The sequence below is a fragment of the Cervus elaphus genome, chromosome 12 (assembly GCF_910594005.1).
Source record: "Cervus elaphus chromosome 12, mCerEla1.1, whole genome shotgun sequence".
Classification (NCBI taxonomy): Eukaryota; Metazoa; Chordata; class Mammalia; order Artiodactyla; family Cervidae; genus Cervus; species Cervus elaphus.
In genome coordinates, this window is record NC_057826.1 from 20,246,256 (window position 1) to 20,318,344 (window position 72,089).

The following is a 72,089-nucleotide window of genomic DNA, read 5'->3' on the forward strand; positions in this document are numbered from 1 at the left end:
CCCCCCCTCCCCTCACATTAGCCATCTGCTTAGCCAGGTCTAATGGAGGGAAGGAAATAGTTCTACCTGTTCCCCCAAAGACCCAAGACTTGGTAAAAACAACAACCCCAGGATGTCTCTTCCCGACCCACAATATGGTGCTGCTCTTTTCTACTTGCTATGCATTCTCAACATTTATTTTTTTGTTGTTATTGTTGTTCAGGGGCTAAGTCGTATCTGACTCTTTGCGACCCCATGGACTGCAGCACTCCGGGTTTCCCTGTCCTTCACCATCTCCCGGAGGTTATTCAAACTCATGTCCATTGAGTCAGTGATGCCACCCAACCATCTCGTCCTGTCACCCCCTTCACTTGCTTATTTTGGCTATGTGGGGTCTTCATTGAGCTGCCCGGGCTCTGTGCTTGCTGCATGTGGCCTTTCTCTAGTGCGTGGCGTCTACTCTCTAGTTGCAGTGTTCAGGCTTCTAATTGCAGTGGCTTCCCTTGTTGCGAAGCACAGGCTCTAAAACATGTGGGCTCTAGAGCACACAGAATCAGCAGTTGCGGTGCACAGGCTTAGTTGCCCTGAGATCTAGTGGGATCTTAGTTCCCAGACCAAACCCGTGTCCCCTGTATTGCTAGGCAGATTCTTAACCACTGGACTACCTCGGAAGTCCACATTCTCATCATTAGCTAACTTCTTTCTCCATTTGAGTCTGCCCTGGAGTGATCTCAGTTTTCCTTGGGAAAATAGGTTGGGTATGAAAGGAGGGACAAGGAGACAGTGTGACCTGGTAGGGACTGCCCTATAGCTGCCCTGCCAGCCTCTGCAAGGAGACAAAATCCGAGTGGTTTGGCAGAAATGCATGAGCTTTGGAGGTTCAGCTTCATCCTTCTGGGGCCACGTGCCATTAGGTAAGTTACTTAACTTCTCTGAGTCAAGTCCCTTTGGTTACAAATAATTGAAAACCATTCAGTTTATCTTAATCAGAATAGAGCCCTTAGTTGGAAGAGTAAGAGAGAGTCTCAGAAAACCTGGGAACCTGGGAAAAGCCACTGTGGACCATGGTGTGACCTCTTTCTTCCTCCTCTTTCTTCCCCACAGTTGTGCTCTGCCATCTGATTTTCAGCACATCTGATTCTTACTTCTTTCTTGCTTGGACTTCATGGTACCCATGACCACACCTGACGTTCCAGTCCTCCCTTTAGGAAGGACCTTATAGTAATGCCACTATATCCACATCTATATTTCTGGGAAAAAGAAACTGACCCTGCCGCAATGGGGTCAAGTTTCTACCCCGGCCTGGGGAGTGTGTGCAAACTTGGTATCAGCATGTCAGCAAGGACCCACCTCTGTGGGTAGATGGCAGGATCTCAGAGATGAGAAAGAGGTGAGAAATCACTCAGTTGGGTGTTCAGGGCAGTCTCTAAGCTTTGGTTTTCCCATATGAAAATGGGAATGGTATTACCTGCCTTGTGAGGATGAAATGAAATACTGTTTGTAAAGTGCTTATCATCGTGGCTGACATAGTAAAGGCTGCCCTTTGAACAACTGCTCTTGACCAAGTTGAAATTCACTGAACTTGGCAGGAAGATCTCTGAGTTGGATGGGCCTGAGTAGGAAAGGAGGATAGGCTGAAGGACGGAGTATGGGGATATGAGGAATGTGTCTTTATTCACCACGTATTGAGAGAGACAGAGTTGTAAACAGTCAGAGATGGGGATGCTCAAATATTGTTATTTCAAGAGGCCTGACTCCTCATTCCCAGCTGGAAGGCAGGTCAGAGATGCCATGTCATGGGCACCCAAACTACCCTTTGCTTCATTCATCCACAGAAACTTTGGTCAGAGACCTGGGAAAGAACTAGTCTATTCCTGAAGAGCCAGGTTCAATTTTTTTTAATTAATTTATTTTAATTGGAGGCTAATTACTTTACAATACTGTAGTGGTTTTTGCCATACATTGACATGAATCAGCCATGGGTATACATGTGTTCCCCATCCTGAACCCCCCTCCCACTTCCCTCCCCATCCCATCCCCTCAGGGTGCCCTGAGAACCCTGTCTCATGCATCAAACCTGGACTGGTGATCTATTTCACATAAGGTAATATGCATGTTTCAGTGCTATTCTCTCCATTTTTTAAAAGTCACCTCTGGCTATTCAGAGAAGCTGATCATCTAGTTATCAGTCTTCATGTTTGTCCCTCATTAGACACAAGGTTTTCAAGAGCAGAGACCATGCATCTTGCTCACTTCACATCCTTGATGATAAGTATACAATAGTGTGGGTGATCCACTAGCCTTTCGGAAATTAACTGATGTTAACTGAATGCCAACTGTGTGCTAAATACCATTCTGGTTGCTGGAGAAGCAACAGTGAACCCTCATGGTATTTGTATTCTAGTGGGAGAGGAAGACCACAAATAAGATAAATTAACCCTGACGGTGCAGTGGTTGGGACTCCATGCTTTCACTGCAGGGGGCACAAGTTCAGTCTGTGGCGAGGGAACTAAGATCCTGCATGCCATAAGCAAAAAAAAATTTTAATAAAAACTGATCAAAGAAAGATAAGTAAAATATGTAATATGTCACTGGCAGGTGCAAAAGAGAAGAAGTAAAATGGGGGAAGACATGTAGGAAATATCACCTTCTGGGACGAGTGTTAAGATTTTAGAAGCAGATAGTCAGGAAGGGCCTTATTAAGAAGGTGTCTTTTGAGTAAAGACCTTGAAAGAAGTAATAGAGCTAGTCATGTTATTGGAGTGAGGGCAGGGAAGCGGGGTGCAGAGAGAATTCTGGATAGAGGAAGCAGTCCATGCAAAAGCCCTGAGGTGGGAACCAGGGATGAGTCATAGGGAGACCAGTGTCGCTGGAGATGCAGACAGGTGATGAAGTCAGAGGCTATACATCCAGATCCTGTCAGATCCTGTTGTTCATAGTAAGTGGTTCATAGTTCAGCTTTTACTCTGAGTGAGTGGGAAGCCATGGAAGGTTTTGAGCAGAGGAGTTACATGATTGGAATCAAGTTTTAACAGAATCACTTTGGAACACACTGAGGAAGTCAAGCACAGAGGTAATGGATCTAGTTAGTGTTGCTAAGAGGGTAGAGATCATGTCTCAGACCAGAGTGTTACTAGTAGGAGTGGAAAGAGGCAGTCAGATTCTAGATATACTTTGAAAATAGAAATGATGGGATTTGTTCAGCTGAAGTACTACTGTGCTCTGTTAGCAGTGACATAAATTCTAATTCCAAGCCAACTGTAACTTGGTGCATGGTCTTTCCTGCCATTCAATCCTTCCCATGCCTGTCTCCATCAAATGCTCAGGGGTCACCCCATTTCCATGGCGACCTAAGACATAGAGAACTGCTAAGACCTCTAAGGTCACAGCCATGGCTCCTGGGGTTGGGAAGCTCTGAAGCTGAGCCCCCTGACGAGGAGGCTTGAGGGATTTTTATTATAGTGGCAGCTCTCTTTCAACTCAGTGGCCTACAGTGAATCCCCAAAGTCACTTCTTCCCTCTTTTTTTAGGTTTGAGGTACAAATTGAGGGGTTCCAGGATGGAATTCCTACCCTAGGAAACAAGTTGCCAACCTAGAAGTGCATGGAAGGCCCAGGGTCACTAAGAAGTATGGAGCTTGGATTCTGAAAGAAATGAATTTGAGTCCCAGCCCTGTCACCATGAGCCTCCCTCTCTTTATAAAGGGTTCAATTAGATGAGCTCCTTTTAAGCTCTAGAGGCCTGTGAAGTTTATGCAATAAAAGCATTTTCTTATCTGAGATAGTTACTTCTCTGCCTATGGCTTCTTCAGAGTCCTCCTTCTTTTAAGATTTAGCCTCCTACAAATCAGAACTCAGTGAATTACATTTTTCCAAAACGGCCTGATGACAGAGAGGATGCCCTCAAGCTAGATTGCCAGGCTAAGGCTTGGAAAGCTCATTGTCTTGTCAACGGACCTCCCTCGGCATCCTGAGTGGAAGATGCTCATCTTTCAGACAAGAAAGAGTAAGTCAGCAGAAAGGAGGGATGAGAGAAGGTGATGCTTTCAGAGTTTTGATATCTTGTTGCCAGTTGTCTTTATCCTCATGTTTCATATGAGTTGTCTTTCCGAAAGCAAATGAAATTCCTCTGTCAGCTCCAGGGCTACAGCAATGACTGGTTTGCTGGTGACTCTGTATGGAGTTATCGGAGGAGGAGTCACAGACCATAGAGTTGGTTTTTCCCAAATGAGATTAAGTGACTCAACTGGTTAATCAAGGCCTTTTGCTTTGGGGGGCAAAGGCTGTAAGACTAGGCAACAATGACACGGGTGAAATGTAACATGAGAGCAGGAAAGGCTGAGGGAAGACCACCTTTCCATTAGAGCAACTTTAGGGCCTAGGTTTTCCTTTGTCTTTTTTTTTTTAAAGTTATGTACTATCTCATATTTTAATTAATTAATTAGGCTGCGTAGGGTCTTAGTTGTGGTAGGCAAGATCTTTGTTCCGTCATGTGGAATCTTTCATTGAGGGGCATGGACTCTCTAGTTATAGTTTCCGGGCTCAGTAGTTGTAGCACCTGGGGTTAGTTGCTCCAAGGCATGTGGGATCTTATTTCCCTGACCAGGGATCAAACCTACGTCTCCTGCATTGCAAGGCAGATTCTTAACCACTGAATCACCAGGGAAGTCCTTTCCCTTGCCTTAAGTTTTGTGCAGGAGTAGGTGGTGCAGAAGTATTTCTAGCTATTCAACTTTTTTGTTGCCCTTGATCTTTATTATGAACCCTTTCCCCTGACTATTAATTTCTGAAAGGCCAGTGGATCACCCACACTATTATATGCCTATCATCAAGGATGCAAAAGCGAGCAAGACGCGTGGTCTCCTCCCTTGATGACCTTGTGTCTAATGGGGACAGAAACCTGGAGACTGACAACTAGATGATCAGCTTCACTGAATAACCAGAAATGACTTAAAAAATTCAACCTGGCTGTTTATGGAATAAACTAGTTCTTTTCCAGGATGTGCCCAAGCATTCTGTGGATGAGAGTCTTTCTTGGTTTTACTAGTAAGATGTTCTACTGGTTAACATCTCTTATCCCACACTTCACAATATAAAAGCTCAGAATTTTTCTTCTAAATGTCTGTGCCATTCAGCTTGCTCTGTGTTCTTATACATAGGCCCTTATCAGCCAAGTGTCCCTGGCTCTCAACCCAAGAGACAATCCCCATTGTTTCAGCAGGTGAGAAGAAACGGACAGTTTGGATCCTTGTTCCCTGACTCATATATATGATCCCTTTTTATCCCCAGGTGCCCATTCCTCACACTTCTATCTTCCATTCTGCTGCTGCTAAGTCACATCAGTCATGTCCGACTCTGTTTGACCCCATAGATGGCAGCCCACCAGGCTCCTCTGTCCCTGGGATTCTCCAGGCAAGAATACTGGAGTGGGTTGCCATTTCCTTCTCTAATGCATGAAAGTGAAAAGTAAAAGTGAAGTTGCTCAGTTGTGTCCAACTCTTTGTGACCCCATGGACTGTAGCCTACCAGGCTCCTCTGTCCATGGGATTTTCCAGGCAAGAGTACTGGAGTGGGTTGCCATTGCCTTCTCCAATCTTCCATTCTAGTCTGGTCTAATACACTTCCATTCACTGGTGTACCAGCATCAACCAATTGCAGAACCCCCCAGCTGCTTGAAATTTACCCCAAAGCTGCTTCCACTGCTGTCTTCTCGCTTGCTTCTCTCTTAGAAGAGCAGTCACAGGTCCCCGTAACTCAGGCAAGCCAAGGGGTTGGAGAGGGAGGGTCAGAGAAATGAACCACATGCAGAAAATGGGCAGAGCTGCCCAATCATGCCCTGGGTTGAACTGTGGTCCTCCCAGCAAAGATCTAGGTTCTGGTTCTTCACCCTGACAAGACTCCAAAGGTCAGAAGCCAGATTCCAAAGGATTTTACCATGCTTCTAGAAGGAGAAATTATGGAGAGGCCTGAATAACTAAGGGAGCTAGTGAGAGGGAAAAAAGCAGGCAACTCCAACCTGTTCCATTATAACAAATACCTTTGGTTGAAAGGAAGAGATTCCCTCTTGTTTAAGTGGTACCTGATGGAATGGTTATTTTTAGTTTAAAAATACTAAATTAAAGGAAAAATCAACCTACATGGCCAATAGAGAGGGGAAAACAATATGTATGAAGGATATTTTGTCCAACTCTCTTCTCTTAGAGTTGGATAAAGGTTCAGGAAAGGAGGCTAGATTTTTTTCGGAGAGATCCCTCTCTGGTCCCAGTGGACTAAACACACCCTTTTCTTCTTTAGCACTTTGTGAACAAACATTTATTGAGTGACTAGGATATGCAAGCATAGGTCCTCCTGCCTAGAATGCCCTTTCTTCCCCCACTTTCCTCTCCAGCTTGAGCCTAATCAACTGCCATTTATCCTTGAGACCTAAACTCTCCTAAACTTTTCCCTCTTGATTAAGTGGTAAGGCTTAAAATGCAAACTTCCTCAAAAAACTCATACAGGTGGAGACATTGAGAAATATTTTCAGATCTTCCTCTAAAAGCCACCTTTGATGTGGAGAGAGCAGAGAACAAAGGAATACAGAGGCTCTTGAAGTGAGAGGGAGGAGGGGGCTGTAAGACGGTCCTGTGGCGGCCAGCAGAGAGGGTCAGGAAGAAGAGGCTAGGGATCTCAGACATCAATCTGGCCAACTTCTCTAGTGTTGAAGATGCTCAAAGGTTAAGCCAGACTTTTAACCATCATTGTGATTTTGATTTGCATTTTTCTGATGATTAGCGATGCTGAGCGTCTTTTCACATGCATGTTGGCCATCTGTATGTCTTCAGTGAAAAAAAAAATCTATCCAAGTCTTCTGCCCATTGAAAAAATTGTGTTCTTTGTTTTCTTTCTGATATTGAGTTGTATAAGCTACTTATAAATTTTAGATATTACCCCCTTGTCAGTCATACCATTTGCAGCTACTTTCTCCCATTCAGTAGTTTGTCTGTATTTTAACAATATCTCCAGGTGATTCTTGAACACAGAAAAGCTTGAGAAGCACTGCTGTTCACCTATCTAGGTCCCCGACTCTCCATGGGGGATGTGTGAAAACTGCTGGGATTTTTAAACTCTATGCCAGGATACAATGCCATCAGCTGATGCTAAGAACTAGATTACATTCTACATTAAAATTAACTTTATACTTTAGTGGACTCATCTTCGAATAAAGTTCTTGTATAGAGAGATGAGCAGCGAAAGGGAACCACATCACTAATATGCCTTTGCCATATCAAACATTCCTGGCTTTGGCATATAGGCACAGTTTAACATCAGTGATATTTAGTATGAGGTTTTTTTTTTTTTAAAAAAAACACCAGACATAATTCTCCTATCAGTGGATTCACTAGACATTTCTTAAAGCATACCTTCTAATCATAGTCTTATTCAAAACTTTCTTATTGGTACCTGCCAACAGATGCAGGAAACCAATTGAAACAACTTCCAGCAGTCCTAAAGAGAGATTCTGAGGTCTCTGTGCAGTGAATCCCAGAAAGACTGAAGACCAGGCCAGCAATGTTCTTGCTTTCATTGGAGCTCTGTGCCTCAGTCTCTCAACTGCAAAGCGAGCAACCTGATTGACAAAAAGAGTTTTAGTTTCTCTCAGCTCCCTTTCCTCTTCTGTTTTACCGTTCGTTTTTCTGGATCTTAGAACACACTTCAATTAAGACCTTGGTTTCTTTTAAATAGAAGCTGGTGCAAACCTGGGCAGGTCTAACATTAGACCTGGACTAGGAAAAGTAGGGCTTAGTGGCTTAAAGGTAGCTGTGGCTGCAAGTATAAGGAGAATGGAAGAAGTAAAAGAATTCAGCTCTTCTACAAGTTCAGTGATGGCTCTGATGGTACCTAAGAGGCCTAAGTAACCTCATGCATGCTCAAAGGTTTCAGTTGGATCCACTGGGGATGAAATGTCAGTACCTTGCTTATACTAAATTGTGTTTCCCCGACCAGAGATTGAACCTGGGCCATAGCAATGAAACCCAGAATTCTAACCACTGGGCCACTAGGGAACTCCCCTGGCATACCTTTTTAATCTCTTCATTTCCTTATCATAGAAGTTTCCATCAATTATCAGTCTACCATGAACTTGTAACCATGCCTGATGGTCAGACACTCCATCCCCACTGTCTTTATGTCTATCCCTCCATCTTCTCTAGAGCTCTGAAAAAAAGAAAGTTTTCTCACCTTTGACCAATATGCATATTTATTTATTTATGGCTGTGCTGGGTCTTCATTGCTCCGCGGGTTTTTTCCTAGTTGTGGCAAGCAGGAGCTACTCTCTAGTTGTGGTGTGATGGCTTCTCATTGGGGTAGCTGCTCTTGTTGCAGAGCATGAACCCTAGAGTGCGTGGGCTTCAGTAGTTGCAGCACGCAGGCTCAGTAGAGGTGGCGCATGGGCTTAGCTGCCCTGTGGCATGTGGGATCTTCCCAGACCAGGGATCAAACCGGTGTCTCCTGCATTGGCAGACGAATTCTTTACCACTGAGCTACCAAAGAAGTCCCCAATATGTATCCTGATTCATGCAAATAAATGAAACAAATGCATGGACCAGAAAGGATTGATTCTGTTCATGTTAGCTGGCTTTCCTACTACATATTTATAGACTATTAGAACTGTCAGAAACCTTTCAGGGAAGCCCTTTCAATAGGTCAGCAATTCCCAAATATAACTCTATGAACCACTACCAGAATTTTCTTGTTTTTGCTCACTCAGACGTGTCTGACTCTTTGTGACCCCATAGACTGCAGCAAGCCAGGCTCCCCTGTCCTTCACCATCTCCTGGAGTTTGCTCAAACTCATGTCCATTGAGTCAGTGATGCCATCAACCATCTTGTCCTCTGTCATCCAGTTCTCTTGCCAGAATTTCAGCTTCTTAAAAATGCTGTTTCCAGGACCCCACCATCTGTATTTTCTAAATGCTAACTGGGTGATTACAATATCCAGACAGGATTCTGACTTACCTTTATTAACCCATTTGTAAATGAAGATAAAGTCATTTTCTCTGTTTATTTTTACTTTTTTTAAGGCTATTAGAAAATTTAAAATTATGCAGGTGGCCCACATTCTATTTCTTATGGACAATGCTGTTTTAGAATAAAGAGGCTGAGATCAGAGGGAAAAAAAGACTATGGAATATATCAAAGGTCTGCGTGACATGATGCCTCTGGGACTACATTCATGAAACCTAGTGTAGAATTTTCACCTACTGTGGAAATCACAAGTCTTGAAGAGCTTCTGATTGTGTTCAGAGATAACAGGTGTACCTGTCCCTACTCTGCACAGAGGGGGTTTAATCAGATAGAGTCTGCAGAGTTTTCTGTGGCTTCTTGGCCTCTGAGCCTATACGGGCAGTAAAGTAACATTACCTGAACCGAGGCATGAAACCCAGAGAAAAGGTAAGGAAAGACAGCTCATAATGACAGCCCCAAATCTTTTCATATTGTATCCAGGAAAAGGAGTAACAGAGCTTTGCCATTAACCCTGGTCTGAAGTTGACTCCTCTCTCACCACTTCTGCCCCTCCAAGTGGCACTCCCTCGGGAAAATATTCCTTGATCCTCCAGGATTGCTATAAGATGCTTCTTCTCCATGTGCCCTTGGTGTTTCTATAACATTTATTACATCGTTTTGAAGTTGCCTTTTTACTTTTCCTTCTTCCCTATAGACTGTGAGTTTCACAAGTGGAGACAATACTGTGTTATCCACCTATACTAGAGTGATGGCAATGATAAGTACTGAGTGAGGAGATGAATGCATGAGTATTATTTTCCTTCTTTCTTTAGAAGAGAGTAACATCACAGCATTACATTCAAAGAAGAAAGATGCTTTGTAAGTGTATGTTGGTTCAGTGGACAGAATATAAAATTTGTTGTTAGAAAACTGATGTGAGTTCTAGTTCTGGCTTTGTTACTAGCTATGTGACTGTGATGAAGTCACTTATCATCTCTGGACTTGATCCCTCATCTATAAGATGAGAGGTTGAATTATCGAGCTTTAACATTCTTTCCAGCCCCAAGATTCTGTGAGATGTTGAAGACAGGGCAAATCTGGCTTTCAATTGTTGGCTTTTTTCCAGACAAGCAATTCAACAGAACAGCTGAGATTCCCAACCTTTTGCAGGGGCCTCTACCTTCTCCCCCTCCTCTGTGTCTTAGCAAATATTAATAGCCAAGGGCCTCACTGAATGTGGTTTTTAATAGAATCCAATTTCAGTCCATTTAGAGGGAGACTTTTCATGCTGACTTGGTAATTTGAACTCTGTCATGCCTGATGGACTGAATGCATTTTCCCGATCTGTGCTGCCTGCCCTGGGCTGGTGGGGAGAGAAAGTGTAGGCAGTGGGAGTGGGCAGCAGGGGCATCTTAATCTAAGCAGCTGCAGATCAGCTATTTTGGCCTCGCGGCCAGCTTTGTCTTTCCTGTTCTGAGGCATGTGATGTAGATACCAGGGCACTGGAAGGAGAATGGGCAGCGGTTATCCTCCTTCCTGACACTAGCCTTCTCCTTGCAGCCTAGAAGCTGCCAGCCTCTGGGAGAAACTGCAGCAAGAAAACTATGTTGATCTTTGGATGTGACTAGGAAACACTGGATTCTGAAAGCCATCAGAATTACTCCAGCCGATTGCTGTGGAGTCTGATCTGCTTGGAGAAGGTGTGCAATGGAGGATAGGCTTCCTCTGCTCCCCTAACCCCCAAGTAGCTGTTCTATTTGATCAGAGAGTAACCCAGGGGACTGTTGAAAGTCTCCTTTCTTCTAGAGTGCAGTCTGGGAAAATACCCAAGCTTAACATACAGGTATTAGTAGTCACACTGTAAATGAGGAGGACTTCCCTGGTGGCTCAGACGTTGAAGAATCTGCCTACAATGCAGGAGACTTGGGTTTGATCCCTGGGTGGCAAAGACGCCCTGGAGAAGAGTGGCATCCCACTCCAGTATTCCTGCCTGGAGAATTTCATGGACAGAAGAGCCTGGCAGGCTACTGTCTATGGGATTGCAAAGAGTCAGACAGGGCTGGGCATAAAGCTAGGAAGAAAATATAAATGAGGAAGCTGAGGCTGGGGGAGGGGAGGAAATTACTGTTTATATCATGTTTACTCTCTGCCAAGTACTGACCTAGAAGACAGGTATTTCTTAATCCTCCCAACAGCCTTTCAAAGGATATGACACAAAAAAAAACAAACAAAGGATATGACAGTATCCCATGTATAGGTCAGGAAAATGAGGATCAGAAAAGTCAAGCAACAGCCTCAAAGTCACACAGCTAGTAGACACCAAACTGGTACTGAAGCAAAGCTCCATATATCCCTGCCAAAAGACATCCATGCTGAAAGATCACAGGATTTGAAATAGTGGAGCTGGGTGTTCTGATTTTCTGCTGGTCTACTTTGGTCTTGGCTCCTTTACCTGGCTGGTCAGCAGAAACTCTTTAGGATGTTAAAAAAACTTTTGTATCTTGAGCCATCATCTCCATGATTCAATGGATCTAAGGCTGAGACTGAGATGATGTATTTTTAAAAAAGCTGCTTCAAGTGATTCTGATGTTTTGGAACGCATAGCACTGGAACATGTAGTTTCTCTTTTGAACCAAGTCTCTTAAGATTTCTTCAGTTCTCAGAAAGACAGATCCAGTCCAACTCTACACTTACTTCAAGTGATATTTGCCACTGAATCCATCATTCATTCCAAGGTCAATGCCCATTTGTTTACTGAGCATTTACTATGTTCCAGGCATTGTACCAGGCATTCTAGCTGTGAAGATGAATAAACCACAGTACCTGCCTTGAGGAACATCCAGGTAGTGGACCAGAGAAACAGAAATAGGAAGTTCTAATTCCTATTTGTAGAAAATGCTGGGCAGAGGTAGGCTCATGTTGTTTTATGAATGCAGACTAAGCAGTCATGGAAGACTTTCAAGCTGTGAGCCCTGACAAGTCTTATAGGAGGTAATGAGGCAAAGAGTGGGTTGGAGGGGCGAGTCACAGCCAGCCAGGTGGGGGGAAGAGCATGGGAAGACCAAGAGACCCTAGAACACGGGCTCAGAGAATCACAAGAAGCTATGTAGCTATGTAGGAATACAGGGGATCTGGGGAAGAGGACCAGGAGGTGAGTCTGTGTGAGAAATCATTTGAAAGACCGTGTGTTTTATGCTGAGTCTGGCCTTTGTCCTAAAAGTGATGAGGAGTCAATAAAGATTTTTAAGCTGAAGTGACACAATTGGATTGTGTCTTAGAAGGACCATTCTGATAGAAATGAGAGAGTGAGGAGTAGGCAGAATAAGCTGGCAACAGAGGAACAAATTAATTGTAGAATTAAGAATTTATGTATGTCAAAAAGCACCATAAACAAAACTTGAAAGCAAAGCACTTGGAAAGCATATTGGCAATGTTTCTTGCCAAAAACAATAGTCTTAATAAAAGTACATATTGATAATAAAGATAAACATACCAATATCAAGTAAATAGAAAAATCACAAATAAAGAAGTACAAATGGCCAATAAGCACGTGAAGATGCTATTCACTAATAAAGGAGTGTGAATTAATGTAACATTGATACACTATTATTTTCCTATCAAATTGGTAAAGATTTGATAAGTGATAATACCCACTAGCAGTGAGGGTGCAGGGAGCAGTGCACTCTCAAGCCTGCAAAAGAAGAGTGCTTTGGTACAAACTCTCTGAAGGGCAGTTGGTAACATGTATCAAATTTCTTAAAGATAGCCAAATAATTTCCTTCTTGGATTTTACCCTAAGGAAATAGTTCTAGATATGTGCAAAATTTAGCTATGAGAATGTCTGTTGCAACATTATTTACAGTAAAGGTTGGGAACAGATGAAATAATCACTATCACAAGATTGGTTACCAAATGAAGGTCCACTCACCCAATGAGGATGCTGTTGAAAACACTTGGGAGATGCACAAAACATGTTATGTTCATGATATTGTGAATGAAGTACCACAAGGTGCAGAAAGTGTCCAATATGCTAGCAATTGTGACAAAATAGATACAGAACTTTGAAAATGTGTAACTGTCTCTGCAAGGAGATAGAAGTAGTTGAAGAACTAGAGGCTGGCAGACAAGGTGGGAAGATTTACTTCTGATGAGAGAGCTTTTCGTACTTCTTGAACTTTGTACCTGTGTATGTATTACATATTCTTAAAATATAAATACACATTTTGAAAAGTAAGTTATTAAGGAGTATGTACAGTATGATCCAGTTTCTGTTTAAAAAGGATGTGCATGTGTACATTTATACCAAAAAGAAACATTCAAAAGGATAACAATATCTGTCTCCAGTAGTAGATTATGGGGCAGAATTTGTCTTTTTTTCCCCCTAATATTTCTACCATACACTTCTGAGGCTCTCATAATAATTACAACAAAAGTGTAATTTTTTTCTCCCAAGTCTCTATCACCAAAGTCCCAGCAGGAGATGACAAAGCAGGTCAAATCCAGAGTGAGCACTCCAAGTTCAGCTCAGTAGTGACATTTGCAAACAAAACATGTATTAAATGATAGTCCCTGTTTGGGGGCGGGATGAGGAGAAGGAAGCTGAAGGTTTGGTAAGGTGAACAAACCTCATGTTGCTTACCAGCTGTCTGAAGTCTCTGGACAAATGCACAGAAAATTCAGTCCCACTACCTCAAACATGTCCCCAGGCAGCTTCTTCCTTTGGGATCAGTGAACTTGGGTCACAGTGAATGGAGTGCCTAGCATGCGTATCTACATCACTAGACAAGCAGATGGCCTGGTTACTTGCTCTATGAGGTCCCACAAGGTTGTCCTCACCTAGTTCTGGGAAGGACGGCAACAATCTTAACATCACCTGTCCAGTCCTGCCCCAACTCTCGGTGAGGCAAGACCCTCTCTTGCTCCACATTGAGAATAGCTCCTCTGAGTCCTTCCTCACTGCGTGAAGACCAAAGAGAGACCCTGTCAATTTGAACTGGTTCTGCAGGCCACCTCTGACCTCATCTTCATTCTTCAGATCCTAATGAGCAGCCTGCCAACTCACAAACTTTCTGGGATGGAGGCTTGGGAAGGGGAGAGGTTTGCGCGTTTGCCTGTACTGTGTGTACATGGTTTTGAGTTGGGGTCATGTGAAACCATTTTCACATGGAAGAAAGGAAGAGAACAGACAGAAGGATATGGTTGAGGTTGGGGAGAATGTGGCAGCAATAACAGTTTTTTCCCGTTTCCCTTCTCCAGAGGGTGAGCTACAGGCAAGCAGCTGCTAGCCCCTGGATATTTCTAGCACCTTCTTGCAGACCCCATTGGAAGTCTTTGAGGAACTGTGTGAATATAACCTGTGCTGCTGGCTTCTGGACCCTGAGCAGTGATTGGATCCTGCAGTGCTGAAGCCTCTGATTAAATAAATAACCCATGATTAACGTTGTGTTTCCTTTCATTCTCTACCTATAATTGTGACTCTTTCCCAAAGCTGGGGATGCAGTGAGGAATGCTTGGTGGATTGTTGGGATACACACTGGCCCATCAGCAAGTAGAGTGAACAACACACAGAAATAACTGCTAGGTCTCAGTTGCCTTTTCTACCACTAGAGAGTCAAGTGCTAGGGACCATTTTTCAACTAGGGCTAAATAACAAAAGGTGGCCCATGTACCATCATTGGCATCACCAGGGCTTGTCACACACACACTGTCCTGCTAAGATCCCCTGGAGAAGGAAATGACAACTCCCTCCAGTATTCTTGCCTGGGAAATGCCATGGACAGGGGAGCCTGGCAGGCTACAATCCACAGGGTCACAAAAGAATCGAACATGACTTAGTGACTAAACAACAACAACTATCCAATATAATATTGAATTGGTCAAAAATTTCATTCCATAACATCTTATGGAAAATCCCGAATGAAACCTTTGGCCAATCCAGTACTTTTTAGGGCAGCAACTAACTGCAGAGAAGTTAACAGCTGAAACTCTAGAGTCAGACAGACTCAGTTCAAATCCTAGCTATGCCACTTAAGACCATGCAACCTTGGACAAGTTTTCTGTTTCTCAGGTTCCTTATCCATCAAATGGGAATAGCAGGGTAATTACATGAAAGAAATGAGATTATACATGTAAAGATCTGAGGAGAATGCATTTAATAAATGCTCACTATTAACATTATTGCATCTGTATATATTTTAATTTGTACAGTATTGTCTCACTGATCACACAAAAAATACATGAAAGTGCTTTGAAAATCTTAAAGCATCATATAAATTAAAGGTGTCATTGGTAATAATCTCCTATGACTATTTCTCAACTCTTCCATCTCCTTGAAGACCGGGACTACATCCTTCGTCCCAGGGCATATTGCACAATGACAGGCAAACAAGAAGCCCTCAGTAAATGTTTCTTATTTGACTGAAGCTACATGGCATCGCAAAAAGAGCATAAGTATCTGGAGCCTAGGCTGGGATAAAATGAGTTTAAGGCAGGAGAACCAGTCTGCAGTCATCAGTCACTCAGTCAACAAATATTTGTTGAACGCATTCTACGTGCTAGATACTGAGTCCAGATAATTTCATCAAAAAGGGGCTTACAGGTTCCCACCCAGCCAAGTCCCTGGGCAGTCTCCACAATCCCAGCCTACTCTAAAAGCACAAAGGCGCAACCAGCATTGTACATCACTGGACAAGTGGCCCATTGCTCTGGGGGAAGCCCCATCCTGCCTGGCTGTAAGCAACTCTGACTGAGGGTTGGGGGAGGGAGTAAAAGTGAGGCAGTGGGCTGCTTCCAACAGAAGTGACAGGGACTGCTGCCTGTTCATTTATTTTTATTCACACTTAACTTCATCCACAGTTCAGTCTCCCAGTCTACACAATGCTCTGTCCCCTAGACGTCATTTCTCCCTCCCCCCAGTCCTATGTGGTCAGTCCTTGGCCCACTCTACCCTGACTTCTGCAGTCACAGCTGCCTGCTGGGCGGGAGTCTGGGGGAATGGTATGTGTGGTCACCAGCGGGCACTGAGAGTGGGTTTCAATGGCATGTGAATCCTGGCAGAGTCTCAGATCCCCAAGGGGGAGAGGAGAAAGCACAGAACGAGACAACGAGGGAGGGAGGGAGGCAGGGGCTGAGGGTTCTTGGGGGTGGGGAGCGGGCATTGTGTGTGTGTGTGCAGAAATCCAGTGTACAAATTCTCGGACTCTGTGGGCTTAGCCGATGCTTCTGGTGTCTGTCTGGCTCCTGGATTCATCACAGTTGCTGTGAGATGCTCCAGTCTGTGAAGAAGCTGTGGAGGGGTCCAGCCCATGGGCTCCATGCCTGACGCCTCGGGGAGGGTCCACCTGCCGGCTCTGCCTCTTGTCAGGAGCGCTGGCCCAAGTCGAAGCTGTAATGGCACTCCCAACCTGTGACAGTCCTCTCCGGCTGTTCCCGCCAAAGCCGGGTCTCTTTCAGCAGCTGCCCCTCCTGAAAGGAGGCTGTCTTCCACTGTCGGGGCAGCCCACCAGATTCCAAACCCGCAGGTCTCCTTCCATGCACAAAGAGAGTAGATAAGGAGATGAGGGGTAATAGGAGGAGGAAGTGAGGAGAAAGGAACAGAACCCAGGGAGGGTCTCTCCACCACGCGGTGCTTGGATGTCCCGGGCCAGGCGCGGCTCTAGAAAGGTGTTCTGGTTACATGGCTTCCTTCTCTCTCTGGGAGCATCTGCTGAGCTTCATCTCCGTCAGCTGGATATATCGAATCACATTGGTGTCTGTGAGGAGAGAAATACACCTTAGGGAGCAGCTGGTGAAGGGACTGGTGGGTCTACAGGGGATCAGACCAAAGCTGCATCTGCAGATCACGGACAGGCCAGGCTCTCTCAGCCAAGGTCCAGGGTGACCGAGAAGGCACCCGGAGTGCAGTTCCTCTCCTTCTCTGCCTCCATGGGGACAGGTCCCCGTGCCCCAGAGGACAGATGGGAAGGAGAGGACAGGAGCGAGAATTTCTTCCCTTATTTCTGTGCAGCAGCAATCCCAGTGGTCCTCAGTCAGCTCAGTGAGTTGAGACTTTTAGTTCAGAGTTAGCTACTGTTTAACCTCAGGCAACCTACCAGTTTCTTTGCGTCTCCTGTCTTGTCTTGCAAGAAACAACCTCCATTTTTGAGTGTCTACTTTGGGTCATGTTTTTAACTTTCATTGTCTCAATGAGCCCTCATTAGAATCCTGTAAGGTATGTCTCATCATCCTGACTGTGATGAAAATTAAAACCGAAGAGATCAAGTCAGATGCCCAAGGAGATAACACATAGTCACTGCACCTGACTCCAAAGGCTGCCTCTCCCAGGGACTGTAAAACCTTCCTCATAAAACTGCTGAGAGGATCAAAATAGATGTCTAAAAGCACTCAATCGAAATGATCAGTAAATATTGACTGATTGTAATTTTTTTTTAATTGGAGAGTTTAAAAGGACTTGTGCTTCATTGTCCAATTTTGCTCTTCTAGGCAACTACCTGACCACAAATAGAAGAATTTCCAATTCCAATCCTTAAGTTAGTGAGTGGGAAAGGACACACCAGAATATAAGAGTTTCAGGGCTGCCTGAGATGTCTACTTCCAGGAGTAGAAAGGAATGCTGTCTAATATTCCAAAATGCCAGGCAGGGCATTCAGAACAGTATTGACATATAGCAGGTACTCAAGAAAATTCTGTTGAACGAGTCTCATTCTTGGTCCTCAAGTTGCTTATAGTGTAGTGGGAGGAACACAAATTATATACAGAAAACAAATCAACAACGTATAAAGATATTAGTGTTCTTAAAAAAAAAGAAAAAAGTATATTGGGTATTTGTAAATTCATTCTAGCAAGATTCCTTGGAAGGAGAATTGCATTTTTAAAAAATCAGCCATATGAACAACCATGGCAACAGCAAGTCAAAGTCAAGGTTTAAAACACGCCTCCTCAGAGAGGGTGTTCCTGACCACCCGGTCTGCAATAGCACCCACTTTAGTCTTTATCCTTTGACTCTGCTTTATTTTCTTTATAGCACTCACTACGATTAAACATTACATTACCAATCTGTCTGTTTACTGTCCGTCTTCTTCCATTATAACACAGACTCCTTGAAGGCATCTCTTTGAGCATCATTCCCTGCTATTTGCCCAGCACTTGGAAGAGTTCTTGGCCCTGCTTCAGTATATATCTGTGGCATGAATGAATGGTGGGGCTGGTGGCCATGACTAAAGTGAATGGTACAGATAATGCATACTCTGTTATCTGGGATCTGCCTGGAGGAGCATTCTTCCTGGAAGAATGTTGGGCTTACCCTCCAAATTATCCATTTGTATTCTGTCTCATCAACCAGAATGTGAACTCCTCACGTATAGGGACTGCATCTTCTTATCAACATCCCTGGCAGCCAGCACAAATCTTGGCACATAGTAAGAATGCAATATGGATTCAATGAATAAGTAAAGAGGGCTGGATTCTGGGCTGGAAAAATGAAGAAATCCATATCCTATCTAAACAGAAGAGGTGCCCAAACTCCCTGGAACTCAGATCTCAAAGGCACAGACTCTATGTGCTCTGCTTCTTCCAAGACCTAGCACTCACCTGGCCCCTCACTTGCCATTTCTACCCCTGCCTGGCCCTGCCAGCCAGAAAAAGCTGACCTTCGAGGTGAGATGGTCTGGGAGCTGCCCCTGGGGGGGTTGTAGGTGAAAACAGCAATTGCCGCCTTACCTGTTGGCTGTCGGGTTCTTGCCTCTTTCAGGTAGTAGAGTGCTTTGTCGTAGTCTCCAAGGTGGTAGAAGGCCACACCGGACCGGTAAAGGGCCTTGAAATTCTCCCCTTCTTTCTTCAGGACTTTGAGGCAGTACTCCTTGACTCGCTCATAGTTCACCAGCTCAGCCTGGAGCAGGCAGGCTGCAGAGGAAGGGAGCAAAAAGGGAAGTGCCATCAACACAACAGCGGCAGCCTCTGAATGTCTCTCTTTGGTTCTTCCTCTCGGACCAGTAAAGGTATATATACTACAGGTGCCCGGGCTTTACAGTGGGCTCTATGCCATGGAATTTGTCATCAAATGATCCTGGGTTCTAGGATGTAGTTTCACCATCAACAAGCGGTGTATCCTTCAATGAGCAAGTTACCTGGCCTTATATTATGGGTTGAGTTGTGCTCCCCGCTGAGGCTGGCCAGTGCCTACGTGGGGCCCCTTCCGTCATCTCTGAGTAAACCGTCTCCCCTGGAAGCTTTCTCTCACCAGCCATCAGTCACAGGGCCAGGGTCAGGGTGAGGAAGCCTGCACCTGGAGACTGAGCGCCTCCTTATATATTGTGCCCCGGGTGCGGGGGTGCTCATTTGCCTCACCCTAATCCCAGCCCTTCTGAGCTTCCTTGGCCTCCATTCTACCACTCAAGCATTTAGCAAGCATTGACAGAAGACAAAAAGATGTGTTATACATACTGCAGGAATGTTTCAAAAGGGTGGTGTGGGGAGTAGGGCACCTTCTTCAAAGCAAATAAAAGCAGAGACTTGGGAGGTCAAACTGCTGCTTCCTGCCAAGACCTGACTGGTGGGATGGGGGAGGCTGCCGATGCCCTGGTCCTTTGCACTAAGGTTTCTCCCACAGTGGAAGAACCATCCTCTGGATAGAAGCAAGTCACAGATTTTGATCTTTAGGGGGTCTAACTAGAGCTGTTTTGATTCCCTAAATAACTTCCCAGGGATCTGAACTGCTGATTAAGAGGCCAGATCTTTCGTCAAGCAGTTTGGACCAAAAAAAACCCCCAAAAAACCCCAAACGAGAAACATCCTCCTTTGCAGACTGAGTGGAAGGTGTGAGAACCAGGAAATGGAAGGGAAGCAATCCAGATCTGGAAGCTGCCCCACCAGGTCCCACCAGCCACAAGGCAGAAAGTCAGACTTGTTGACGGAAGCAGCAGGCTGCTCATCCCGTGGGCGTGGGTGGGTCCATCGTGCCAAGCTGATGCCACCGGCACACTCCCCTCTCCTCCCTCAGCCGTGGAGTCAAGGCCTCTCTGCCCCCCCTGCCCTGCCCCCATGCTGCTGGAGTCTGTCTTGGCGCTCACACAGCTCTGCGGATGGAGTTCTGTCAAAAGCCTTGAACCTCACTGGCTGCTTGCTCCCTGCGTGGGACTTGGCTCCAAGCGCTGCCCCCAGGGCTACAGGGGTGCCTATCCGAAACGTCTCTGTGTCCCAACTTATGTCCTCTGTTCTCTGCTGAGAGTCTTCTTCCTGTCCAACCCTCCATTCTCAAACAGACACTTCTGTCTGCTGACCCGAGCAGTCAAGGCAGAGGACCTTTGTTTCTTTCAAAAACAGGTTTTGAATGTCTAAAGCTGGGGGGGGAAGCAAAAAGGCCTGAAAACGGGAAGTCCTTCCCCTCCCCCACCTTGAGCAAAAGAATGATAGCAATCAATTTCCAGGTCTCATTCGGTGAAAATGTCTGGAATTCCCCTGCTGATCGGGTGTGGGCTGTGAGACCTGGCTGTGGACCAGGGTCCAGGCCGTGTGGGAGGTGGGGCCAGGCAGGTTACAGCGGGCGGAGGCCCTACCAGCACTAGAGGCAGAGCCCAGGAAGACGGAGGAATCTGGGGTGAGCTCTAATTCAAACGGGCTGCTTTTCCAAACGCCTGGATGGAGATGGGGAATCCAGGTAAGAAAGGGTGGCAGGCCAGAGCTCTTAAGAAGACCGAGGGTGGAGGAGGTAAGACAGTCTGGACTGTACTCAGCCCTTCCTACAGGTAATTTTTAGGCACCCCTCTTGTTTGGGTGGGGAGTTATCTGGGGTGCATATAACAAGCCCATGGGGTAAGTAAGATGAGATGTTGGTAGGCACATCTTAGAGTTGAAGAAGTTAAGAAAGACAGGTTGACTAGCAGTCTCTTGAAGTCCCATCCACATTCCTCTGCCCACTACCCAGGGCCTAGGGGCTACAGGAGACCCTCAGAATAGGTCTAAGGGTCTACTGTCCCACTGCTTTTACTTCCTCTCAATTATTAATCCCTTACCCTATGTCAGAAGTGGTACTCATCTTTTCATCTTCACATCAACTCTAGGAGACAGGTTCTATGTTATGCTTCTTTTACTGATGATGAAATCCAGTTCCAGAGAAATTAAGTAACCTGCTGGAGGTGGCAGAATTGTGATATCCTCCCACTTTCACCTGGCTCCCAAGACCATGCTCTTGTCTCAGGTATCTGTGGGTCTGCGTGCGAAGCCCTTAGAAACCACATCACTTGGTAAAAGACAGGGCACCTGTGTAAACTGGCCTCCTCTGTGTCCTAGGGTCAACAAAACAAAAAATGATGCCTAACTTCACAGAGAACTGTATAGGGCGCTGGGATGAGGTGATGAACCTAACACTCCACTCCATCCTTGAGCTGATACACTGCAGTGGAAAGCAGATGGTACATTATCTCAAATACTCCCATGTGCCAAGGGCTATGAAAGAGAAGTGATGAGTAGGAGCCTACTGAGGGGGGAGGGGCCCTAAACCAATATCAAGTGTCATGGAAGGGCTTCTTGGAAGAAGTGGTGTTTAAGCTGGGTTCCAAAGGTTGAGTGTTTCTCAACTTCAGCACTATCAATATTTTATTTTTTGTTAGTGGGGTGGGGGTGGGGAAATGTCCTGTGCATTGCTGGATGTTTAGCTACATCCTTGTGTTCCACCAACTAGATGCCAGTTGAAACAAGCAAAAAAATAAATATCTCCAGATATCACCAAATGTCCCCTGGGAGGGGCAGGACCACCCTTGTGTGAGAACCACTGATCTAGGTGGAAAGAAGAAGCTTTCTATAGGGAACAGAGCTTCCCTGGTTACTCAGATGGCAAAGAATCTGCCTGTAATACAGGAGACCCAGGTTTGGTTCCTGGGTTGGGAAGATCCCCTGGAGAAGGGAATGGCAACCCACTCCAGCATTACTGCCTGGAAAATTTCATGGATTTTTCATGGAAAAATTCCATATAGCCTGGCAAGCTACAGTCCATGGGTTTGCAAAGAGTTGGACACTACTGAGCGATTAACACACACATATGGAAGAGAGAGACAAAGAGAGGGGAAAGTAAAGGAAAGATAGGAAGGGAAGCAGGGAGAGAGGGAGGGAGGGAGGCAGGAAGAAAGAAAGACTGATTACACCTATTTGAGGAGCTTTGAGAAGCCATGCCCAGCTGGAGCAGAAAGACTGAAGGGAAGGGTAAAAGGGAATAAAGCTAGAAAAGCAAGATGATACCAGGACACATGGAACCTTCTGGTTCATGTTGAGGATCTGGGACTTTATTCTTAAGGCAAGAGTGTATTTGAATGATGAAATGATGGTGACTAGGTTGACCCAAATGGAGGCAGAAAGGCAGGAGAAAAGGATTAATGTAAGTGGCATCCAGGAGTTAGAAATGACTAGCATTAGGAACACCCTGAAATATATTTCCTCTGCTGTTACACTCATGTGCTTAGAGCCCTTTATCCCAGGAGATTTTAGACTGCCATTTTGGATTCACTGATGATCCATGAAAAGTTTTCTTCCACATTGTAGCAACTTGATCTCTGTTTGAATTAAGGTTTAAGATAACAAGTCTCTGTGCTCCACTATACAGCAGGGATCAATATGCTAAAGAGTGCTGGGCTGAGAATCATAAGAGTTGGATTCTAGAGTCACTTTTACCACTAGCCAACATTACGCAGATCACTTTCCCTTTCTGGGCCTCAGTTTCCTACCTGTAAAACAAAGACTCCACTTCATTGAGTAATCTCTGCCATGCATTTCCATCTAACAGCTTATGAATATAAACACTCGCCACCTAACAGAAGGATGAAATTGTCTCATTGGTTCCTCTTCCAAAGGAATTCTGTTCTGTTACTTTGGGTAGGCATATTCTGTTGGCAATGACCATCAGAACTGGTGGGAAGTGAAAGAAAGGGCTTGTCTAACACAATTCCGCCACTTCCCTGTGGAGGTTTGTTTGGGCACAGAGATTGGATGATGTTCGGATGTGGTCTTCCCAAGCCAAAATTCTGAATTTTTTTCCTGCAGGATTTTTCCCTGCAGGGAGTGAGTGCTGCCCCTGCTGGCCAGTCTCTGCAGAGGAGAGGGTGGACCTGGGAAGGCAGGTCTCAGGCTGGATGGAAAGGGGGCTTGTCCTTGCCTGTGGCCTCGGTGTATATTTGGATCTGAAGATGCAGTTATTAGGCGGGTAGGGAGGCAGGTGGAGATGGGCCTGGGCTCCCAGACCACCTTATCTATTGATAGAAGCCCTTTTGAAAGAAGTATTTTGAACTTTCTGGTTTGGGGTCTTCTGACAAGTTTGAATAAATGCAGCATCCTGGAATTAGCCAAGCAGGGGAGAATTAAGACAAGCTTCCCTTCATACTTGGAAAGGAGTGCCTTCCCTGAGCCTAAGCTGGTGCCAGCAGAGGTGGCTGGTGCAACTTACAAGAGAGAGGTAAAACTGGAGGACAAGAACTGGGGCTGTGAATCCTGTTACGCCCCCCATGTGGAGATGCCTCTTCCACTGCCAACCTTGGGGAGTTAGGGTATGGTTTTATGGAAAGAGCTTGGCAGGCTTTCTTAGCTCCATAGAGGAATCTGCAGTAGGAGCATGTTAGAGAATCAGGAACTTGAAGAACCCTTTTGTACAAGCGCTCACACACTCAGACAGAGGAAATCATAAGTTAGATGTTGCCCAAGGTAACCACACCAAGACCTCTGGCTAAAACATGTCAGGCTCTCTTGGCTCCGACACTTGTTTTGCTTCTGTTTTTCCTGGTGCATGCAGGGCATGGTGACAGCCTGGGCAAGATGCCACTTGTTGGCATGACATGAAGGGAAACTAGATGGGAGGCGGAAGACCAAGTTCATGGAGCCATTGGTTTTCTTCTGACAGTTGATTCACTGCTGTTTGCCCTTACCTGCTGGACAAGAGGGGAGCATGGGCTGGATGGGAGGAAAGAAAAGACCTACCAAGGTCCGGGAGTGAGGAGGAGGAGCCCACTCCCCAAGGCTGCTTTGCCATTAGGAGTTGAATTGTGTCCTCCCTACAAGGTATGTTGGGAGTCCTAATCCTCAACACCCCAGAATGTGATCCCACATGGAGAGAGGGTCTTTACAGAAGTGCTCAGTCACTTCAGTCATGTCCGACTCTTTGCAACCCCATGGAATGCAGTCCACCAGGCTCCTCTGTCCTTGGGATTCTCCAGGCAAGCACACTGGAGTGGGTTGCCATTTCCTTTGGCAACCTTCTTACAGAGATAGTCAAGTCAAAATGAGGTCAGCGGGATGGACCCTAATTCAATATGATTTATAAAAAGGAGAAATCTGGACACAGAGACAGACCCACACAGGAGAGATGATGTGAAGAGATATGGGGAGAAAATGGTCACCTACCAGCCAAGGAATGCTGGAGGCCACCAGAACCTGAAAGAGAGGCCTCGAACAGATTCTCCCTCGCAGCTCTTGGAAGGAACCAACCCTACCAACACCTTAGTCTTGGACAACTAGCCTCCGGAACCGTGAGACAACACATCTCTGTTATTTTAAGCCACACAGTTTGTGGCCTTTTACGATGGCGGCCTTAGGAGACTAATACACCTTGCTGGTCTCTTCTTTTGGAAGGGGGCCTGAAAAGTGGCTATTACATTCCTCAGGGAAATTTTCCCAAACCAAACGATCTGACCTATTTTCAAATTGATTTCAAGGGGCGTTGGCATAGCAGTCAAGTGGAAAGAGCTTGGATCTGGGGAGAGGTGACACTCAGGACATTTCACAGCTGGTCTAGGTCACGACCACTCTGAACAGGCTCAGGGGACTGTGCCAGTCCTGGCTGCAGATTAGGGTGGCATCTGGAGACAGAGTTCCAGGCTGGAGTCCAAGCTCCAACACGGGCTAGCCCAGGCCCTTGGGCAGGTTACTTCATCTCCCTCGGCCTCCTTCTCATGCGTTAAATGCAGATAATAATACCTATTTTGCAGGAACTCCTGTGATGATAAAATGAGGTAATTAATGTATGTTATATGCCTCACACAGCGCCGGGCACAAAAACCGATTGTCATAAACGTTCGTTCTTTAGGAAATCACTGGTCAAATGTGGTTTCCCCAGCAACATGTATGTTAATCAGAGAAAATTTCCATTCCAAATCCTGCACAGAGAGTGCAGGAAACTACAGCTTAATTTAAAGCAGATTTTCAAGAATAGGTCAGACACATTTTGGAAAGTAATTTAGAGGGTCTTCCTTAGCATCTTGATTCCTTTTTCAAAAAGAAATTGAGGTGAAGCTGACAAAATATTTTGTTGGTTTCGGGTGTATAACCTGGTGATTTGATACTTATATACACTGCAAAGTGACAGAGGGTCTTTCTATGGCATAGCAATGGAAATTTAGTGTGTGCAGTGAAATGATGGATATTTTTACTTATTAGACTTCATACCCAGGACTGCTACAACCCACCCAACTTCACCTTTCCATAAAAGTGCTGATTTTCCTCTCAGTGTACATGAATACTTGAACTCAAGAGTTCTGGAAACAACGCTCTTCCCTTGATTCTTTTTTTCCTTTTTGGACATTTATGTTGCCTCTACATTTTAGATACTGAAGTAGCTTTATGACAAATATACTCATGGAGGTTTTGTTTATGGTAAATATAACCTATAATCCCAGGGTTATAATTACTAGGTCAGGGTGTGTGACTGTGTGGCCTTTGCCACGTAACACACAGATCTTTCCCCTCGACAGTGGCTGTTGAGTTAAAGCTTTGGGCCCTCCCAAACGCCTAGGAATCTTCATTTCAGAAATCATCTGTTTGGCTTGCTTTTAAGTCACTGGATTGTGAGGAGGGCAAAGAAGACAGCTGGGAGGAGATGGGCCATCTCCAGTTTGCACAAAGAGATGTCTACTTTCTAAGGGGTACAAAGAATTTAAGAGCAGACCTGAGTTACTAGGGTGGAATCCTGTAATGCACATTTTTTTTTTCTTTTTTTTATGCTGACTACTCCTGGCCAGTTGTGTGGCCTTAGAAAGTGACTGGCCCTCTCTGAGACTCAGTTTCCTTGTCTCTGAAATAAAGATGGTGACTCTGTCAACCTCACCGGTCTGTTCTGAGGATGAAGTGAGAAAGTGCACCACACAGCTGGGTGCAATGTTGTGCGTGCTCAGTCGTGTCCGACTCTTTGCAACCCTGTGGACTGCGGCCCGCCAGGCTCCGCTGTCCATGAGATTTTCTAGGCAAAAATACCTGAGCGGGTTGCCATTTCCTACTCCAGGGGATCTTCCCGACCCAGGGGCCGAAGCCCTCCCCTCCTGCGTCTCCTGCACTGCAGGCGGATTCTTTACCCACTGAGCCATGAAGGAAGCCTGGGCACAGGGCCAGACCCATGGCACATGCTCGTGGACATGAGCTGATTCAAAGATCAGCCAAAAATGCTCCACCCACAAACCTGTGCAGCAAAGGCAGAGCCCAACCCCGATTTCTCATTTTTTGTTTCCTGGTCTCGGATGTATATAAAGTCACACTTGACTCAAACATTTCCCATATCTAAGTTTGATGCTTAGTTTTACTTACCGGTTTCCTTTTTGAAAGTGTGTTTGGGGGGGAGGTGGGTGGGTATACGCAGAAAGCATAATAAAAGCAGCTTTGTAGCCAGAAAAGGAGGCTTAGCGAAAGAATGGGAAAGGGTTCTGGGACTATTTTCTTTTCACTTATAGATTAGATAGCCTCTGAATCCACAGTTGGTTGTACGCCCCCACCTCCACCCATCTACCCCCTTAAACTGCAGACAGGAATCCTGCCTCCTGCTTGCTCTCAGCCCTTCTCTCATCACAAGGGGATGATTGGAAACCACCATCTGTATTTCACTGATAGCTTTACGGATGGCGTAGCAGACAGACCCAAAGATGCTGGGCTCCTCTGGAGTCCTGACAATTCGGGAAAGCTAGGAGCTCTGAAAGCCAGATGTGGCAGAAAAATGAACAGGTCTGGTTCCTGACTCTATAGAGCATGAGACGGCCTTTGAGGGAGGAGGGAAATATTTTTAGTAGAGAAGTGGCTGGCCAATTTCAGTGCCTCTGAGTTAGCTGATTCAAGACAATGTCCCCAGCACTGGCACTCACCTGGTGTCCTTGGGTTAAAAGAGCTCGCCTCTCAGAGACTCGGTTTTGAATTGGGTAAAAATAAAGATCCCACCTTTTAATGTGGGAGACCTAGTTTCGATCCCTGGGTTGGGAAGATCCCCTGGAGGAGGGCATGGCAACCCACTCCAGTATTCTTGCCTGGAGAATCCCCACGGGCAGAGGAGCCTGGTGGGCTACAGTCCATAGGGTCACAAAGAGTTGAACTGAAGTGACTGAGCATGCAAGCATATAGGCACACACACACACACACACACACACACACACACACACACACACACACACACACACACACACACACACACACACACACACACACACACACACACACACACACACACACTACCTTGAAGGCTTTTGTGCAGGATGAGAAAAGTCAGGGCTTCTCAAGTGCCAGACCCTGACACACACACACACACACACACACACACACACTACCTTGAAGGCTTTTGTGCAGGATGAGAAAAGTCAGGGCTTCTCAAGTGCCAGACCCTGACATCTGATGAGTGTTTCTCATTAAATCATCCATGCTAACTAATCATCATTAGTTAACATGGCGATTCTCAGGCCCCATGTCCAGCAATGTAGCTTCTAAAGGTCTAGGGAAGAACCCTGTAATCCAGTTTTTTGCTTTGTTTTTTTTTTTTTTTTTTGCCACGTTGCACTGATGTGCATCTTAGTTCCCCATGGAGGGATTGAACCTGTGCCCCCTGTATTGAAAGTGCAGCATCTCAACCACTGGACCACCAGGGAAGTCCTTGTAATCCACACGTTTAATAAGTCCCCAGTGGGCTCCTGCAGGTGGGCCACCTCACCTGAGCTAGTGCTTTACATTCTAGCATTTTCAATGTACGTTTCCTAAGGAACATCCACCGTTAAACCATGAAAGTCCAGAAGAGCTACTGGGAACCCCAGGATTACCCCAAGGGCAAACAGGTCCCAGAAGACCTTCAGTTCAGTTCAGTGCACACATAAGCAAACAATTGTTCTTAGTCAACATGTGACATTTAGGGGTTACTTTCTTCTTGGTGATTACAGACTTCTGACTGGTGAACAGAAGCCCAGGTCAAGGAAATGAAGAAACAGGGAGAAGGCTGACATGCTTCATGATGAGCTCGGGAGAATCCAGCCCTGCACCAGGAGGTGGTACTCATCTATCCTCCTAGAAAGGGTAATAAGAGTAAGAGCAGGTAACCTTGATCAAGCATGAATGGGCCAGGCAGTATTCTGAGCATTAACTCGTTTAATCTTGACATACCCTGTGAGGTAGGTTCTAGTATTTTGTCCATTTTCCAAATGGGGAAACCAAGGCCCAAGGACATTCAGTCACTTGCCAAAGGTCACAAAGCTAAACAAGTGTCAGGGCTGGGATTGATTCTAAGCCATCCGTCACCTGAGACTGTGCTCTTAAGCATTACCCACAGTGCTCTCCTAGAATGTTCAACTGCCTATAAGGAATTTTAATTCAGTTTCTTCATTAGGCAGCTTTGAGGCTTGAGTTCTGCTTCTTGTCAGGTGTAACTGTGGAACCCTGATGGAGACTGTGTTCATTTTATTATGTATCTCATTTGGAAGCTTCCTATGTAACTCTCCAGGACCCTCTCGTCCTCTTGTTTCTCTGCATTCAAAGACAAAAACAAACAAACAAAACCAAGTGTGGAGTTTCCACCAAGGCTTCTCTCTTTTATGTCCTAAAACCACCTGCATCTCCAATTCCATTGAGAGTCGACTGTGATACTAATAGGGTCGATGTGACACTTCTCTGGTTTCTTCCTGAAACAACATCTATCTTAGCTGCCGCTGGCAAGACTAACCCCAATGATCCTATTTTTTAATTCAAATTTTTACTGAGATAGTTTTAGATCCACACACAGTTTGTAAGAAATAATACAGAGATCCCTTGTACCGCTTACCCAGTTTCCCCAATGACAATATCTTAATAAAACCACAGTATAATATATTGACTATCATGTTGACACTGATACAATCCACAGATCTTATTTAGATATTCCAACCTTGTTGTTTCTCAGTCACTAAGTCAGGTCTGACTCTTTGCAACCCCATGGACTGTAGCATACCAGGCTCCTCTGTCCACTATCTCCTGGAATTTACTCCAACTCATGTCCATTGATTCAGTGATGCTATCTAACCATCTCATCCTCTGTCCCCCCCCTTCTCCTTTTGCCATCATGCTTTCCTAGCCATCAGGGTATTCTCCAATAAGTCAGCTCTTTGCATCAGGTGGCCAAAGTCCTTCAGCTTCAGCTTCAGCAACAGTTCTTCCAATGAATATGCAGGGTTGATTTCCTTTAGGGCTGACTGGCACTCACTATTGTGTGTATATGTTAGTTCTATACCATTTATCACAAACATAGTTTCCTCTGTCTATCCCCAAAAGTTGTTACAGAACAGTTTCATCAAGCATCCCTCCTGTATGCCCACCTCCTTTTTCACCCCTGACAAGCAGTAATCTGTTCTCTGTTTCTAAATTTTGTCATTTCAAGGTATTATATAAACGGAATCATATAGTATGAAGTTGTTGGAAATTAGCTTTTATTCACTCAGCATAACCCCCCTTGAGATGCATCCAAGCTGTTACAAACATTGATAGTTCACTCCTTTTCATTGCTGAGTAGTATTCACTGGTATGAGTGTACCAGACTTTGTTTTTTTTTTTTTTTTTGGTGCCAATTTTAAATACAGTTTTATTTAAGACATTGCATTTTTCCACTTACAATACAGTGCTTGTAAAGTGCAATGTTTTTCCATGTGCACACAAGACTTTGTAAACTATTAATTTGTTGAAGGACAGCTGGGTCATTTCCAGTATTGGGTTATTATGAGTGATGCTGCTACGAAGAGTCATGGACAGCACTAAGTCTCTTACCATTTAGTATGATGTTAACTTTAGTTTCTTAGGTAGATGCTTTTTATCAAGATCAGGTAATTTCCCTCTTTTCAAACTTGCTAAGAAAGAACTATTTTTCTAAAACCTGTAAATTATAAATTACAGTCACCCCTGCCTAAGGGTAACAATTTCACAGAACATGTGTGTGTCTGCTTAGTCGCTCAGTCATGTCCGACTCTTTGCGACCCCATGGACTGTAGCCTACCAGGCTCCTCTGTCCATGAGGATTCTCCAGGCAAGAACACTGGAGTGGGTTGCCATGCCCTCCTCCAGGGGATCTTGCCAACCCAGGGACTGAACCCAGGTCTCCCGCATTGCAGGAGGATTCTTGACCGTCTGAGCCACCTGGGAGGCCCATGAATACTGGAGTGGGTAGCCTATCCCTTCTCCAGGGGATTTTCCTGGCCCAGGGATTGAAATGGGGTCTCCTGCATTGCAGGTGGATTCTTTACCAACTGATCTACCAGGGAAGCCCAAAAGTGCAAGTCGACAGAACATGTAGGGAGGTCTTTTTCTAATGAAGCCAGATCTACAGGTATGATCATCAAGTGGACCCTTTCATTTTCCAAAGAATGAAATCATTTTTCACAGCCAGAGACTCAGCTCATGCCCATCACTGTAGCTATTTTGACACCCTTCTTCTTTGCCTTCCAGACAAGCATGTGTGGGGCATCTTTAAAACCCCACACAGAAAAACTATATCATACTGGTTTACATACATTGTATTCTCAGTAAGTAGCAATACCAAACATTTGTATAGTGTTTCACGACTCATTTGGCCTTGACAGTGACTCTGGGAAAACAGGTCTTATGAGTCTTCCATCTAAGAGCTGAGGCTGCAAGAAGCAAGTGATTTACTAGGGCCATTTGATTTTTAGAAAAAGAGCCAGGATTGTCTAAGCCCAAGTCCACATTGGCTCTGGTGGGTAAAGAGACCTAGACCCACAGATCCCCAAAGGTCTTTTCCAAGTCTAAGGCACTGAGAACCTATGACAATGGGAAGCTGGCTGACTCAGGGGGCCAGTACCCTTCAAGTGGCCGTATCTTCATTCACACCATAATTGCCCTCCCTGGCACCTAGGTAGAGTTCCCCCACTACTGCTGATGCTGCTCTCACGACCACGAGTCATTTGGCTTTATCTCATGGGATAAATCTCCTAGGATTCCATTCATATTAATTTCTGACCTTGTATTTTTCCAGTTCTAGCACATGCTTGCCCTGGATTCAAATAAACAATGCCAAGTAAGTGTTTCTTTCATTTTGTTTTAGCAACATTATTTTTGGAGGTCTCTTCTTTTCACCATTCCCAAGTTGCCCTTTCCCCCTGCCCTTTGTATTCTTCAGATGGATACCCCCAGTGTTCAAGGGCTGCTGCACGCCTCTCATGATCACTGTACAATCCTAGGTACAGACTCTTCATAAACTTATTTGATGAGAACTCATTCACCACAGGCTGTGCCAGGGCTTCATAAAGAAATGGAGATATTCAAAAGATATTGGTATCTTCAGGAAGTTTATATTCTTATTCACCCTTGTTGACCAGTACCTGGCTTACAAAGTGGCAAGCAGAAGAGCCACTCTAAAATCTTATAAGCTAAAGGCTATGTTGACAGTCTTGTGTTGACAGTCCATTAAGGTCCCCAAACTCTTTGGCAGCAGGGACCAGATTCACGGAAGACAATTTTTCCTTGGACTTCGCTGGGTGGGGGTTGGGGGTGGGGGAGTGGTTTCGGGATGTTTCAAACGCATTACATTTATTGTGCACTTTATTTCTATTATGATTACATCAGCTTCACCTCAGGTCATCAGGCATTTAGAGGAGGTTGGGAAACCCTGTGATGGATATTGGAATCTGCTCAAGAGTTGTCATGTCAAAGTCTGAGGTCAGGTCAGCCTTCTGTTGCCTGTCACGTGCTCCTGTTCATGAAGGAAGAAGTAGACTTGGGTGCTACGGCACCTTACTTACGAGTTATCCTATTCCCAGCCCCCACCTCTTACATGACTTCATTGTGGTATATACACAGAGAGGAGTGAGCAGGAGGAAGAAGGTAGGACAGGATTGTTGTTTGTCTTCATTCACACCCTGTCTTGGGTTAGAAGTGGACTCTGAAAGAACCAGTTGGGCCATTTGGAATGTGATGATGGGTATATACCCAGATATATTCAGAAGAAACCCACTGCCTCAGGTTATCTTTATCTTGTCAGCTCTGGCCAAGTACCCATGTCATGTCCATCAGCAGGAATTCTGAATCAGGATGGGGGAAAAGAATCTCAGAAGCCAAAATGCCATCCTGTACTCGTTCTAGACTTTAAAAAACACCTCTCCTCTTCTGATCATCTCTCCCGCCATTCTTCCATGACACCAGGTATGTTTGGGGATGTTAGTTAACAGGCACACATGTAGCAGAAAGAACACTTCTGTGGCTTCGCTGTGGCAGCACTGTGCATGTTAGTGAAGTGTTGGAAATAACTTATAGATCCACCCGTAGGAGACTGGTTAAATAAATAACGGGGGCGTTGGTATAAGAACATGACATGGACATTAAAATCATGCTGTAGAAAAACAGATAATGACATTGAAAAATGTTTTTAGTGGAAAACATTGGTGGAAAAACTTGTTAACATTTGTGCAACCCAAACATTGCACAACCAAGTACAACCCAAATCTTGTGGGAAAAAATAAATAAATAAATGTGTGCGTGTGTGTATCAGGGGGAAGAATTTGTACTAACAGGCATCAGAGTTCCTCTTAGGGGAGAAATGATCTTTTTTTAGAATACCCTCATCAACTGTGATTTTATTTTTTTTAAGAAATCACTTCTGCCCATTATGTCCTCAAAGAGAGCAGGGGGAGACCCTGGGAGGAGAGGTGCAGTGAAGGCTGCTGAAGGGTTTCCTGAGCAGAAAGCACTGCCTGTTCGAGAAGTGCCCATCTGGAGAGATCCAGGATCATAAGAGGACCCAAGGCATCATGGCAGAGGAGTGCCTGTAAGCTGGGATTAAAGGGAGGCTCCAAGAAACAGGGCCTCCCAGGTGGCACTAGTGGTAAAGAACCCACCTGCAGTGCAGGAGACTTAAGAGACGTGGGTTTGAGCCCTGGGTCAGGAAGGTCCCCTGGAGGAGGGCATGGCAACCTACTTCAGTATTCTTGCCTGGAGAATCCCATGGACAGAGGAGCCTGGTGGGTACAGTCCATGGGGTTGCAAAGAGTCAGACGTGGCTGAAGTGACTTAGCACGCATGCCAAGAAACACGCCTGCAAGGGCTTTTATTCCCAGGACCCCTGATCAAGCCCAGGGGCTTTCCTCCTCTGACAGAGGAAGGCAGCTCAGTAAGCTGGCTCCAACTCAGGGCACCAGAGAACAGGCAGAGCGGGCACAGGCTGCTGGCTTAGCACCCTCTCCCTCTCCCAGGGGCCTCAACTTCCTCCACAGCCTCCTCTCCCCGGCCCATCAGTCCCGCTTTCTTGCTTGCGAAGCTCCCCAGGGAACCCAGCAGATCACAGCACGAATCTTCTCTTCTCTGAACTGGTCTGACTTGTGAGAGAGTCCGAAGTTCTTTCCCTGCTAGTTCAGTTCAAAGAACGGGTCAGGGAATCCTGGGGCGGAGGATGGACAGGGCGGAGAACAGACATCGTCTATCTGAAGCTTATTTGCCCACACAATCTCAGGCCAGAGACACGTCTGCCTAGAACCCAGCAGTCTGTAAATGTTACAAGTCAATGGCTTGACTTAAACCCTGAGAAAATGGAAGCAGGCACAAACCTTAGGGGCCCCATGGCCCTTGGGCCTGCAGGAGATCAGCTGCCTTTCAGAGGAAGCCTGGTGGATTATCGTTCACCCAGCCTCGCGGGCCCAGATAGGAAACACCCACACCAAAGCCTGCCGGTTCACATCTTACTCACCTCCTCAGCCCTGCAGACACTTAAGAGCTGAAACTTGCCCTGACCCCTCTTTTGCTCACTTGCTTCCCATATTCCCCCAGTCTCCTTTGCTGAGTCCTTTGTCCTCCCCTCTTGCACACTTTCCTGCCATAGTACTTACTGGAGTAGGAGTTAGATTTACACATGAAAGTGAAAGTGAAGTCACTCAGTCGAGTCAGACTCTTTGTGACCCTATAGACTGTAGCCTACCAGGCTCCTCCCTCCATGGGATTTTCCAGGCAAGAATACTGGAGTGAGTTGCCATTTCCTTCTTCAGGAGATCTTCCTGACCCAGGCATTGAACCCAGGTTTCCCGCATTGTTGGCGGACGCTTTACCTCCTGAGCCACCAGAGAAACTAGATTTACACATAGCCACCATCTATTAAGCATCAATTACGTGCCAGGCACTGTAGTGGACATGCATGCATGTATCCTTTAATTTCAATCATCACAGTCCGATCTGGTGCATATTATTGCTCGCATGCTATAATGGAAACAGAAGCTTGTCAAGATGGGGACTGTACCAAGGTTAATGGAGGAGTAGATGGGAAGTTAGGGGTCAAAGCCAGACCCTCTTTTGCTAAGTAAAGTTCCTCTCCATTAGGCCTCCTTGCTCTTAGGTTTTCTGGGGTCTAAGTCTGCTGCCTGCCTGTTCCTCTGTGCTCCTTTCTTCCTCTCTCCCCCCCCTCCCCCATTTTCACTGGCACACACAGGGACACAGCCTTTCTCTCCCTCGAGGTGTCAGAGACACAAGTTCCGATGACCAAGTGGCATCTGCAACCTGAGGTTCAGGTCCATTTGAGAAAGGAGCTAAGTTCTGACTCCGCACAAGCAATATGCCCAGAAGCACATCCTGGTCCAGATGTGCTCAGGACCTGGCCGAGACTCCTCAGAGCTCTCCAGTCTTAAGCCAAGGGTAGCAACTCTCTCAGAAGCTACAGCTTAGCTAGCAACTGTTCCCTGAAATGCTTGGCCCTGCCACTGCCAGCTCATTTCTTAAAAGCCTTTTACCTGCTCCATCAGAACTTCCAGGTCTAATGTAGCTAGTTTTGCCAGATTTCATAGGGTGAATGATGGCCTGCTAAGAATCAAAGTCTGAATTTTTGAATAGTCTGAGAGGATCTAGCAGCAATAGGTAATATCTGATGCCATCACTTTAGATTCCAGGGCCCAGGTAATTAATATTTTACAGAGGCTTCAAACCCCACTCTGGTTTCTCTCGGAGACCCTCTGTCTGATTCTATCACTCTGCGAGACTGTGGGTTCCTTTATTTTGGTTTACCTTCACATGTGCAAGGCTACCTTGGAAATCTTGGTTGAGATCTTTCATGCCTATTTGTCAGCACGTATCAGTAAACTAGAACAAAAGACAGCTTGTTTCCTGTTTCCTTTCTAAATCTGCTTGCTTCCAGAAGAGAGAGAGGCTAGAAGGGGGTGGGGTGGGGGGTACTAGACAGTTTTCAAAATCCTAGACGGCTCAACATTTCTGAAAGGGGACTTGGAGGGCATCTGACCCAACACCCTGCTGTTTACATATGAGGAAACTGAGGCTTGGAGTGATGTGACCTTTCCCAAGTTACAGTGCAAGTGAGCAGCAGAGTCTAAATGAGAACCCTGCTCCCACAACCCCGTGCCATGTTTTGAGGAGAACACGGTGGATTTGAGATTTGGGCTATGAACAGCCATGGCAAGCATCCAATAAGGATCTGATGAGTGAGTGAGCTTCCTTCCGGGTGCTGTGTCTGAGCTACTGACGGGGCAGGATTTCCTAGACTCAGGGGCTGAAAAGAATCTTGGTCATAGACCACCCATACGGTCCCTTCCTCCACACCAGAGGTACATCATGAATGCTCAGGACCAGTCTGTATCACAAGCTCTGACTCAACTTTCTTCCCTTTCTCACCAGCAGATTCACACCATCACTCATGCGTTACTGAGTGCAGAAGGGCATCCATCCCCCTGCTGTGAGGGTACCATGCTGCCAGGACCTAGCCCTGTGTGTGCTCTGGGGTGGTGGGCACTGCAGAAAGGATAAGTCATAAGATGGGATAATAAGAGAAAGTTTGGGGCTTGGGATAATTTTGCTTGACATCTTATGTGTCACATTCTGACATGATTAGACAAGACTGGTAATATCCAGAACAGCATTAAAAATCGTGTGTATAAGGTGGGCTTTTTTTAGGGGGAAAATAAAAGAAGCAAAACTATGCATAATCTTTCCACACAGATAATCCCGTCATCGTTTTTCGTTAAAAATAAATATAATAATGCATATACTTAGAAAAGTCATACACTATAGAAAGATTTAGAAGAAAAAGTTAAAAAAGGAACACAGAGGAACCTTAAATGCATATGACTAAGTGAAAGAAATTAGACTGAAAAGGCTACACACTGTATGATTCCAACTATAGGACATTCTGGAAAAAGCAAACGATGGAGACAGTAAAAAGGTCAGTGGATGCCAGGAGTTGGGGTGGTTAAGAGATGAAGAGGAAGCACACAGAGGATGTTAAGGGCAGGGAAGGCACTCTGTATGGTACCACAGTGACAGGGACATGTCATCATACATTTGTCTAAATCCACAGAATGTACAACAGGAGAGAGAACCTCGAAGAAAACCATGGACTTTTGGTGATCGTGCTGGGTCAACACAGATTCTGTAACAAACGTACCACTCCAGGGCAGGCTAGGCATGTATGGGAGCAGGCAGTATATGAGAAATCTCTGCTCCTTACCTTCAGTTTTGCTATAAATCTTTAGGGTTAGTCGCTCAGTCAGGTCCAACTCTTTGCGACCCCATGGGCTCCTCTGTCCATGGGATTCTCCAGGCAAAAATACTGGAGTGGGTTGCCATTCCCTTCTCCAGGTCTATAAACCTTTAATTGCTCTAAAAACAATGAAATCATAATCATCAAAAAGAAAAGTAAAAATGTCCAGTTCTGTATTCAAATGAACAGCTTCACTTGCATAATTTCAGATAATCTTCTTGAAAGCAAATACTGTACTAGCGTATATGCTGATGCTAATTTATACTTTTTAAACACTGATCTGCATTCTGCCTTTTTTAAAAAAAGATTTTTATTTATTATTTATTTTTGGCTGAGCTCAGTCTTCGTTGCTCCATGCAGGCTTTCGCTAGTTGTGGTGAGCGGGGGCTACTCTCTGATTGCACCGCGGTGGCTTCTCTGGTGACAGAGCACAGGCTCTAGGCGTGGAGGCTTCAATAGTTGCAGCAGGTGGGCTCACTAGTTCTGCGTATGGGCTCAGTAGTTGCAGCTTGTGGGCTCTAGAGCACTGGCTCCGTAGTTGTGGTCCATGGGCTTAGTTGCTCCGTGGGATGTGGAATCATCTCGGGCCATCTCGACCCGTGTCCCTTGCATTGGATATGGATTCTTAACCACTAGACCACCAGGGAAACCCCTGCCTTTTCACATAATGATAGATTTTGGAGACTGGTTCCTATCCATCCACACAGAACTCTCCCATTCTCGGTAATGGCCACCCAGTTCAGAAAGAATGGAGAATTATTCTTGTCAGAGCTGGAAAGGACCTCCAAGATTCTGGACTCCAACCCTCGGACGTCAGAAAACTTGAGGCAAGATCCTTTGATTCCAGGCAGCTGACCAGTAAGAGACAGAACTTGCTGTCCGTATCACTCCATCAAGTCACACTTCTGCTGTGTTCTCGATGGGGATGTCTGAAGACAAGGGGGGGAACTTGGCCTGCAAAGAACGGCGGTCACATTCTTCTCATCAGAAACACTTTTGTTTTATTAGCAAGTGCTTTTCTTTTTGTGGTTGACCTGCATTCGGGGAATCGTTTGAGTGTGTGTGTGTTTGAAACAAAATGGGATAGATACTGAATGTAGAAACCATGCATCAAGAGAGTTTTCCTATTATCTACTAGGGATACTATTCAAGGATCCCTTTTAAAATTGTAAGAATTAGTGGGAATTTCCTTCACTGGGCAGTTCCCACTTCTTATTTCTTTCTATTTTATTTCTATATATTATTTACTTGGCTGCACCAGGTCTTCACTGTGGCCTGTGGGATCCGGTTCCCTGACCAGGGATCAAACCTGGGTCCCCTGGCATTGGGAACATAGAGTCTTAGACACTGGGCCACCATGGTATTGCCCTCACTTCTTTTTTTAAAAAATAATTTTATTTATTTTTGACTGTATGGGGTCTTCATTCCTGCATGGCTTTTCTCTAGTTGCAGAGAGCAGGGGATACTCTCCATTTGTGGTGCACAGGTTTCTCACTGTGGTGGAGGCCTCTCTTGGTGCAGAGCATGGGTTCTAGGGCACTTGAGCTTCAGTAGTTGTGGCACATGGGCTCATTAATTGCAGCTCCCAGGCTCTCGAACACAGGCTCAAGAGTTGTGGTGCATGGGCCCAGTTACTCCGTGGTGCGTGGGATCATCCCAGACCAGGGATCGAACCCGTGTCTCCCGTATTAGCAGGCGGACTCTCCACCACTGAGCCACCAGGGAAGCCCCCCAGTTCTTTTTCCTATTCTTTTGTCTTTCTTCTAAACACCCCCATTCACTTCAAAGGATAACTTATACTTCAATACTTTATAGTTTATAAAGTACATTCATACATTATCTTCTTGCTTCTCACCCTTACCCTGTGAGTTAAGCTGGCATGATTATACCCATTTAGCAAGTGAGGAAACTCAAGACTAGAGGTCTTGTGACCAGATTAAGTTCACGTACGTAGTGAATGTGCCACCAGCTGTCACATGAGTCTCCTTCAGTTCCCGCCCCACTAGACACAGGGCCAACTGGATTGCTTACTGCTGGGTTTGGGGGAGGGGTTGTTTTTGTTTCCTGGGACAGGAGGTTTTGGTTCCCAAAGTTAGAACTTATCAGTCAGTCACAAAAACACAAACTTAAAAATAAATACTACTTTAGAGGATGTTAGGAGAGCAAATGTTGCATGCCACACAGAATAATATTGTGTCCAATCTCATTTAGCACTTAAACCAGAACATATTTTTAAATGATGCGATCATTACTCTCATGACATTAAAACTAACCAGGTCTGCAGTAATGCATTTGGACAAGTCCAGATGTTCCTCTTCTAGTGGGTCACAAAACTGATCACTGAAGAAGTAATGGCTGAAATTAATTCCTACTCTTAACAGATCCACTTGAATTTCTCAAGACCTCTTAACTAGAATTTACACACTCTGGAGAGAGGGGCATAACAGGGTTCATTAGAAATTGTGACTCATCAAATTCTCATTCCTCTCTGTCCACATAAATTCAAGTCTCCTTCCTAGTGACACAAAACCTGGTACAGAGTATATATAGGACACTTTCCCCTTAACCACCCAGGATGGTCATGAAATGGGAATCTTAAACATACAAGGCACATCACGGTAATAAAAAAAAAAAGTAGTGACTTTTTTTCCATTAAAATAAAAAAAGGAATAGCTTAACAGAAGACAAGACTGGAGGATGGGCAAGCGAGTTGCCCTAAAAATGTCAAGGCTTTTCCTTGGTACACTGATGAGATGTATTCTGTGTTGCTTCAAAAGGTATATAGAATACGAATGGATTGATAGAAATTTCAAGGAGGCAAATTTTTGTACCTAAGAAAGAAACTTCTAAAGATGGAGGCTGTGGGGTGAGTGTTTAGAATTATAGGCTTTCAAATTAGAGACCTGGCAGATGAGAAATTCCAGTTTGCCATATACTACTATGTGACCATGGGCAAGGGACTTAACTGTTCTAAGCTTGGATTTTCTGTCTCAGAGTTAGATAGGCATATACGTAAGTTCATGAAAGGCAGTGACCTTGTCTGTGTACCCAGCTCTCAACCCCAGTGTCTAGCGCCTATTAGTTGCTCAATTAATATTAATGAAATGTTTGAATTTCTTGGATCCTTAATATGAGACAAATGCTAGGATAAGCATTTTCATTCCTTTCAAATACATTCATGGAAAATCTACTGGATGCCAGAAACTGGGCCCATCACGGTAGTCTTTACTGCCGTTGTTGTGACCGTTATCATCATTGTAGCTGTTGTTTTGTGGTGGTGGTTGCTAAATAAGTCACTTTAGGTAGTGGTAAGTATCCCTATTTTTGGAAGTGTCTAAGCTCATGTTGATGACAAGGTGGTGATGTTGACAAGGAAATTCACACACCACTGTAAGGGTCATATCCAAATCCAAAATCATAATTCTGATTTTACATAACTCTCAAGCTAGCTAGTTAGCACTTCCTTAGCACTTTCATTTTTTACACACAGACACACGGTGAAAGGGAAACCTTTGCTCCACAGTCTTCCTCTGTGTAATGTTGTCTGTAATTTGAGTGCTGTTTTAAACTCCTTTTGGCTGAACAAGAATAGAAGGTCCACTTGGATACATTTCAACCCAGGACTCTTCAGGTTCAAGTCAACTCTCCTTGGCACCACACATCACATTCTGCTTCCTTTTTTTTCTTTAATTGAAGTATAGTTGATTTACAAATGTGTTAGTTTCAGGTGTATGACAAAGTGATTCAGATATATATATATTATAATTTTTCAGTATAGTTTATTATAAAATTTGGGAACTGTTGGTTTTGAGTCCTATCAGACATGGTATCATTTCATTGCTGATATGAAAATGTGTATGTATGCATAAAAGGAAGGTAATGAGTTTTACCCTGCTAATAATAATTTCAAGGCCATATGAAATCCATGAGGAAGACCATATGTGCCTGCTAAGTGGCATCAGTCATGTCCTACTCTTTGCGACCGTATGGACTGTAGTCTGCCAGAGCTCCTCTGTCCATGGGATTCTCCAGGCAAGAAAACTGGAGTGAGTTGCCATGCCCTCCTCCAGGGGATCCTCCTGACACAGGGGTCAAACCAGGTCTCTTTCGTCTCCTGCACTGGCAGGCATATTTTTTGCCACTAGCACCACATGGGAAGCCCATAAACTCTTTTAATCTTATGTAGTATTATCTTTGGCCTTTTTTTTTTTTTAAGTACCTTCCCCGCTAACACACACATCTCATACAGCATGGCTCGCAGAATCTCTTTCCCAGCCCGGGATGGAACGTTGGTCCCTGGCAGTGAAAGCACCACATACTAACCACTGGACAACCAGCAAATTCCCTTATCTTTGGCTTTTTTAATGTCTGGTACATTGTCCATGCTAGAGCTGTGGCTGCTGCTATGTGATTGGGAATGGACCACAGTATTGTCTTAGTGACAATCTGGTCCCAGCAGGGACATCTGATTTTCCAAAGCCAAATATCTGGAAATTAGGAAATTGCTGGTTGGTTGGTTGAAACACTGGGTTTTCATCCTAGTTGTATGAAGGAGGCACAACCTGGTGATGAAAGAAAACAGCTGGCAGGAGAGAATGTTCCATCTCACAGGTCACTCCCAACCTGTGAAGCTCTGGGGACAGTTTCTGGTTGCTCCACATCTTGGCCTTCCTGTCCACCCTGCAGTGAGTCCCCATGCCTTGGATGGGGCACTCCCTTGCATTTTGGCTGTACGGACTCTTATTTCAAGATGTCCTAGACAGTTGCTGGCTACGAGCCATCCAACTCATTACTTTTGTAGGTAAACTAAGGAACTTCAGAATCCACTTTAGAAATCAGCCTGAAGTCTACATTTGGCATATTCTTTTCTTGAAAGCATTCTACAAGTTTAAATTCTCATATTCTTTCTTGGAAGATGAACTTTGAAGCCATGTTTACAGGCTTAAGATTTATTGGTCAAGGGGCTGCCTGAGGACCAGCCTTGGGTCAACAATGGCTTGGTGGGTCAAGCTCTCCCATCCATATGGCAAGATCTTGGTTGAGCATCTTACCATGAAACCCCTCTCCTTCTTTCCCCTTCCTTTGCCAGTTCTTATCCCAACAACTCATCTTCTGGTTACCAGGTTAACTGCTTGTCTCTAGCTCTTGACCTCTTCTTTTAACAACTGAGTTCTTGCATTCGTAATTTATCCATCTTCATGCTCAGTCCTTTGGTTCCCACACCGATTTCTGTCAGGTACCTTTTGTCTTAGAATCTGCCTCAGAGTCTGTATCTAATTTTGTCCACCTTAGATGCATGCACTCAATCATCTACTGGTGTCCCATTGTGGGGTGGCTTCAAGGGTACAGTCACATAGGACCCATGTTCAGAAGGTCCTTGTATTTGATTTAATGCTCTGCTGTTGACTTCTTGAAATTCTTATTTTATCTTTGAAACTATGTCTTGGAAGCCTTCCCTGGTGGCTCAGAGAGTAAAGTGTCTGCCTGCAATGCCAGAGACCTGGGTTCGATCCCTGGGGGTCGGGAAGATCCCCGGAGAAGGAAATAGCAATCCACTCCGGTACTCTTGCCTGGAAAATCCCAGGGACGGAGAAGCCTGGTGGGCTACAGTCCATGGGGTCACAAAGAGTCGGACACAACTGAGCAACTTCACTTTCTTTCTTTTGTAAGTGAAGCCCCATGGGATAACGGAGCATGAACGTGATCAGAAGAGAGGCACACACACTCTTTGAAGCCCCACGTAGTACCCAGCATTCACAATGCCCCATAAGCATACAGCGGTTCCACAATGAAGGGGAGTTCAACAAGCATAAGGTAAGGGTGCTTGGTCTATAACTAAGTAAGCATATACACTGACAGCCCAAAGAGGCCAGGCTTTCCATTCAACCCAGAAATTGCTTCAAATGCAGAAAGGAAGCAACAGTGCTCTAAGAAACACAAATAACCTAAAACCCCAGCTTATCCTTTCTTGCTTAAGTTACTTCCCTGTGCTAGCCAACCACTTAGGCTGAAAATGATGACAGAGAAGGAAAGATTTGGGTGGGAGTAAGGAATAGCTCCCTTTCCTTTCCTTACTCATCAGAAAGGCAAGATTGGTAAAGAGTGCACACAAAAAAGTATGCATATAAAAAGTGAAATAAAAGCAGTTGAGTTCATTTTGTCAGCATTTCCACAGTTCCAGTAGGAATAAACTACATATGCATGTACAAACTGCAAAACGTGAATTGTGGAACTTACGTGATTTCACATACCAGTTAAGTGCTCTTGTATTTCCACTTAAAACTGGCACTGCACACTATAAAGATGAATGGTAAATTCATGCCAATCCTTTAAATCTATAACTTTCTCATAATGACATTAAATAGCAGATAAAAACACCATGTTGAGAGAGACCATGAAAGAAAGGGGAAAAGCTTTATCTTTTAAGACCTTTAAGGACAATTTTCTCCTGCTTTTTTGAAGAAGGAGCCCCACATTTTCATTTTCCATTGGGCCCCACAAATTATGTAGCTGGCTCCAGTTCTATGGCTTGAAGATGAAAAAGTACTGATAAAACTGACTGACTCTCATCCAGGCCTTTTTCAGGTGTGACTTATTTAGGCCGTGTCATTCCCCTGTCCTGGGACTTTTAATTCAATAGAAATTACCTGCCCCTTCGGTAAAACAAATACTTGCCCCCCAAAACATAGCTCTAAATAGATAGGAAGATGGACATAAAATGATGTGGAAGGAACTTATACAAAGTCACAGGGTGTGCCAGGAATAGGGGCCTAAGCTGACTCTCATCTAGCCTTCAGATTCAATGCCATGGCCTGTCAGCACTCATCTCCACTGTGGGCATCTGAGTCTTGAACATCATTTGAAAATACCCACAAAGTCATGCATTACAACCTTTTGATCACATCCCAGCTGGGGCCCTCACAATCCCACAGGAACAGATGTAAAGCAAAAGGCTCTGTCTTTCAAGAGGTTTTGCACAGAACATTCCAAGGCCTCAGGGGAGTCCTGTGTCTTGTTCGAGGTCAATGGGAGTCCATCAGTTGGCCAGTATATGCCTCTTTTGTAGCCTTGGTAAGAATTACATGTCTACACCTCCCCTGGCAGGTCAGAATATCTTTTCTAATCATTGTATCAAAATCATTAGAAATTCTGAAGTAAGAAGATGCTGCCCATCATTTCCCTTGAATTTCTTAGAGAATAAGACACGCACAATCAAATCGAGAAGCCTTCCACCATTGGCCAGTTCCCTACTAATCAGAAGGAAACTCTAAGCCAAAACAGACCACAACCACAAGCACCTTGAAAATTGCCTGCATACCCTTCAAATGGTCACCTCAAGTCATCCAAATGGATTTTTAGGCAAATATCTCCTAGCAGATTCTAACTGCCCACTTGCTGTTCTCTTGGGGCCTTCAATGCAGAGTGCAAGGACCCCCTGAACCTAGATTTCCTCCAGAAGCCTCACAACAGTTTTTGTTTGGTGCTGAAATGCCCTTAGCAACATGGCCTAATCCTCCAGGTATTTCTGAGCTAGTCCATGTTGCTTCTAAACCCCAAAGCTCTTCCTCTATGCACAGCTGTGTAGAAGGACAGATCCTTGAGAGGACCAACATCTTCAGACTGTTCCTACCTGGAGCCCACTGGGTTGCTCAGCCAGCACTGCAGCCCGGATGGAAGGGCCAGTTGCCTTTTTGCCAGAACAAACTTGCAGTTGCTATCTCTTCCCTTCAATCAGGCACAGGGGGAAAGATTATCTTACAGGCCACACTGCATTGCTCTGGTCCTAACAACAATAATAGGGACCATACTTCTTCCTCTTTCCATCCAATGATCATTGTAAACACGTATTTAAAAATTTTAGGTTGCCCTTGAAAATAATCTTCACAAAGAGATTTTAGTGAAATGTAAAAAATGCTCTGATACAATGGCGACTGGGCATAAAAACAGGATGCAGGAGGTCCTTCACTTTGTAAACAGTTTACATTTAAGTAAAGAAAAAGATACAGGAAGGAAATATATCACAATGGATTTCTTTAGGTTGCTGTGACCATAGGTAATTTTGCATTTTCTAAAAGAAAATACAGTTGATAGGCATGCATTACTTTTGCAATCCATAAATTATGAATATTAATAAGTGGCGAGCACTGGAACAAGCAGCAGAGGGGGAAATCTGCCCTTGCTACTTTCCATTCTCTCACCACTAAAGTTTTCCAGAGTGTGTGTGGGGGGGTGGGCGTGGAGGTGGAGGAACTGTTCAGATCTTAGCCCCGCCCACTGGGCCGGCCTGACCAAAGGAAGACACAGCTTTAGTTTCACCATGGAAATATAACCCCTTCTGGGGAGACGGTAGGCTGTGCTAGCCATAGGCTGGCAGCCAAAAGCATGGGGTGAGGGGCAACCCTAGAATGCCCATGGAAAATACTAAATAGAAGACTCTACTGCCACTCTGAAATCACTGCATTAGTGATTTCTCCACCCATGGCCACTCTGCCCTTTACATTCATCAGGCAGTAGTGAATATGCCAGAGACTTGCGGGAAAGGAAGGGAATCACTACGTGCCTTGTGATTGACTGAAATACATCTATGCCATATTACTACTACTTTACCTGCTGCACTTACCAGTAGGACTGCTATCACAGCACCATCCCCACCGTTGCTACTACAACTATTATTATTAATCCTTCATGTTTGTAAACTACTTAACAAATTTCAAAGTGCCTGGCTCTGCCTGATTAAAGATGACACTGGATATGGCCTTATGGAAGCAGAGGTAGGCTGGCACTAGAGGCATTCAAGGGAACAGAGCTGACTGGCACTCCGAAATAGAGCACAATTATCCACATATATTTTTCATCCCTCAACTGTCTGGGCTCCAGACAAATCCACCATCCCCAGCCACACCCATTCTCCTCACCTAACTCTGCTCCAACTGTCCAGAGCTAAAGAGTTTGGGCAACTTCAAGGGTTAGGGACCAGGAGTGATGGCCTTTAATTTGATCAGAGGAGGTGGATCATTCCCAAATCCCACCAGATGGGGTGGGAGAAGACCAAAGAGTGCTTTTCGAATATAAGGCCTCTGGCAACCTCTTCCACCTTCTCTTAGGAAGGCCCTGGAATGACCCAGACTCCTCCGTTTTTAGAGACTTTAAAATTTCCGGTGCCGAAGTTAATTTTTAAAAATGCCGGACTTTGACCTTAATCTCCAAAGTGTACTCGGGAATTTCTTTTCCCAATAAAAGGACTCCCTTTTCCTCAAAGCCTAGCAGTCAGCTGGTGTGAGAATCAGTGCTACACGGAGTGGGAGGCGGGGGGCGAGAATGTAGCACAGCTCAAGCCCAACCTTGAACTAGTTTCCCTTTGAGATTGCTCTCTTCACCTGGCAACCAAGGCCCCAGCAGAGCTCGGAGAGAAGAAAGTGCATTTTGGAATCCATTTTGCTTGAGATGCTGAAAGCATCGTAGCAAACTGCCCTTTGCCACTGGGGCCAAAGGGACTCGGGCAAGGACTTGACTCAGAGATGCGGTCAGCTGGGGGGAAGCTGAGGGCCAGCTCTGGTGCCAACGATCCCCGGGGCCAGCAGCCACTGGGCATGCGGTGGGTGCGGGTGGCCCACCCCGGGTGCTGCTTCCCGCATTTGGACCCGGGTCCACTGGTGAGCAGTGGCAGCAGCACTCGCCGCCAGGCCGGCTGGGTCCCCCATCTGTCTGTCCAGCTATTTATAGGCGAGATTTACGAGGATGCGGGGGAGGAATGCGGGATGACCACGAGTTTCAGAAGGTTTAATCCTAAAAGTCACACTTTTCCCAAAGCGCCCCCCCTCCCGGGTTCTCCTTCCCGGAGCGGCACGGTCCCCGCGAGGGAGTGCGGGGCGCGGCGCGGTGACCGGAGGACCGGGGCCGGAGCATAGGAACCAGCTCCGGGCTGGAGACGGGGAGGGCAGAGGAAGGAGGGGCCGGGAGCGCGGCGCGGCGCGGTGCAGCTCACCTGCCAGGCTGTTGTAGCAGTCGATCTCGATGGCTTCCACCGTCTTGCTCTGCTCCTCCGAGAGGCGGCAGGGGTTGGGGGCCCCGGCCGGGGAGGCCCCGCGCGAGTCCCGTTCCCGTTCCCCGGCGGCCGGCAGCAGCCCCTTCAGCTCCAGCAACGCCCGGTGGTATTTGCCGATGGCTTCGCGGAATTTCTTATCCTTGTAGCACTGCGCCCCTTGGCTCTTGAACTCGTGCGCGCGCCGGATGAACTCGGCGGGCTCGGCCGCCGCCCCAGCCTGGCCCCGCGCCGGGGTCCCTCCGCCGCCGCCGCCGCCGCCCGGGACGCACAGCGGCGGCTGGGGCCGCTGCGCCTCGCCGGCCGCGGGCGGACTCGGGTTCCCCTTGGCTCCGGCCGCCGAGCCCTTCCTCTCCATTCGGCCGCCGCCCGGCGCCGCCGCGCCCTCCCGGGTTTAAACGCGGCGGGCGCCGGCCCCGCGCCTGGAGAGCTCGGCCGCGGCCGTGACACCCCGCGGCGGTCTGTCGTCCCGCACTCCCATTCTTCTCGCCAGCTGCGGGAGGCTGCGCTCTCCTCCTCCTCCTCCTCGGATTGCCTTCCCCTCCTTCCCTCCGCCCTCCCTCCCCCACTCCCGCGCCGCCCGCCCTCCGCCTCGCCCTCCTCCCCTCCCGCAACCTGCGGGCGGCGGCGACCTGGCCCCGGCGCGCTCCGGGGCTAGCGGGGCCGGGGGCCGGGGGCCCGAGGGGCTTGGCGGGGATTGTCGCTGACCCGGAAGAAGCTTGGCTCGCCTGAAGGAGGGGAGGATTAGTGACAAAGACGAGCCCTTTTTTTCCCATTCAATCCAGCCCTCGGAGGCGCGCCTAGTCTGAAAGAGACGCATGGGGGAGGGGGTGTGTGTGTGTCTGTGTGTGTGTGTGTAGGGATGTATTGTGAGTGTATGTGTGTGTGTAGGGATGTATTTGTGAGTGAATGTGTGTGTGTGTGTAGGGATGTATTGTGAGTGAGTGAGTGTGTGTAGGGATGTATTGTGAGTGAATGTGAGTGTGTGTGTAGGGATGTATTGTGAGTGAATATGTGTGTGTGTGTAGGGATGTATTGTGAGTGAATGTGAGTGTGTGTGTAGGGATGTATTGTGAGTGAATGTGAGTGTGTGTGTAGGGATGTATTGTGAGTGATATGTGTGTGTGTAGGGATGTATTGTGAGTGAATGTGAGTGTGTGTGTAGGGATGTATTGTGAGTGAATATGTGTGTGTGTGTAGGGATGTATTGTGAGTGAATGTGAGTGTGTGTGTAGGGATGTATTGTGAGTGATATGTGTGTGTGTAGGGATGTATTGTGAGTGAATGTGAGTGTGTGTGTAGGGATGTATTGTGAGTGAATATGTGTGTGTGTGTAGGGATGTGTTGTGAGTGAATGTGAGTGTGTGTGTAGGGATGTATTGTGAGTGATATGTGTGTGTGTAGGGATGTATTGTGAGTGAATGTGAGTGTGTGTGTAGGGATGTATTGTGAGTGAATGTGAGTGTGTGTGTAGGGATGTATTGTGAGTGAATATGTGTGTGTGTGTAGGGATGTATTGTGAGTGAATGTGAGTGTGTGTGTAGGGATGTATTGTGAGTGAATATGTGTGTGTGTGTAGGGATGTATTGTGAGTGAATGTGAGTGTGTGTGTAGGGATGTATTGTGAGTGAATGTGAGTGTGTGTGTAGGGATGTATTGTGAGTGATATGTGTGTGTGTAGGGATGTATTGTGAGTGAATGTGAGTGTGTGTGTAGGGATGTATTGTGAGTGAATATGTGTGTGTGTGTAGGGATGTATTGTGAGTGAATGTGAGTGTGTGTGTAGGGATGTATTGTGAGTGATATGTGTGTGTGTAGGGATGTATTGTGAGTGAATGTGAGTGTGTGTGTAGGGATGTATTGTGAGTGAATATGTGTGTGTGTGTAGGGATGTGTTGTGAGTGAATGTGAGTGTGTGTGTAGGGATGTATTGTGAGTGATATGTGTGTGTGTAGGGATGTATTGTGAGTGAATGTGAGTGTGTGTGTAGGGATGTATTGTGAGTGAATGTGAGTGTGTGTGTAGGGATGTATTGTGAGTGAATGTGAGTGTGTGTGTAGGGATGTATTGTGAGTGATATGTGTGTGTGTAGGGATGTATTGTGAGTGAATGTGAGTGTGTGTGTAGGGATGTATTGTGAGTGATATGTGTGTGTGTGTAGGGATGTATTGTGAGTGAATGTGAGTGTGTGTGTAGGGATGTATTGTGAGTGAATATGTGTGTGTGTAGGGATGTATTGTGAGTGAATGTGAGTGTGTGTGTAGGGATGTATTGTGAGTGAATATGTGTGTGTGTGTAGGGATGTATTGTGAGTGAATGTGAGTGTGTGTGTAGGGATGTATTGTGAGTGAATATGTGTGTGTGTAGGGATGTATTGTGAGTGAATATGTGTGTGTGTAGGGATGTATTGTGAGTGAATGTGAGTGTGTGTGTAGGGATGTATTGTGAGTGAATATGTGTGTGTGTGTAGGGATGTATTGTGAGTGAATGTGAGTGTGTGTGTAGGGATGTATTGTGAGTGTGTGTGGGGGGGATGTATTGTGAGTGTGTGTGCATGTGTAGAGATGTATTGTGAGTGTGTGTGTAGGGATGTACTGTGAGTGTGTGGGGGGTATATTGTGAGTGTGTGTGTGTAGGGATGTATTGTGAGTGTGTGTGTGTGTGTGTGTGTGTGTGTGTGTAGGGATGTATTGTCAGTGTGTGTGTGTGTAGGGATGTATTGTGAGTGTGTGTGTGTGTGTGTGTGTGTGTGTGTGTGTAGGGATGTATTGTCAGTGTGTGTGTGTGTAGGGATGTATTGTGAGTGTGTGTGTGTGTGTGTAGGGATTTATTGTCAGTGTGTGTGTGTGTTTGTAGGGATGGGGGACCCCAGGCTGTGAAGCACATGCAGACCCACCCTCAATAGATTTCTTAAAAACTAAAAGGACAGGTGCGGCGGGAAGCAAGGGACATAGGCACAAGCTGCAGCTCCTGTTTCTTTGCAGTAAGAACCAGGAGCTGTGTTAATATTTTTGCGTTAATAATTTTAAGGTGGCAAGGCCTCTTTTTGTGTGGGTACAGGTTGTCACTGAGACATGCCCCTGTATGTGGCCACCCAGGTGCCCAGAGCACAGTGGGCACTTCACCCTGTCGGGCGTTGTGTATTCTGAGAGCCGTGGTGTGCTGACGCCTGGGTGTGCAGGCAGTTGTGCAGAATGAATCACAGACATCAGAGATGGAAAACACCTGTTACTGTTGGTCATCAAGGCTGGGCATGTGTCCTAGTTTCCATTTACAGAACAGTTCTGCCCTGTCTCAGAAGGTTCCATCCCTTACTTCATTCATTCTTTCAGACTGCCCTGGCTGTCTGCTGGGGATTTGCTGAGGTCAAGGGGCAAAGATAATCCAGGAAGGGACTGTCCTGCTCTCTCACTAACTCCCAGTCTACTGGAGGACATAAACCACCCACCCGTATACTCACTCTGTCAGGTAGAAATTGGTAAATGTCGCCAGAAGGAAAAGAAAATCCTGTGGAGCCCCAAGGAAGGGAAACTGTGCAGGAAACGTTTGAGGCCTTGAAGAAGGTGGCTAAGATCTGATCCTGAGGAAATACAAGAAAATGACATCTCAACCAGAGTGAGGAAACAGCAGAGGTCCTGATGTTCGGAATCTTAGGGATGTTTACGGCATTAGTGATTTGAGTTTCATGGTCTAAACAGAAGTAACTGAAAATGATTGGGTTAGATTATGGAAGCATTTGAAAGGGTTGCATCTGATTTTGTAAACAGAGGAGAAGGGTGGCCTGTTTTTTTAGTGCTCCTGCCCCCTTTATGACGCTGAGAAAAAGATGTTTGTATTTTACATCATTGGTTTTGAAGCGCGGTTTCCAGACCTGCAGCATCAGTGTCACCTGGAAAATAGAGATGCTGTTTCTAGGGTCCCACTCCAGACCTACTAAAATCAGAAACTCTAGGCATGGGGATCCGGCAACCTGTATTTTGACCCCGCACTCCCACCTTGATTCAGATGCACAGTCAAGTTTGAAGACTCCGGCTCCAAAACCTGACTACTCAAAGTGGAGGCCTTGGGCCAGTAGCATCCGCATCACTTTGGAGCCTGTTAGAGATGAAGAATCTGCAAAATCCCAGATCTGCTGACCCAGATCTATTCTCAAGATCACCAGGTGATTCATATGCTTGTGAAGAGTGTGAAAAGCCCTGCTCTGGAGGATTTGCAAAGTACAGAAACGTACAAAGAACCACCCCCCCCCCTCCCCGCGCACACTCTATACTGTCACCAGGTATATTCTTTGTTAATATTTCGATATAATTCCTCTCTGTTTTTTTCTAAGCATCTATATTTGTACAAAGTACTCTTTTAATAAACATGAGTGGTATGAGTTGATATATACAGTTTCCTGCTCTTTTTACTTTATATTATATGTAATTAAATAGCTTCTTAAAGTCTTGTTTTTAATGGTTTCATAATATTCCTTTTGTCTTTGTAGCAAAGTGTATTTAATCATTTTTCTGTGGTCAGATAGATTGATTCCAAGTGTTTGCTATTATAAAGAACACTGAGATAATAAAAATAATGGATACCACTTATAACAATCCAGTGGAATAGGTGTTGTTATTATCCCCATTTTAGACACCAGGTCACAGAGACTTGCCCAAGATCACACTGCTGATAAATAGAACTGGGGGACTTCCCTGGTGGTCCGGTGGCTAAGACTCCTCGCTTCCAAAGTGAGAGGCTGGGGTTGGGTCCCTGGTCAGGGAACTAGATGCCCAATGCTGCAACTAAGACCCAGCACAAATAAATAAATAAAAAGTTTAAAAAAGGAAGTTGAGCTGGCGTTTAATCCAAGCAATCTGGCTTTAGTATCTATGCTCTTAACTAACTCTATTCATACTTAGCTTTTGTCCTAATTTGTATTTCTTCACAAGAAATTATGTTAATATCTAAAAATGTCTTGAAACATACTTCGAATTTGCTTTTTAGAAAGATTGTAGTACTTGACCTCTCACCAGCAACATGCTAGTTTCCCAACGTCCTTGCCAACATGAAGGATTACACTTTAAAAAATATTTCCTAATTTGATACATAAGAGCTGTGTATTGAATGAACTGGGTTATCACTAATTTCAAGGGTGAACATTTATCACATGTTAGTTGCCATTTATATAGTACTGAGGGCTTTTATCTGGACACAGCCTTAATGTACTAAATTATACCTTATATATTACAGCACCTTACTTTTCTAAGTGCTTGAACATCTTTAATCTTATCTAATCCTCCTCACAGCCCCAGAGAAGGAAAATGATTCTCTATTCACATACTGAGCTTGTAGTAGTTTCTGATCAGTGAAAGATCATACTAGTTTAGTGGTTAAGATTTGGACTTAGACAGGTATAGGTTGGAATTCTATCTTTGCTGCTTCCTGGGCAAGTTATTCAACTTCTAAAAACTTCAAATATCCTTATTCATTAAATAGGGATTCTGTTTACTTCATAGGATTGTGGTGAAGTACATTGTAAGTACTCAACAGATTATAACTTTAGTTATGACTCATTAAATTCCATCATGATTAGATTCCATAATAAATGTTATGGCAGACTCAGTCCATATTTGCTGACCCCTGGCCCTTTTTACTTTACAGTATTGTGTCAGGTAGAGCAAAGAGAAGAAATTGGGAGTTGTGTACTCTGAGTTGTTGTTTTTTTTAATTTTTTAAAATTGAAAAAGTGAAAGTGTTAGTCACTCAGTCATGTCCAACTCTTTGCAACCCCATGGACTGTAGCCCACCAGGCTCCTCTGTCCATGGGATTCTCCAGGCAAGAATACTGGAGGGGGTTGCTATTCTGTTTTCCAGATCTTCCCAACCTAAGGATTGAACCTGGGTCTCCTGCATCGCAGGCATATTCTTTACTACCAGGGAAGCCCCTTTTAAATTGAAGTACAGTTGATTTACAATGTTATGCCAATCTCTACTGTATAGCAGAGTGACTATACACATATATGCACACATACACATACACATATATGGTATTCTTTCCCATGATGGTTTATCACAGGATATTGAATAAGTTCCATGTGCTATATACATTTTAAACTTCCTACTTAGGTAGGAAGAGCTACTGAAGGCAAATATTAGATGGAGATCCAGGCCTGGGGTTTGGTTACTGTCAGCAATAAGGTGTGAATTTGATCATGATAGTCACAATATTTAAATGTGAGAAGTATGTGCCCAATTGTTGTCTGTTTTTACTGTGTCCTGGCTTAATGGTCCAACATCTCATTCTTCAGTGTTAGGTTTGAGACAGAGCTGCAAGAGACATGTAATACACATGGTAACTATTCTGTGTAGGAAACAGCTCAACATAAGAGCTTCAGACTAGATTGGATGAAGGAGAGCATGAGTGAGGAAGGGAGGGAATATTATGGGCGGGGGGATGGAGTGAGAGGAAACTTACTATGCCCATCTGTCCCACTCTGCAGAGCTGTGTGTGTTTGTCTAGAACTGTTTTGTTTGCTTGTATTTAGTATGCTTCTGTCTCTGTCTAAACTACTCCCTGATAAGTGTGTGGTGGTTTCTCAGAAATGGCCTCCTCCCTTCAATGGAATTAAATAGGTGCCAGAGAGAATTTCTCAAACACTCTTTTCGTTAACTATTGACTATACACAGAGCACTGTCTTAGGAAGTGAGTGAAGATCCAAATGATAGACAATTTGGGCATGGATTTAGGATTCACAAACTCAGTGCTTCTCAAACTTTAACATGCGTGTGACTCCACAGGAGATCTTTTTAAAAAGCATTTCCCTGATTCTGCTGTTTAGGGTGGGACCCAAAAGTGTATTTCTAACAAACCACCTGGGGAAGATGATACTGCTGGTCTGTGGCCCACATTTTGAGGAGCAAGTATTTAAAAGAAAGGACGTTCCATCTCTCCCCTTCTCTCCTGGCCTTTGCTTTCTCCCAGAGAAGACATATTCACTATTTTGGGCAGATTCCAGAAAATTAATTAGTCCACACGTCACAAGGGCAGGATTCTGAACCTCCATGCAGTTTTCTCTTCTATTTCATGCACTGGGAATGGGTAAGCTGAGTCAGAGCCTCCTCTTGGGGGTCAGGCCATCTTGTTTTCTCTTCCTCTGATGCATAGCCAAGCATACTTTTTATTGCTTCCATTTCTGGCCCAGTATGGCAGGGCAAGCGAGTTCCAGAAAAGCATCTACTTCTGCTTTATTAGCTATGCCAAAGCCTTTGACTGTGTGGATCACAACAAACTGTGGAAAATTCTTCAAGAGATGGGAATACCAGACCACTTGATCTGCCTCCTGAGAAATCTGTATACAGGTCAAGAAGCAACAGTTAGAACTGGACATGGAACAACAGACTGGTTCCGAATCTGGAAAGGAGTATGTCAAGGCTGTATATTGTCACCCTGCTTATTTGACTTATATGCAGAGTACATTATGAGAAATGCTAGGCTGCATGAAGCACAAGATGGAATCAAGTTTGCCGGGAGAAATATCAATAACCTCAGATATACAGATGACACCACTCTTATGGCAGAAAGTGAAGAACTAAAGAGCCTCTTGATGAAAGTGAAAGAGGAGAATGAAAAAGTTGGCTTAAAGCTCAACATCCAGAAAACTAAGATCATGGCATCCAGTCCCATCACTTCGTGGCAAATAGATGGGGAAACAGTGGAAAGAGTGGCTGCCTTTATTTTTCTGGGCTCCAAAATCACTGCAGATGGTGATTGCAGCCATGAAGTTAAAAGATGCTTACTCCTTGGAAGAAAAGCTATGACCAAACTAGACAGCATATTAAAAAGCAGAGGCATTACCTTGCTGACAAAGGTCTGTCTAGTCAAAGCTTTGGTTTTTCCAATAGTCATGTATGGATGTGAGAGTTGGACTATAAAGAAAGCTGAGCGCTGAAGAATTGATGCTTTTATTTATTTATTTTTCTTTTCTTTTTTTTTCCATTTATTTCCATTAGTTGGAGGCTAATTACTTTACAGTATTGTAGTGGGTTTTGTCATACATTGACATGAATCAGCCATGGAGTTACATGTATTCCCCATCCCGATCCCCCCTCCCACCTCCCTCTCCACTGGATTCCTCTGGGTCTTCCCAGTGCACCAGGCCTGAGCACTTGTGATGCTTTTAAACTGTGGTCTTGGAGAAGACTCTTGAGAGTCCCTTGGACTGCAAGGAGATCCAACCAGTCCATCCTACAGGAAATAAGTCCTGAATACTCATTGGAGGGACTGATGCTGAAGCTGAAACTCCAGTACTTTGGCCACCTGATGCAAAGAACTGACTCATTGAAAAAGATCCTGATGCTGGGAAAGATTGAAGGTGGGAGGAGAAGGGGATGACAGAGGATGAGATGGTTGGATGGCATCACCGATATGAGTTTTAGTAAACTCCTTGAGTTGGTGATGGACAGGAAGGCCTGATGTGCTGCAGTCCGTGGAGTCACAAAGAGTCAGACACTGAGCAACTAAACTGAACTGATGGCAGGACAGAGAGTGAAAAGATTTGGGTATGTGATGGAGAGGGCAAGGCTCATCTGACCTTTACTGTTGGCTTTTACTTTGCTCTAATCTTGTTTTTGCAAGAGAACTCTGCACTAAGAAACTGAGCACCTATTCAGGTGAAAATAATATTTTGACTGCTCATCTGTAGGTGGTCCTTGAGTATATTGCTTGCTCATGGATTTCACAGGGGAGAATGAAGACTGAGCCACAGTGTGTTTCTGCTACACAGATGGCTTCATTGGTCCTTTGGCCCAAGGTCATCAAGACCTCTCCCTTCATTCCTAACAGGCCAGCACTGGACATAGGACAGTGAGTCCTATGGGTGATCTTATCACTAATGTAATAGCTCATTACTACTGAGACACATTGCGAGATTTCTTAGCGATGTTGATGGATTATTTTGATGGGAAGAATTTGGTGTGATCCACAGCAGAAGGCACAGTGCTCCTGCTGACTTTATGGGCCGCAGGCTCTGTATCTGCCCTTGGTCCTGACCTTGCTTCCATTTCTTTGCGTCTCTGCCTTTCTCACTGCCTCCTGGTCCTGAAGCTTCCCTTTCTTTCCCAGCCCTCTCTGGGGCTCTCTTACCTCCTAAACAGATGGCATCTGCTGCTTTTTTCCCTCCCTTCAGCTCAGTTTCTTAAGCATCTGTGAAAGACATATATTTGAATCTTCTTTATACTAATCTAAGCTGTTCACGGTTTGGTCCCATGCCAACAAAACCAACGCTATTTTGGGGGATGTTTTTCTAATTGCATTCAACTTCACAATTTACCTGAGAAAATGACAACATTTTCATTACCAGCTTTTAATCCATATTCAACCTTCAAAAATCCCTCTATGGGAAAGTGGGGGATTTTTAACTATTTCATGCCCAGATGTAGTATTAACCATATGAGGCTAATGTGAGCTTCATATTTTCTTTTTTTTTTTAATTTATTTTTTATTTTTTTAATTTTTTTAAAAAATTAGTTGGAGGCTAATTACTTCACAACATTTCAGTGGGTTTTGTCATACATTGATATGAATCAGCCATAGATTTACACGTATTCCCTATCCCGATCCCCCCTCCCTGAGCTTCATATTTTCATCCCCCACTGCCACCCCAACAAGAAATTCCTCTATCACAGTCTAGTTCAGTCTGGTCTTATTTAGAAAAACAAACCCTCTCTGCCTATCCTTACCCTTTCCTACTACTCAATCCACTCTGCACTGGTCAATCTTCCCATCTCCACTATCAATTGTGGCCCTCCACAGGGGCTATGATACCAGTTATTTGGATCTGTCAGCATGTCTTCCTTAGGGGATTCTTCCTTCCCCTATTCCATGGGGTCCTGCTAGAGCTGTCAATCATGATGTCTGTGATATTATGATGTATAATGAGAAATATACAGTTGATCTTTATCTCTGTTTCTGACACAGAGTTCCTAAGACCCTTGAAATTTCCTGAATGAAGAGAGCAATGAAGGTGTCTTTTTTATGTTAATGAGATGACTTTTTGGAACTCACTTAAGCACAGAAGAATTGATGCTCTTGAACTGTGGTGTTGGAGAGGACTCTTGAGAGTTCCTTGAATGAATATTCAGGACTGATTTCCTTTGAATATTCAGGACTGATTTCCTTTAGGATTGACTGGTTTGATCTCCTTGCAGTCCAAGGGACTCTCAAGCCCAACTCTCACATCCATACATGACTACTGGAAAAACCATAGCTTTGACTAGATGGACCTTTGTCAGCAAGGTAATGTCTCTACTCTTTAATATGCTGTCCAGGTTGGTCATAGCTTTTCTTCCAAGGAGCAAGCATCTTTTAATTTCATGGCTGCAGTCACCATCTGCAATGATTTTGGAGCCCAAGAAAATAAAGTCTGTCACTGTATCCATTGTTTCCTCATCTATTTGCCATGAAGTGATGGGACCGGATGCCATGATCTTCATTTTTTGAATGTTGAGTTTTAAGCCAGCTTTTTCACTCCCCTCTTTCACTTTCATCAAGAGGCTCTTTAGTTTCTTTTCACTTTCTGCCATAAGGATGATGTCATCTGCATATCTAAGGTTATTGATATTTCTCCCGGCAATTGCCTCCTGAGAAATCTGTATGCAGGTCAAGAAGCAACAGTTAGAACTGCACATGGAGCAACAGACTGGTTCCAAATGGGCAAAGAAGTACATCAAGGCTGTAAATTGTCACCTTGCTTATTTAACTTATATGTAGAGCACATCATGCAAAATGCCAGGCTAGATGAAGCATAAACTAGAATCAAGATTGCCAGGAGAAATATCAACCATGTGATTAGGGGGTTGGAATTTTCAGTCCTCAGATCTCCAACCTCTGGGGAAAGGGAGAGGAGCTGGAGCTGGAGTCCAATCACTGATGTTAATCATTTAGTCCATCATTTCTGGGTAATGAGGCCTCCATAAAAAAACAGGGTTCAGGGTTCAGAGAGCTTCTGGGTTGCTGAACATATAGAGATTTGGGGAGAATAGGATGCCTGAAGAGAGCATGGAAGCTCCATGCTCCTTCCCACACATCTTGCCGTATGCATCTCTACCATTTGGCTGTTCTGAGTTGTGTCCTTTCATAATAAAACAGTAATCTAAAGAGTAAGTGGATTTTCTGAGTTCTGTGAACCTCTCTGGCAAATTAATCAAACGGGAGGGAGAGGTGAGGAGGGGGATCACAGTAACCTTTGATTTATAGCCAGTTAGTCAGAAGCACAGGTAACAACCTGGAATTGTGAGTGGCATCTTAAATGGGGTGGTGGGGGTGGGGGGAGGTGGTGTGTGTGTGGCAGTCTTGTAGAACCTGTAGAATCCGATGCTATCTCTGGGTAGACAGTGTCAGAATGGAGCTGGTGTCTCAAGAATTGCTTGTTGGTGTAGGGGGACCTCCCCTTCCCTCATACTGGAACTGGGTGCTCAGTACACCAAAAAGAGTGTCTGAGCCTCCATCCTCTCCAGCTAGTGCCTATTCCTCTCTTGGCCAGTCGTATTATTCCATCTCTCTACCCCATAGTGATTGGTTAGGGAGGAGCACGTGACCCAAGCAGAGAATTAGATTTTCCCTGAGAGTTATACAGACATTGGGAGACAGTGGCTCTTTAAGTTGGGAGGATTTGAGGTGGGGGCAATTGACAGCTGTCTTTCTTACCATCTAAGGAAATTCTGTCTGAAAACTGAATTGGAACAGAAGCAAAAAGGTTTTAAGGGAGAGACAAAGCTCTAGTGTTAGCCATGAAGTTCTTAGATCTAGCAGTTATTCTTTTCTTTTTTTTCATTTAAGAAATTTTTACTGGAGTATAGTTACTTTACAATGTTGCTTAGTTTCTTGCTGTACACAAAGTGAATCAGTCATACATATACATATATCCACTTGTTTTTAGATTTCTTTCCCATTTATATCACCACAGAGCATTGAGGAGAGTTCCTTGTGCTATAGATCCAGCAGTTTTTAATGCCCAGATACTTCCCTGGACTTCCTAGTGTGTGAATCAGTAAAAATTCCCTTTCACACTTAATCTTGAGTTGTCATTTACAATTGAAAAACTATGGACTTATGTGTTCCTTCTAAGGTATTTACCTTTTTTACCTACCAATTACTGCCACCCTAGTTTGGCTGCTGTTACTTGTGGCTGGTAACCATTGACATGTTCCCTTGCCTAGAAAAGCATTTTTATACTCCTCAAAACTCCCTAGAAAACATTTTTATACTTTCCTAAAGTAGTTTGCTTTATTCTTGTTCATTTATTCTTTTTTTTCTTTTACAAAGGTTTATTTTTTCAAAAACTTTTTATTTATTTATTGATTTTGACTGCAACGTGTAGCAGGCAGGCTTTTTGCAGGATCTGAATTCCCCAACCAGGGACCAGGAGCATGGAGTCTTAACCCCTGGACCACCAGAGAAACCCCTTATTCATTTATTCTTATCTTTGTATTATGAAAAAAAATTAAATATACATAGAAGAAAGAACACTGTAACAAGTCTTCAAGAAACCACTGCCTCACCAACATAAACAGTTAACAGGAACACATAATTGTTGGCCTACGTTCAGTTTTCTCTACTGCCATTCCTTCATATCTTTATACCTTTGGAATTCCAGTTCCCTGTATGGCTCATCTTTCTATATTTCTCAGGACTTGCTCTTTGAACATTGGGTCTTTCAGCCAGTGTCACTCAGGTTTCCTTCAAGACTTAGGACAAGTGTCTCTTCTTCTATGAAGCCTTACTGACCTCCACGTATACATTTGGTGTTCCTCTGCTGGGTTCTGAGAGCTTCTTTTTCATGCTTTTATATTACATAACGTTTATTCATTCAACATTAGTTCACCAAACATCCATTGAAAATTTTTGCCATTTCAGGCATCGGAGATGTATCAGGGAACAAGACAGGCAAAAATTTTCACCTTCATGGGATGGGAGAAAACTGACAAGAAATATCATAGATAGATAAATATATAAGATGTTAGAATGTGATATGTGCAATAAAAAAGGAGTTTAAAGGGTGATTGGTGAGTGTCTTCAAGTTTTGAATAAGGAAAATCAGATAGGCCATACATTACGTAGCATAATGGTTCTCTACTTGCTTTTTTGTCACCTAGGCTAGAGCTGCTCAAAAGTAGGGATAGTGTCTTTATTTTTGTATTCCCAGCACCTAGTATTGTTGTTGTCATTCAGTAACTCAGTGATGTCTGACTCTTTGTGACCCCATGGACTGCAGCACACCAGGCTTCCCTGTTCTTCACTATCTCCCAGAATTTGCTCAAACTCATGTCCATTCAGTCAATGATACCATCCAACCATCTTATCCTCAGTCACCCTCTTCTCCTCTTGCCCTTAATCTTTCCCAGCATCGGGATCTTTTCCAATGAGTTGGTTCTTCACATCAGGTGGCTAAAGTATTGTAGCTTCAGTTTCAGCATCAGTCCTTCCAGTGAATATTCAGGGTTGATTTCCTTTAGGATTGACTGGTTTGATCTCCTTGTTGTGTACCTACTAGGCATTTTGTAATGGTTGTGTGAAAATGGAATAAACAGAAGAATATGAGATACCAACTCAAAATACTTTTAGTATCAAGATTATATAATAAAAATTAAAATTTCCTTTTATTCCTGCACTCAGTCTTCCCAAATCCTTCCTAGTGGTATCCAGTGCTATTTGCCCTTGTGAATTGCTCCAGAGATAATCTATCAACCTATCTATTTCCCTATCTATCTTAAATTATAAGTATTATCTGGAAATCATTGTATTTCAGATACAATGTATGTATAGAACTACCACATTTTAAAATATACTTATACAGTATTTGTTTGTACAGATGTATCAGAATGTTTTTTACCAGGCATCAGTTGATGGGTGTTTAAGTAGAAACAAAGATGTTTTGATGAACCACTCAACCAATAGGGAAGTCAGGTAGCACTGTGAATCTGGTGACCAAATTGTCCATGCTTAACTAGGCCAACAGCTCCCTGTCAGGGAGGGGCCCAGTCTCCTCACCTCTGTATTTATTTTTTAATTTCACCACAACCTCATGAGGCTGTTATTATGATGCTTGCTTTACAAAGAAGAAACCTGTTTTCAGAAGTTAGGTAATTTGCCCAAGGTCACACAACTTGGAAGTAGGGAACAGGCCTGCCTGACTCCAGAGGCCACGCTTTTTGCTGCCTTTGGAGGTTTTGGTACATCAGTGAGAAAAGTAAAGAGGATTTACACAGACTTCCTGGTGGACTGTCTTAGATGACCTTAAAGATTCTTTAAGAATCTAGAAATTCTCTAATACTGTGCCATGCCTCACCATCCATTTGCTGTGCATTTCTGTCTAGATTTGCTCTGGGAGACTGACCTCTTCACTGACTGGGCTCCTTTGCCCTCTTGCTTCTGGTCAGTTTTGCACAGAGGAGAGCCCCAACATGAGACTGGAAGATGAAGGAAGAGAACGGAATACATTTCTTTCCCACTTTCTCCCTCCCTGAGGCACCATGGTTTGGGGGGTGGCTGTGTCCTAACAATGTGGTAGTTATGATTCTGTGACCCCTTTTCTTTGGGTCTACCTGTCAATGGACTCTGGCAGAGGAGAGTGAAAAAGCTGGCTTAAAACTCAACATTCAAAAAACTAAGATCACAGCATCTGGTCCCATCACTTCATGGCAAATAGAAGGGGGAAAAGTGGAAGCAGTGATGAATTTTCTTTTCTTGGGCTCCAAAATCACTGCGGACAGTGACTGCAGCCATAAAATTAAAAGACACTTGCTCTTTGGAAGGAAAGCTATGAGAAGCCTAGACAGTGTATTAAAAAGCAGAGACATCACTTTGCTGACAAAGGTCTTTATAGTCAAAGCTATGGTTTTTCCAGTAGTCATGTATGGATGTAAGAGTTGGACCATAAAGAAGGCTGTGCACCAAAGAAATGATGCTCTTGAATTGTACTGCTGGAGAAGACTCTCAAGAGCCCCTTGGACTGCAAGGAGATCAAACTAGTCAATCTTAAAGGACATCAATCCTGAATATGCATTGAAAGGACTGACGCTGAAGCTGAAGTTCCAATACCTTGGCCGTCGATACAAAGAGCTGATTCACTTAGAAAAGACTGATGCTGCAAAAGATTGAAGGCAAAAAGAGAAGGAGGCAGCAGAGGATGACATGGTTAGAGAGTATCACCGACTCAATGGATATGCATTTGAGCAAACTACGGGAGATAGTGAGGGACAGAGGAGACTGGTCTGCTGTGGTCCACAAGGCTGCACAGAGTTGGACTCGACTTAGCGACTGCAAAACAACAGCAAACACGATGTCTGCCTTTTGCCCCAATATCGTCCTTCTCTTGATCATCTGTGGTAGGTTCAACATTCTTTCTTGGATCTAATAATCATGCCCATACTTTTGTAAGTAGTCTCTGTATTAAAAGTCTTTTCAGATGAACCATTAGAGTAAGATTCTGTTTTCTGTCATGTGTGTGTGTGTGTGTTATTCTGTCAACCATGTCCGACTCTTTGTGACCCCGTGGATTGCAGCCTATCAGGCTCCTCTGTCCATGAAATTCTCCAGGTAAGAATACTGGAATGGGTTGCTGTTCCCTTCTCCAGAGCATCTTCCCAACCCAGGGATCAAACCCAGGTCTCCCGCATTGCAGGCAGATTCTTTACTATCTGAGCCACCAGGGAAGTCCATTCCGTCATGACCCTATTATAAATATTGTTTTAAGATGTTAAGTCTTTAATGGTAAAATTTCTTGTTAATTGTGGTGGTTTAGTCACTAAGTCGTGTCCAACTCTTGTGATCCCATGGACTGTAGACTGCCAGGCTCCTCTAACTATGGGATTTTCCAGACAAGAATACTGGAGTGGGTTGCCATTTCCTTCTCCAGCAGATCTTCCCAACCCAGGAATCTAACCCAGGTCTCCTGTACTGCAGGCAGATTCTTTACCGACTGAGCTATGAGGGAAGTCTTATTAATAGGGCAAGCTATTTGGAGCTATTAGCAACCCTTTTACTCTCAAATTCTATCTGCTTGGCAGTAGCCTATTCAGTCAAGTGCTGAGACCTGCTCTGAGGTTGGTGTGTGAGGTTGTGCATGTGTGGTTTTTATGTCATACCATCTTACCCAGTTTTATGCGCACAGTTCAGTGGTATTACATTCATGCAAATTGTTATACAACCATCACTGCCATCCATCTCCCAAATTCTTTTCATCTCACAAAACTGAAACTCTATACCCATTGAACATGAACTTTCCCTTCATATGCATACTTTTCCCTTCCTTTTCTTATTGTGGTAAAAGGATAAAATTTACCATCTTAATCATTTTTATGTGTATTGTTCAGATGTGTTTAAGTATATTCATATGGTTCTAATGCAGATCCCCAGACCTTGCTCACCTTGTAAATCTGAAATTCTATACCCATTAAACAACTCTCCTCCCCCTTTTCCAGACCCTGGTAATCACCATTCCATTTTTGGTTTTTGTAAATTTGACCCAGTACTTCACATAACATTTTCCTGTAGTTATCACTACAATTACAAAATCATCTTAAAGTGATAGCATTCTATTTGAAACTGATACAACTTCAATTGCACACAAAAATTCCGCTGTTTTACAGCCTCACCACTCCACTTTATGTTATTGATATCACAAACTATGGTTTTAGATATTATATATCTTTTAATACTGATCTATAGTTATCTTTAAAATGTTTTTGTCATTTAAGTTCTGTGTACCTAAATTACAATAGTACAGGTTACTATTAAAATATTTGTTCATGTATTTACCTTTACTGGAGAATCTTATGTTTTCATACATCTTTGTGTTGCTGCCTGTTCTCCTTTTGTTTCAACTTGAAGGACTCTTTGATAATTCTTGTGGAGCAAGTCTAGTAGCAATAAACTTCTTTAGTTTTAGTTTATCTGGGAGAGTCTTAGTTTTTCCTTAATTTTTGTGGGATAGTTTTAATGAATATGGTACTCTTGCTTGATAGATTTTTTTTTCTTTCAGCACTTTTAGTATATGATGCTACTCTGTTCTGGCCTGCAAAGTATCTGCTGAGAAATCTGCTGATTTCTTATGAAAGCTCTCTTTCATGTTACAAACTGTCTTTTGTTGCCACTTTCAAGATTCTCTCTTTATCTTTGACCTTAGACAGTTGATTGCAATGAAGCTCAATGTGGTTTTTGTTAGATTTATCCTGACTGATTTCTTTCAGTGTCTTGAATCTGTATGTTCACTTATTTCCTCAGATTTGGGAAGCTTTGCTATTATTTCTTCAAGTAAGCTTTCAGCCAACTTCTCTCTCTTATTCTATGGATCCCTAATATGTATATTACTGCTGCAGATAGTGTACATTAATTACTTTATGTTCTCTTTGGTTTTCTTCATTTCTTTTTCTTTTTACTCTTCTGAATCAATGGTTTTAAATGATTTACCTTTAAGATCATTGGTTCTTCCTTCTGCCTGTCAAATCTGATATTGAACTCCTCTAATGACTTTTTAGACAAACACTTTGGCCACCTGATGTGAAGAACTGACTCATTTGAAAAGACCCTGATACTGGGAAAGATTGAAGGCAAGAAGAGAAGGGGCTGACAGAGGATGAGATGGTTGGATGGCACCACCAACTCAATGGGCATGAGTTTGAGCAAGCTCCAGGAGATGGTGAAGGACAGAGAAGTCTGGCATGCTGCAGCCCATGGGGTCACAGAGTCAGACATGACTGAGCAACTGAATTGAACTGAATCAATTTTTCAGTACTTTTGCATTTTTGAACTCCAGAATTTTTGTTTGGTTCTTCTTTTTATAGTTTCTCTTTGTTGACATTCTCATATTGTTTAGGCATCATTTCCTGATTTCATTTAGTTTTCTGCTTGTGTTCTCTTTTACCTCAGTGAGCATCTTTATGCCAGTTAATAATAATTATGACAGCTCATAATTTTGTGTTTTTTTCAGAGTCGGTTTCTGGAGTTTTATTTTTATTAGGGAATTGGCCCGTGTTTCCAGTGTTCTTTGTGTGCCTTATAATATTTTGCTAGGATTTAAAAAGAATAACCACCTCTCCCAGCCTTTGTGTGCTCACCAGTCAGCTCCACTGCAAGTTGTAGGAAATCTCAAACCTTTTGTGACCTATTGCTCCCCCTAGTGCCTACCTGTGGTTCTGCAGCTCTAACACACTGCTTGCCTCTGTTTTCAGCGGTTTCCAAACTCAGGTACAAGCGCCTTCAGTGGTCCAAGTCAGGCAAGATAGAAACCAGTCCCTCAGGTAACCCTCCAGACAAGCTAGAATGCTAGATATATGGTCCACTCTTTTGATTCCATATTAAAAGGGAGTCTTGGTCTGAGAGATTTCCCAGTTGCTCGGCACTATGATGCACAGAGGAAGGACAGGGATGGGTATGCCAAATGCTGTAAATTTACCTACCCCTGTTGTTGAAAGCTCTTCTTGTTTCACAGTGACCTGGGTGCTGTGGCTTCCTGACTTGTCCCTAGAGTTCTCACAGAGGTATTCTGGTCCATGTATTGTTAACTTGGTGTCTCTGTGGGGAAGGAGGGCCTGAAGCTTCTTAGTCCAACATCTTGCTGACATCACTCTTGTCCCCCCTTAGCCTTTCAGTTCACTTCAGTTCAGTCGCTCAGTCGTGTCCGACTCTTTGCAACTCCATGGACTGCAGCATGCTGGGCCTCCCTGTCCATCACCAACTTCCGGAGTTTGCTCAAACTCATGTCCATCGAGTCTGTGATGCCATCCAACCATCTCATCCTCTGTTGACCCCTTCTCCTCCTGCCTTCAATCTTTCCCAGCATCAGGGTCTTTTCCAATGAGTCAGTTCTTCACAACAGGTGGCCAAAGGATTGGAGTTTCAGCTTTAGCATCAGTCCTTCCAATAAATATTCAGGACCGATTTCCTTTAGGAAGGACTGGTTGGATCTCCTTGCTGTCCAAAGGACTCTCAAGAGTCTTCTCCAACACCACAGTTTAAAAGCATCAATTCTTCAGCACTCAGTTTTCTTTATAGTACAACTCTTAGCCTTTAATCAATCCCTTTTCTATTCGAATTTCTCAAATGTGAGCACCTAACTGGTATAATATGGTTGCCCTGATATTATGATGTTGAAACTGGGAAATCATCAAGGTTTGGTGAATGAATAGAACATTTCAGGCCCAGTAAGAGAGCTTTTCCTGAGCAGGCAGCTGTTCTCACGCAACTCCAATCACACTACTGACCACCTCAAATGTTTGGACTGCATGGGACTGTTTGTTGCCTTGTGACAACCACATGTGAAGGGTAGACTTGTTACGGAGCTACTGAAGATGGACACATTTTCTTTTCCTTCTCTTGTTCTCAAGATCTCTTCAGATATGCAGAATCGCATCTAAACTTCTGCAGATTCTGCTGCTGTGGCAACAATCTGTCACCAGCCAAGCTTATCATTCATTATTTATTTCCTCTCCTTACACTTTGCCTCAGCCTTCCCACTCACAGGCTGCAGAGGCTTTGTCAGTAAATTCAGGGCTGAGGTGTGGGCCTGGGAGGGACATATTTGGACATAAAAGTTGGTAGGGCAGAGAAAAAGAATTAGGATGAACATAAAGCTTCATTTATACTTCTTTCTCTTATGTATATCAGATAATCTTATACAGGAATTGTAAAATACCTGAAGGATTAACACCAGAAATCCAGGGCTCTCTGAACTTTCTCAATAAATCAAAGTTCATGCTCACTGGTGTGGTTTAAGGAGGCTGCCTAAGGCTACTATTGAGAGAGAAACATGTGAAAGCATATATTACACCATATAGATAAAGCTTATTACCAACTTCTCTCTTTTTCTTTACCTCTTTCATTTTTCATCCTTCCAATCTTTCTTTACTTCTATTTTCCAGCAACCAAGTCGTACTGTAGTTGATCCATTAATTCCAAATTCGTCAAGTACTTTTCTGTGCTGGGAAGGTAGGTACTATATTGTTTTGAGCTGCCTGTTATTTAATTCTCAAAAATTCTAGCATTATCAGGGACACCTTGGCATGTGGGAAAGGAGGTCTAGAGAAGAGTTCAGAATCTTCAGAATGAATAGACCTGAATGAGGGGCTTGAAGGGCAATACATAGGTACTACGAGGGCTATCATAGTATGCGGTGAGGGCTACCAGACAGCCAGGGGGCAGGTACAAAAAAGCAAGCCAAGTGTTCATTTACAAGTCTTGTGAATTAGCTTGAAGGCTTTGGGTAGCACTATGCTCAGGATGGGCTTCCTGATAGCTCAGTTGGTAAAGAATCTGCCTGCAATGCAGGAGACCCCAGTTTGATCCCTGGGTTGGGAAGACCCCCTGGAGAAGGGATAGGCTACCCACTCCAATATTCTTGGGCTTCCATTGTGGCTCAGCTGGTAAAGAATCTTCCTGCAATGTGGAAGACCTGGGTTTGATCCCTGGGTTGGGAAGATCCCCTGGAGAAGGGAAAGGCTACCCACTCCAGCATTCTGACCTGGAGAATGCTATGGACTGTGTAGTCCATGGGGCCACAAAGAGTCGGACACTACTGAGCGACTTTCACTTTTCAAGCTCAGGATATTTTTGAAAAAATCATTTAAAAGCCATAAAAAGATGAAATGTTATTTTATTTTGTTTTCCTGGTAAATCTGGGCTCTAGAGTTCCTCCTGAGCACTGCGAAGGTAATCCAGCCAGCTTCGCATTTCTGGAGCCAAAAGTAGAGCCAAGAAGATATTGCTTTGTGAAGCAGAGACTCCTGCTGGTAAAGGTGGCTCCTGCTATTTGGGAAGGCACTAAGCTCTCCAAGCTGTGGACGGAAAGCCAAGGCTCAGCTCTTTCCATGTCCCTTCAGGGTTGAAAAATAAATCTCTTGGCCTCACTTTTGTCCTGGGCCAACCTGTAACTGGCTCTACCTGCTTCTTCTTTCTTAGCTACTTCTAGAGCTTAAGCTAGACAAAACTTGTTAAACCAGACGAACTCAACACAACCATTCAAAACCTATAATTTTAATGATGTAACTTGTGTGAAATAAAATGTCATAAGGCTCCATGGTATAGGAACAAATCACTGAATCATTGAATAGGTGGCAGCCGGGGTTAGGTAGTGGGAGAGGGACATCAGAGGTTACCCTGACCAAAGTGTAGTGATTACAGTGAGGACTCTGAAGCCAGGCTTTTGTGTTCAAATCCTGGCTTTGCCACTTATCACCTGTGCGCAGTCAAAAAGTGACAACTTTTATAGGCTTCAGAATCCTCATCTTAAGATTGGAGACTATAGTATTGAGGTAGCCAGAAAGTTCATTCAGACATTTCCATAAGATCAACTTTTTGGCCAACCCAACACTTCATAAAATTGTTGAGAGGATTAAAGGCCAAAATTTATGTCAGGTGTTTCATTGAGTTTTTAGGGCATAATAAATACTTGTTATATATTAATTGGGCTTCCCTGGTGGCTCAGTGGTAAAGGATCTGCCTGCAATACAGGAGACCTGGGTTCAATCCTTGGGTCAGATCCCCTGGAGGAGGGCATGGCAACCCACTCCAGTATTCTTGCCTGGAGAATCCCATGGACAGAGGAGCCTGGCGGACTGCAGTCCATAGGGTCACACAGAGTAGGACATGACCAAAGCACCTACGCAGCAGCAACATGTTAATTATTTTTGTGGTAATTACTGTTATCATTAAGATTAAGATAATAGAAAGTGGGAGCCACTATAGCTAAAGAATGTGGGCTCCATGAGCTTGAGAAAGCTATTTAACCTCTTAAAACCCCAGTATCCTCTCTAGGATCATTGTGAGGTTTACATGAAAAAAATGTTGCCTGTACTTACCTCAATATCTGAGTAACTGAGACATAAACTGAAATATAGAGAGGTTTGGTGCCAAACTAGAAAACCATTTTAGTGGTTTCTAAAAATGGGGTATATAGAGGAGTTTGGGGCTTCCCTGGAGGCTCAGAGGTAAAGAATATGCCTGCAATGCAGGAAACACAGGAGATACATATTTAACCCCTGGGTCAGAAAGATCCCCTAGAAGAGAAAATGGCAACCCACTCCAGCATTCTTGCAGGGAAAATTCCATGGACAGAGGAGCCTGGTGGGTTACAGTCCATAGGGTTGCAAAGAGTTGGACACGACTCAGTATGCCCATGCATTGCAGAGGAGTTTGGAGTTGAAAGAAGCTTACTAAAGTTTGAATTTGATGGTCTAACATGTTTTCTAAACAATAGAGGTCAACCTAACTTATGTTCAGACAGAGGATACCGTCATTCTAGTCAAGGCTGGGCTCTTCCCTAGGAGAATACCTGAAGGTTTTCACAAGGAAGAATTAGGCTCAGAAGAGGGAGTTATGAGACTGTGTCTGTGGCAGTGGTAAAAAGTGTTTAGGCATTCAGTTCAGTTCAGTTCAGTCGCTCAGTCGTGTCCGACTCTGCGACCCCATGAATCTCAGCACGCCAGGCTTCCCTGTCCATCACCAACTCCCGGAGTTTACTCAAACTCATGTCCATCGAGTCTGTGATGCCGTCCAGCCATCTCATCCTCTGTCATCCCCTTCTCCTCCTGCCCCCAATCCCTCCCAGCAACAGGGTCTTTTCCAATGAGTCAATTCTTCGCATGAGGTAGCCAAAGCATTAGTTTCAGCTTCAGCATCACCCTGTTCCAAATATTTAACACATTAGTTGTTTGTGTTGTTCCTAGCAAACAATGTGACCTTCAGTGCCACCCTCACTTTTCTCACATGTAGACCTGGTAACTGCCTGGAATGAAAAGGATGTAGAAGAGTTTGGCAGATAGGATCTGCTTCAGAATAAACACCAAGTTTTAGAGAGGTCTTTATACAGCAAGTAAGGGCAGGAAGCCAGAATAGAATATTAAATCAACTCAAGCTCATGATGGAACAATAAAAAGTATCCATCGTACCTGTTTCCTTTAATATCTTTGATACAGCTGCTGTGTTCTACTTTATACTCAATGATTACCAGTGCTCCTGAATTTACATATGGGATCCATGGATTTTACTTGGCTTTAACTGCCCAGTAGATGTATTCACTTGGACAATTCAGTGGTACTTGAAATACAAGTAAAACAAAACCCACCTATTCTACTTCCTTCATTTCTTACTGTTACTTCCTTAGTGGAGGTCATTGTCTTTTCAGGCTTAGTTTATAGTAACAGACTTCCTAATTCAAGCCTGACCTTGTCACTCACTTCCTTAAAGTTTTCCTTTAGTTCCCTACTGCTCTCAGTTCTTTGATGTAGTTTACAGTAATCTTGCACCTGATCTCTGTTCTAGCCTCGTCCCTCCAGATCTTCACATATTCTATGTTCCAGTCATTCTGAACATTCACTTTCTTGTTCTCTCCTGCCTCTTAGCTCTAGTTCATGCTCCTCCTTCTATCTTGCATTTTCTTTTCTTTTTCAGCCACACGAAGTGGCTTGTGGGATCTTAGTTCCCCAACCAAGGATTGAACCCAGGCCCTTGGCAGGGAAAGCGTGGAGTCTTAACCACCGGAACTCCCAAGGAATTCCCTGCCTTGCAGTTTCCTACCTCTCCTGTTCAGCTGGTGAATTCCTAGTCTTCTTTCTTGTCTCTGCTTAGACATCCTTTCCTCAAGACAGTCTTCGTCATCTCCCTCCTTTGTTTTGCACCCTCTTTTTATACTCTCTGATTGCTCTGCTTCCTCCATCATAGCTCCAATTACAATGGAATTTAATTCTTATTTTTTGCCCATATCTCTCTGCAGCCTGAAATATTGAGACCATGTCTATCTTATTCACTGTATTTCTCTGTCATCGGCATAGTGGTTGGCACAAGAGGTTACAAATAACTATTTTTTAAAAAATAAATTTTGAATAATAACACAAAAAAGTATTACAACTCTCTTCAGGTAAAATCAGCCATATTTAGATATATCCACATATAACCAGAAATTGAATGATCTTGAACCTCTCTCTTAATCAGCATCTCCAACAAGTCTACCACTGAGGCTTGTCATCTCATCACACGCTCAGTTCAGTGCAAGTAGCTAAAGAAAGAGTGAGCCAACTGCTTGATGCAGGAGCACTGAAATGCTGACTATGCCAATGGCTTAAGATGTCAAGTTTCCATCCCTTACAGATTCAAGAATCTATAAACTTATTGGGCTTCTCATTGAAATAATTAGAAATGACATTTGACACACTATGCTTGCATTGTACAACCCACAAATATTCACTGAGCATCTACTATGTGCTGGACCCTATTCTGAACATCAGACAAAAATCCTTCGAGGAGCTTTCATTCTTGTGGCTTAGTTAATCCTCTGACAAACCAGACCTCTTAAATCCTTCATTACTAATCATAAAATTACATCTGTGGGAAAGACTTCATTAGACTTGTATATTTTGGTCACTGTGTAGATTTGTTTTTTTATAACCTGAAAAGTGGAAAATTCTTCCTGTGTCTGGGACAGGTTTTCCTGTGTAGCACAAATAAACTGATAGGGAATATCTTTCTAGGAAATTTCTGTTTACTGATCTCCTCCCCCCCCCCCATTTCTTCTGTGAGCTCTGCTGAATTAGCTTCAGAAAATACTCATCTCATAGACTTGTTACATCAGTGAAATGAGATTTTTTATGTAGCATTTGGTGAGTGCTGGTACATGGCATCTATACATAAAAGACCAAAATACAATGCCATTTTTTTTGGGGTGGGGTGGGGTTGGGCTTCCCTGGTGACTCAGAGGATAAAGCGTCTGCCTGCAATGAGCGAGACACGGGTTCGATCCCTGGGTTGGGAAGATCCCCTGGAGAAGGAAATGGCAACCCACTCCAGTACTCTTGCCTGGAGAATCCCATGGACAGAGGAGCCTGGCGGGCTACAGTCCACAGGGTCACAAAGAATCGGACACAACTGAGTGACTTCACTTTCACTTGGTTATATAATTTACCAGGCCCAGGGGATTTCTCTCTAGAGCCATACCTGGAGTATATGTAAATGAAGACACTGTCATCTTGGACAGTCATATCAACAACTCTAGGGAGCTTCTTGAATATATTAGAGATGGATCCAGTTGCAATATGTCCACTGTTAGGCAGTGAATATTAACAAATATCTTCAGCCAAGTGGTATCTGTTTGAGAGAAATATTTTTTCAGGGGAACTCAGAGTGTTCCTCTGATGGTCCTCGGTGGACACTCTGAAGAGATGAGGGAATTATCCTAGTTCATAACATGATGGAAAACAAAATACCAAGTGAATATAAGAACACAGGATAAAGAACACTATGGAAGATGAAATGATGAATAAACTCAAAAGGATGGACCCACTTGAGAATCTGATGAAGTTATGGACTCTTGTCCTAAAAAAATGTACATAGGTGACGAAGAAC

The 72,089-nt window shown here is 44.3% G+C and overlaps 1 protein-coding gene across 1 annotated transcript; it reads right to left on the bottom strand.

Annotated features, from left to right (window-relative positions):
• Positions 1-15,098: 15,098 nt before the first annotated feature.
• TTC9 (tetratricopeptide repeat domain 9) lies at positions 15,099-47,252 on the bottom strand. The gene is made up of 3 exons (XM_043920411.1): positions 46,664-47,252; positions 18,681-18,863; positions 15,099-16,714 (listed from the first exon to the last, which is right to left on the bottom strand). The coding sequence occupies exons 1-3, from the start codon at positions 47,076-47,078 to the stop codon at positions 16,635-16,637; spliced, it is 678 nt and encodes a 225-aa protein (XP_043776346.1). The 5' UTR covers positions 47,079-47,252; the 3' UTR covers positions 15,099-16,634.
• Positions 47,253-72,089: the final 24,837 nt, after the last annotated feature.

Excerpts from the sequence above, each read along its gene's own strand:
- TTC9 (XM_043920411.1), bottom strand. The coding sequence starts at position 47,078 with ATGGAGAGGAAGGGCTCGGCGGCCGGAGCCAAGGGGAACCCGAGTCCG. Across the intron at positions 18,864-46,663 it reads CTGCTACAACAGCCTGGCAG|CCTGCCTGCTCCAGGCTGAG; the intron begins GTGAGCTGCACC and ends CTTCCTCTGCAG. Across the intron at positions 16,715-18,680 it reads AAGAACCCGACAGCCAACAG|ACACCAATGTGATTCGATAT; the intron begins GTAAGGCGGCAA and ends CTCTCCTCACAG.